Here is a 72,089-nt window from a genome sequence, read left to right on the forward strand (position 1 = left end):
CTAGGACCATTGATGGTTAATCTAGTGTGAGACCCTATTTTTCATGTCCCATGGTGTAAAAATGGTGATACCAAACCTTCCAAGAAGATTTTATATTTCAATCCCTTCAACCGTCTTGGGTGCCTTAAGTACCCTCATTCTTTAAACTTTTTGCTTCATAAGCCACTCAAGCATCACTTTTCTCATTCCCATTCTAGTATTTTCCACCATTTTGGTGTGTAATTTAATTTTATAGCTATAGCTTTGTGCGACACCATCTTGGTGTGTAGTTATATTTATTCATAGCTTTGTGTGGCACTAACATGACGACTTTGTGAGTTGGTGAAAGAGCGGCATAAGTGATGTCGAGCACATGTGCGCTGTGATGATGGTCGAAAGTGAAAAGATGCAGGGGGGAAGAGAGCTTGAGCTCTTGCAAGCACACACACACACTCACAAAACCCTAATAGAGAACACACAAGGTGAGAGGCTGAAATCTTCTTCTTCTCTACTCTCTACTCTCTACTCAACACTCAACACACCATATACAAGATAATAGTACTCACAATATGAAAGGTACTCAACCCCAATACATACACGGGTTCTCTATAGTGTGAACCCGACTAAATGAGCTGGCGCTATAACTATGCCAGTCTCTAGAATGGCTGTCACATAGCCTGTCATCCCACTAGCCGCATATCTCCCATGATCTCACCAACCATGCCAGTGGTGTAAGTGTGGGGCCTCAGTGGCCACCGCCTCACTAGACGAGCTCGATATCTCAACACTCCCCCTCGAGCTCAACTCCATCTCATGTACACCAAGCGAAGCCCTGAATCTGCGGAGCTTCTCTGTACCCAATGCTTTGGTGAAGATGTCAGCTACCTGATCCTCTGTGCTGACATAAACAAGGTCAAGGTCTCCTGCCAAGACCTTCTCTCTGACGAAGTGGTAGTGGACATCTATGTGTTTCGTACAAGCATGAAAGACTGGGTTCCTGGCCAACTGTATACTGCTAATGTTGTCACAGAAAATGACAACTTGTCTATCCACTGATAGACCCAAATCTACAAGTAGCTTTCTCAACCAAGCTACCTCACATGCTGCCATAGCAGCTCCTCTGTACTCGGCCTCTGTACTCGATAGAGCAACCGTAGGCTACTTCTTGCTGCTCCAAGTCACAGCAGCACTCCCCAAAGAAAACATGAATCCACTGGTAGATCTTCTATCTGAGATACTACCAGCCCAATCAGCATCTGTGTACCCATGTACACATATCTCTGTCCCAGTCTCATAGAATAGTCCACAATGCAAAGTAGACTTCACATACCTCAGTATGCGTCTCACTGCATCCAAATGCGGTTTTCGTGGAACCTGCATAAACTGACTCACCAACCCAACAGCATAGCTCAAATCTGGTCTGGTAGATCAAACTTCCTACTATGCTCCTGTACATAGTAGGATCCTCCAAGATCTCTCCTGAATCTACACTCAACTTGCCATTCTGATCCAATGGCACAGAAATAGGCTTACAGCCTGTCATACCATACTTGGACAACATGTCCAAGCCATACTGTCTCTGCAGTAATCCAATACCATGTGGTGACCTAATCACCTCAATGCCTAAGAAATATCTGAGCTCCCCCAGATCCTTCATCTCAAACTTCTGTCTTAGCAAGATCTTTACATCAAAGATCTCTGCATCATGGTCCCCCGTAATGATCAAGTCATCTACATAGATGACAACAAGCACAACTCTATCACCATGTCTCACATACAATGAGAAATCTGCATTGGCTACATGAAAGCCAATAGTGACAAGATATTCAGAAATCTTGTCAGACCATGCTCTTGGTGCTTGCTTTAAGCCATACAAGGCTTTCTTCAACCTGCAAACATGCTCGGGGTGACCCACATCCTCATAACCAGGTGGCTGCAACATATACACCTCTTCTTGCAAATCCCCATGCAAGAATGCATTCTTTACATCCATCTGATGTAAAGACCATTGCTTTGACGCAGCCACTGCTATCACAACTCTCACCGTTGCCATCTTGGCAACTGGGCTGAAAGTTTCCTCATAATCAATCCCATATGTCTGCGCATATCCTTTGGCTACCAATCTAACCTTGTACCTGTTTATGCTTCCATCACTGTTATGTTTAACTTTGTACACCCACTTGCATCCAATGGCTTTCTTGCCTTCAGGCAATTGCACTAAGTCCCAAGTTTGATTTCCATATAGTGCATTCATCTCCTCATCCATAGCTTTCTCCCAGCACACATTTCCAACAGCCTCATCAATGCATGTGGGCTCTACAACCTGCACAACCTTTGCCATATATGCATAGTGATGTGCCACATAACCATCATATGTAAATCTCTGCACAGGGTTCTTCACTCTCCCAGATCTTCGCAGCTTTTCATTCATGGCTTCCATAGCCTTCTTTACACCAGGTGTTCTCATAGCTGGGATCCCAAGCTCCTCATCAAGGCTCATATCTGAGCCACTAGACTCTCCATCAACATGGGAATGCCCTGCAGAAATGTCAGGCATACCAAGGGGCTCAACCACTTTCTCTTTTCCTTTACGTGATGTAGTAATCACACTTGCAGGACTGGTATTATGATGCAGCCTGCCACTCCATGGTCTATCAACAACAGACCCACTAGATGAGGACTCTCCTGGTCCACTCAAAGACTGTGATTGCTGACCTGCATTCTGTGCAACCACACTTCCACTCACATCAGCCCCAACAGCTTCTTTTTCAGCAGCATACCAGCTGCTCATCTCATCAAAGACAACATCCCTGCTTACCCTCAGCTCACGTGTAGCAGGGTTATAACACCTGTATCCCTTTTGCTCAAGGGAATATCTAATAAACACACATTTTTCAGCTTTTGGGTCTAGCTTAGTTCTCAGCTCATCTGGCACATGCACATATGCAATGCATCCAAAGACTTTCAGATGAGATAAATCTAGTTTTCTGCCAGTAAACCTCTCCTCTGGAGTTACATCATGTATGGCTGCAGTTGGAGTCCTGTTCATGATATATACTGCTGTAGAAACAGCCTCAGCCCAATAGCAATGCGGCATATTCTTCTCTTCCATCAATGCTCGCGCAATCTCAGCAATGTGCCTGTTTTTCCGCTCAGCAACTCCATTTTGCTGCGGAGTGTATCTGCATTGGGCCACACGTAGGATGGATAAAGACTTGAAGGAGGGGATTGTGAAATTAATACCTAAGCAAGTAGCTTGTCATAGGTTTAATCATTAGAGTGGTCATTTCCCTGAGGATTAGCCTTGTTCTGCAAGAAGTGATTTCTAAGAGGCAATATGGGTTGATAAAAGGGAGGTTTATCTTTGATAACATATTTGCTTCTTTGATGGCAAAAGAAGTGGCTCAGAGCATAGCTTAGAACTATGTACTTCTTCAATTGGATTTGGAGAAAGCTTATGAAAGGGTTCACTAGTCCTTTGTGTCTAGGACTATGGAGAAGTTGGGATTTGGAAGTAGAATGACCACATTCATTTGTACTCTCACTGTAGGGGCTTATTCCAAGCTACTATTGAATGGAAGATTAGTAGGGGGATGTGAGGTTAATAGGTCTATAAGACATGGGTTTCCTTTGGCTCCTTTGTTATTTGCCATTGCATCACACCCTTTGATTGTGGCTCTAGAAGATGCATGTGAGAAAGGTTTGGTAAAAACAGGTTTGAGAATGAGAAACGGAGAGCAATTGGAGGTGTACTGTTTTGCAGATGACTCATTACTATTCTTGAAGGCTAATAATGACAATGTAAGACATTCTGTACAAATACTACAATTATTTGCTGATGCTTTTGGGTCCAGATAAATCTAGAATCATTAGCCTGACTAAAGATGTAAATGATTTTGATATGGAAAGATGGGGGTTTTAGGTGATAAGGAAGGGACAGATAGTTAGGAATTTGGGAGTTCCTTTTGGAGTGGGGGTGGCCATTAAAGATGTAGCTAATCGGGAAATTGAGAGGTTTTTGGATAACTTGAAGAAATGGGAAGGAGTTAGGGTGTCTTTTCATGACAAGGTGGCTATTGTCAATTTAGTCTTGAATGCATATATCATGTTTTTAATTCTAGTGATCGATTTTAGAAAATGTCATTGGAAGAGGATCATGGCCCTAGTTAGGAAGTTTATTTGGAAAAATAGCAAGGATGATAAGAAATATCTATCTCGGATGGCTTGGGAGAAAGTTAGCTTACCTAAGGGTCTAGGAGGACTTTGAATTTTCCACCTGCACACACATGTCAAAGCCAAGGTGGCAACTAGCTTACCTAAATGCTTATTGTAGGAGGAAATTTGGACCAGATTGGTAAGAGAGGTGATTGAGGAATCTAATGTGCAATGCAAGGGGACATGGACTGGATTCGATTGGAAAGCAAAGTTGTTCTCAAATGCTCCATTTAGAATTCAAAGCTCCCCCTTCTCTACAAGTACTTGTCTTAAACTAGAAGGAGGTGATGGGCTTGATGAAGTGGGAAGGATATACAAGGGTCATTGGGAATTCTTTGTTTAGTTTAGTGTTATGGTGGTCTCATAAATTTACCCCCCCCCCCCCCCTTTAGCTCAACTGGATATAAGAATAAACATAAGATTGAATGATAAGGGGATGAGATGGATTGGAGACTATTGGGATAGATCTCATGCTGGGCGGAAAGAGTTGGACAGATAAAGGATGAGTTTGGGATACATCAAAGGGATCTACGTGTGGCAAGACAAGCCTTGGAGGAGATTGGGAAGGGCTGGTTTTCTACTACCTCTCATGAGACATTTGGTTGAAGCATTGATTAATGGGGCCAAGCTGATGAGGGTGACCACCAAATGCGTGTATGAGGAGATGAGTTAGAGTGAGATGAATGTGAAGTGTTGTGATAGAATCTAGAAAGTAAGGTGGAGTTTAAGTACTTGGAAGAAGAGGTGGAGATTGTTGTGGGGTATATACCTTTGAAGGCTCGAACCTTTTGTGGAGAGTTTGTATGTGGGCCCTTCCCCTTGGACATAAACTGGTACATAGAAACTTTACTGTAGGTGTTTTCACTAGATGTGGATCTTCAGTTGAGGATGGTAGACATGCCTTTTAGGGATACCCTACTATTAGGGGGATGTGGAGTAAACTTGATAAGTGGATATTTTTTTGCATAGGGTTAAAGGGGTCTTGGGGGGACTCGCTAATGGGAAGACTGACAAAATCAGAGGGGGCAATTGATTTAGTGTTCAACCTAGTTAGATGTATTTACCTTTGGGATATTTGGACCTCTAGAAACTGGTTGGTATTTCAAAAGGGGTCAAGGCAAAGGTTAGATGTTGTAGAATTGATGTATAGGTTTGTGCATTATTTTTGGTCTATATATTATGTGAATAAGATGAATGACAACACATTTCTAGAGTAATTAGTGCAAGGTTTATAGTCTGGGATAGGATGAGCCACTCACATGCTGATGAGATGATGCTGATGAGATGATTGTACATACTAAGGTAACCTAATCATTTAAAGGCATGTGGTAGGGATATGTAGGGAAAGATTTAAAGGAAGGCTTGCCAAAATTTGGACCTAAGACACAAAGATGATATCTAAAGGAGAAGCAACATGTTCATAATTTTATGGCACTGGATAGAGAATCCTGTTGGAAACAGACCTGATGTGAAGATCTAGACCAAGAAAGAGTTCATGGAGGAGAAAACGCCTAAGGGATGCACCATTGAATTTTTGCAAGTGGTTGGCTTACAGAAGCTAGGGTACCACATTTCTTGGGAGAATTCATCTTTTGTGTGGGAAGAGGAGAGGTGGGATCGAATTTGTGGGTTACTTAATAGTGAAGAGTTTTTCTAGTTCCTTTGATGGGATAGGATATGAGTGGCTTTTGTAAATAGTAGATTGTTGAATATGTATCTGGTTTTATAAATATAATAATCATGTTCCAAAAAAATAACATTATGCCCACAATATTAGAATTCTATTGGCACATGAGCCCATGTAGTAAATTCCCTTTCCACAATCTTGTCTTGCTATGTATTGTCCTTATACCCCACTACGAAGGATCTCTCTTGACATAGTCTTATCTTGCTGAGTATTGTCCTTATACCCCACTACCAAGGAGATCTTTGAACCTAACCCCATGAGATATCGTCCTCAAGTAATTTGCTCTCTCTCTCTCTCTCTCTCTCTCTCTCTCTCTCTCTCTCTCTCTCTCTCAATAGCACACACATTTTTCAACTAGAGTTGATTATGATAAGATCAACACATCATTAAATATGATAGAATAATATGGGTACATGAGCTCATGTAGTAAATTTATTTTCTGGATTACTACCTTGCTGAGTATTGTCCTTATACCCCACTACCAAGCATCTCTTTCAATAGAGTCTTACCTTGCTGAGTATTGTCCTTATACCCAACTACCCTCTTTACTAAAGGGCAGAGGGCATTAAAGAAGTGAGAGGCGTGGGATCTATGGGGGGAAAATTTTGCACAAAAAATAAGACGAGGAGGGCCGTCTGATGAGGCGGTGGCCCTTTGAGTAAACCCAGACACCAAATAGTAAACCCGGCCATTCCAATGTGGGAGGATGTCGGGTGCTTTGAGTAAACCCAAGCACCAAATAGTAAACCCGGCCATTCCGATGTGGGAGGACATCGGGTGTCGGACATTGCCATATCCATTGCATGAATTTTTAGAGTGCACAAAGTACTCTTTGGCGTGTTGGTAAAAGTCCTCATTTCCTACATTGAGGTCTTGGGTTCCAGATACCCATCTTGGTCAAGGGGGGGGAAGGTATGGCCTTGTTATTTTATGGCCACATCGAGTAAACCCGGGCCCAACACTTGGCTTTCACCTCAAAAGAAAACCTACCCCTCGCGTAATGTTCTATCCACTGGAAATCCATTTTTTAGCCTAATTTTATTTCTTTTACCCTCATTTACTGTGCGGACATCCTATTGCTTGAGTTTACTATGTGCGGTCAAGTTTACTGCACGGCCATTCTATGGCCCCTGTGCACTCGATCTTCACACCACCACATCCCAAACCTAGATCCCATGGTCCCCACTTCATTTAAAGCCTTGTACCCTTTAGTCAAGAGGCCCCACTACCAAGGATCTCTTTCAACCTAACCCCATCAAGTATCATCCTCAAGTAGTGCTCTCTCTCTCTCTCTCTCTCTCTCTCTCTCTCTCTCTCTCTCTCCAACATACACACACCTATAGTTTATTATAATAAGATCAACCCATCATTTAATATGATAGAAACCCTATACTTTCCACTTCCAAACACTAAGAAGTTTGATTTTTTTAATTAAAATTTGTCAAGACCTTAAGACACTTAGAGAAGGAAACTCTAATTTCTCAACACAAAAATTAGAGAACAACATATACTTGCACAAATTGAAAGCAAAAACCTTAAATAAACAAGAGAGAGAGAGAGAGATATTGAGTAGAAGTCACCGTCGACACAAGAGTGAGTTGAATCTCCCTTGGGTAGAGTGTGGCCCTTGTACCACTTTCCCATATTTATATGTGTTAGAAAATTGCTTTCTTTTCAAAAAGATAATTCTAAAAACAAAGCACAAGGAAGTGCTTTTGAGTTTATGAGTTTTCAGGCTCTACAAAAATATAGCAAGCATTAATATAAGGTCTTGGGTCTACCAAAAGTATAAAATACAATTGGGAATATACAAAAGGTATGAGGCCTTAGCCTTACAAAAATATAAATGCCTAAACATGAAACCATAAAGGTGTTCACATGTCTTCCAAAATATCTAATAGTAGTCCAACACATGTTCTACCCACAAGTAACACATAATCCACCCACTCATTCTTTGTCTACATCCAAAATAGTAATAGTCATCAGTGCACACAAGTTGATTAAACACATGAATCCTGATTATATCATACCAGCACACACAGCTTGATTAAACACATTAATCTTGATAAATGATATAAATAACAGGCGCATCAAAAATAAAATATCCCAAAGTAAAATAATGGGCATCCCCAAAGAGCTTCCCACTAACATTCCCTCTTGCTCGGGTTGCAATTGTCCTCAATTGCATGAATGATAAGAGTGGATGAGATTTAGGTAAGAATGGAAAAACTTTTCTCGCATCCATTTAGCTTCTTCACAATAGGATGGTTTTTGAAGGTCACAAGATACTTGACATAAGTGTTACTCGTGCATGTAGTGGTAGTCTCATGGTCAATAATAGAGTCGGGCACTATATGTTTTTCTTCATCTACCAATTTAGGAGGTTGTTCTAATGCAGGATGAGATGGTAGAGGGTCCCTAAATTGTCTCAAAAGACTAATATGAAAAGAGTCATGAATATGACAAGTAGAAGGTAGCTCCAACTTATATGAATTATCATTGATTTTTGCTATTAGCTTGAAAGGTCCATAAAATCTAGGAGAGAACTTAGTTACAGGATTGGTATCTACATATTTTAATCTCCTTTTCTCAATATGAAGAAAAACATATTCTCCTTCATTGAAGATGTTATGTTTGCATTCGATTAGCGTACTTCATGTATTTCTCCTGAGATTTTTGATTTATGAATTTTATTACTTGATGAATTTGGTCAAAGTCTCTAACAAAGGAATCTGCAACCACTATAGAGTGCAAAAGTCTAGCCATAGGAGGAGGTAAAGCCTTACCATAGACTATCTCAAATGGTGCTTTCTTAGTAGTATTGTGAGGATAGTTATTATATGAAAATATTTATCCCATTGCTTAGATCCACTGCTTATCTCAAATGGTGCTTTCTTAGCAGTGTGATGATAATTATTATATGCAAATATTTATCCCACTGTTTAGATTGAGATGAGACAAAAGATCTAAGAAAATCAAGCAATAGAGAAATCAAGTTTTGTACCAAGATTATCAAAAAATGGAGTTCAAGAATCACTACCAAACTTTCTATCTCTATTTGAAACAATAATCTTTGGTAAACCATGATGTACAAACACTTGCTTAATGAACATATGTGCAGCTTGATATGCAGTCAAAGTCTTTTTGCAAGTAATGAACAAGCCTATTTGCTAAATCTATCAATTATAGTCCAAATCATATCATTTTTTTTAGAAGTCATAGGAAATCCAGTTCTAAAATCCATATTTATTTCTTCCCATAGTTCATTTGGAATATACAAAGGCATAAGAAAACCAAACTTCTTTCCTTTATGACTCTTAATCTTTTGGCAAACAACACATTCAAAAATAAACTTAGCAACATCTTTGTGCATAGCATGCCAAAAGAAATCTCTGGCAACTATTAGCAAAGTAGATGATGCTCTTGTATGGCCAACGAAAGGAGGTTGATAAGATTCTTCAAAATAGTTTGCCTAAATGGTTTAGTAATGCATAATCTCTTTTGGTAGAAAATAAAATCATCATCTAAAGAATAATTGGAATGTGGTAACCAATCATTACTTTTCAATTTGTCATATGCATCAGAAAAATCGAAATCATTATGATATGTTTCCTTTATGTTATCAAAAGAGATACCTTCAAGATCAGATATATTATTATGGTAGGTGTCATACTTAAAGCATCAACCACAACGTTTTCACATCCAAGTGGTGTATATTGTATAGCAGGCTGAAAACTTTGAATAAAAGATGCCCACTTAATATGTCTATCTGTAATATTAATGGTTATGAGAGAAAGTGGTTAATACTTTGTTGATCAGTTTTAATGATAAACTCAGAACCCATAAGATAATGTTTCCAAAATTCTTAATGTATGAACAATAACAATTAATTCTTTATCATAGGTACTATATTTAGGTTTAGATGCTTTCAATTTTTTACTTTCAAAAGTAATTGGATGATTATCTTGCATAAGCACAGCACCAATACATTGTCCACTACCACAACGAATGGTTTAAGAAAATTTGGTAGTGTCAATACAGGTGCATCGATAAGTGCATATGTAAGTGAATTGAAAGCTTTTTCATGCATATCGGTGTCCAAAGAAAAACTTTTTTATTTTTCAACAACTTAATTAAATGATGTGCTCTATAAGCAAAGTTTTTCACAAATCTCCTATAGTAGGAATATAAACCAAGGAAAGATTTTAACTCATGAATATCCTTTGGTCTAGGCCATGATTTGATGGTCTCTATCTTTTTGGGATCAACATGAATTTCTTCGGTAGACACAATATGTCCAAGGTATTCAATTTCTTTTTGAAAGCATTCATTCTTGTCTGGGTTAGCAAAGAGTTTATTTTCTTTCAAAAGATTGAATATTGTCTCTAGATGTTTCTTGTGCTCATCTTCATCTTTGCTAAAGACTAAGATGTCATCAAAGAAAATAACTATAAAATTTTGGAGCTTTAGGAATACACGGTTCATCATGCAATGACTAAAAGTAACCGATGCATTAGTAAGTCCAAATGGAATTACTAAAAACTTGTAATGACTCGTTTGTGTTCAAAAGTAGTCTTATAAACATCTTCTTCATTCTAACTTGATAATAGCTTGACTTAAGGTCAATTTTCAAAAACACTTTGGCTCCTCTCAACTTATCTAAGAGATCTTCCACACGGGGAACAGGATATCTATTCTTGAAAGTGCTCTTATTTAAAGCTCGGTAGTAAGTCAATACACATGCAAAACGTTCCATTCTTCTTTTTGATGAGAAGAAGGCGCTCCACTGAACTACGAGGCCTAATAAGTTTCCTATCAAAGTAAATCCTCAATTTGACATTGGATCTCTTTTTGCTCTTGAAAATTTACTTTATAAGGATCCCTACAAGGAGGAATACTACTAGGGATAATGTCTATCCTATGGTCTTCCGGTCTAGAATTAGGTAATCCAAGAGGTAACTCATTCATAAAACAATCTGAAAATTTTGAAATGAATGGTTAGTGAGAGATATCCTTGGAAAGTTTTTTACAGTCAGAAACCTCGTTAACCATGACTAGATAAGTCTTTTCCTTTTTCCTCATGGCTCACTTAGCTTGGGTACGGCTAAGGAGTGCACATTCACTAGATTCCTTTAATCCTTTTAGCATACATTCTCACCATTGAATACAAAAGATATGACATGTGAATCATAGTCAATGTGAGGTTATGCTCATGTCTCCATTGCATTCCAAGAATAATATCATATGAATGCAAAGGTGAAACTAAAAAAGTACGGGATTGAGAATATGGTGTAATGGATAAAATGATATCTTTTACTTCCTTTGTGAAATTATACGTTGTTCCTTGAAAAGTAGTTTTGATTTTATAATTTTAAGGAATAGCATTTAATTTAAGATCATGCACAAGCTTTTCAGAAATAAAATCATGTGTACTACCATCATCATGCAATATATTTACATCCTTACCCTTAATTTATCCTTTTGTTTTTAAAAGCATATGTGGTGAAACTTGCTTTCCCATAGGTTTAGGCATACCTGGATCACGTGAGAGGTCTTCCTTTTTTCAATTATCCTCTTGCTCAGGAGAGAATTCGTCGTCTTCTACATTTTCTTCACCATCGATCATGTTGACTATGCGGTTGACTTTTTCTTCTTCTCCACGTAACACTTGAGAAGACTTGCAACCTGAGCAAGAGGGAATGTTAGCTAAAACCTCTTTGGGGACACCCATTATTTTATTTCAGGATTTTTTTATGTGCCTTTTATTTATATAGTTTACAATGATTAATGTGTTTAATCAAGCTATGTGCACATTGATATAATATAATCAGGATTAATATGTTTAATTAGCTATGTGCATAGACTATTATTATTTTGGATGTAGGCAAATAATGAGTGGCAAATTATGTGTTAATCTCGTAGGTGGAACATGTGTTAGACCACTATGAGATATTTTGGAAGACATGTAAACACCTTTATGGTTTCATATTTAGGCATCTATATTTTTGTAAGGCTAAGGCCTGATACCTTTTGTACATACCAAATAGTATTTCATACTTTTGGTAGGCCCAAGATTTTATATTAATTCTTGATATATTTTTGTAGGGCTTGCACGCTCATAAACTCAATACTAGCTTGTGCTTTGTTTTTGGATTTGCCTAATACATATAAATATGGGACAGTGCTACAAGGGCCACACTCTGCCCAGGGAAGATTTAACCCTCTTATGTTGACGATGACTTGTACTCAATCTCTCTCTCTCTCTCTCTCTCTTGTTTATTTACTTTGGTTTATTTGAGGTTTACGCTTTCAATTTGTGAAAGTATATGTTATGCTCTAATTTTTATGTTGAGAAATTAGAGTTTCCTTCTCCAAGTGTCTTAAGGTCCTCACAAAGGTTATTGGGAACCTCTTGCGGACGCACATTATTTTATTTTGAGACATTTTATTTTGGATACACCTTTTATTTATATCATTTACTAGGATTAATGTGTTTAATAAATTGTGTGCATTGACTATTATTATTTTGGATGTAGGTGAAGAATGAGTGGCGAATTATTTGTTCATCATGGTTGGAATCACTATGAGATATTTGGAATACATGTGAGCACCTTTATGGTTTCATATTTAGGCACCTATATTTTTGTAAGGCTAAGGTGTCATACCTTTTATACATACCAGGATTAATGTGTTTTATCAGCTGTGTGGGCTAGTATGATACAGTCAGGATTAATGTGTCTAATTACTTGTGTGCACTAACTATTATTATTTTGGATGTAGGTGAAGAATGAGTGAAAAATTATGTGTTAATCACGGTTAGAACATGTGTTGGACCATTATGAGATATTCTGAAAGAAATTTGAGCACCTTTATGGTTTCATATTTAGGCACCTATATTTTTGTAAGGCTAAGGCCTCATACCTTTTATACATACCAAATATTATTTTATAATTTTGGTAGGCCCATGATTAATGTGTTTAATTAAGCTATGTGCACTAGTATGATATAGTCAGGACTACTGTGTTTAATCAGTTGTGTGCACTTACTATTATTATTTTGGATATAGGTGAAGAATGAGTGGCATATTATGTGTTAATCACTGATGGAACATGTATTGGACCACTATGAGATATTTTGGAAGACATGTGAGCACCTTTATGGTTTCATATTTAGGCACCTATATTTGTGTAAGGCTAAGGCCTCATACCTTTTATACATACCAAATAGTATTTTATACTTTTGGTATTTTAATGCTTGCTATATTTTTGTAGGGTTTGCATGATCATAAACTCAAAAGCACTCGCTTGTGCTTTGTTTTTTGAGTTGTATTTTTAAAAAGCAAGCTCTTTTTCTAATACATATAAATATGCGAGAGTTCTATAAGGACCACACTCTACCCAAGAGAGATTCAACACAAGAGTGACATTCAACCCACTCTTATGTCGACGGTGACTTCTACTCAATCTCTCTCTCTCTCTCTCTCTCTCTCTCTCTCTCTCTCTCTCTCTCATTTATTTAATTTGGTTTATCCTTTCAATTCATACAAGTATATGTTATTCTCTAAGTTTTGTGTTAAGAAATTATAGTTTCCTTCTCCAAGTGTCTTAAGGTCCTGACAGAACCTGGCTCTGATACCACTGGCAGGACCTTAAGACACTTGGAGAAGGAAACTCTAATTTTTCATCACAAAAATTAGAGCATAATATATACTTGCACAAATTAAAAGCATTAATCTTAAATTAACCAAATTAATTAAACAAGAGAGAGAGAGATTAAGTAGAAGTCACTATCGACACAAGAGTGGGTTGAATCTCACCTAGGTAGAGTGTGGCCCTTGTACCACTCTCCCATATTTATATGTATCAAAAAAAGCTCTTGTTGTTCAAAACTTGATAATTCCAAAAATAAATCACAAGCAAATGATTTTGAGTTTATGAGCATGCAACCTCTATAAAAATATAGCAAGCATTAATATAAAGTCTTGAGCCTACCAAAAGTATAAAATACTATTTGGTACGTACAAAAGGTATGAGTCCTTAGCCTTACAAAAATATAGATGCCTAAATATGAAAACATAAAGGTATTCACATGTCCTTAGTCCTTAGCGTTACATAAATATAGATGCCTAAATATGAAACAATAAAGGTATTCACATGTCTTCCAAAATATCTCATAGTGGTCTAACACATGTTCCACCCACGATTAACACATAATCTGCCACTCATTCTTTGCCTACATCCAAAATAACAATAGTCAATGCACACATCTATTCAAACACATCAATCCTGACTATATCATACTAGGCCACATAGCTTGATTAAATGCATTAATCTTGGTAAACGATATCAATAAAAGACGCATACAAAATAAAATAATGGGCATTCCCAAAGAGGTTCTAACTAACAAAATTACATGTGTATGCTTGAAGGTCCATGAATGTTCTACAAGGAAGTCAATTACACATTTATCTTAAATGGCTTAGATATCGTTTTAGTGGGTGGGAGAGATGTCCTTTTTGGTACTTTCATGTTGGCTTTTTTCATAATGAATATCAAATTTGTGTTTAATTTACAGATGTCAACCTCCTGCTCAATATATGTTTCTTCAATACTATTTGTACATGTATACACTATTGCAGGGAGTGCACCAGGGGGGATTGTAATAAAGAATCAACAGCTGTGCCTCTCAATGAGGAAAAAAGCGTTGGTCTCTATGATCCAAGTACAAACTTTTTCCTTATCTGACTATGGGACTTACGGGCTCAGTCAGATCAGTTCAGTTAGTTAAGGCTTTTGACTACGTGTTCGCTAATTAAAGTACTGAACAACATCGTTGCATATTTTTTGATGCTTCTGCTCGTTTTTACACCATGACTTGCATTGTGCTCCTGTTCTTCTTGTACCTTAGACTTCATCCTTGCACATTGTTCTTGCTTCCTTTGCATATTATACGGATAAGTCCATGACTCTTTTATATGGATCTATTGGTTGATCTTGCTGATCTTCAATGGAGAGTCCATCTGATCTCATCCACTCGCATCTACCCATATCCACATCTCATCACATCACATTCATTCACATCTTATCCATTTTGACCACATCACATTCACTCACATCACATCTCATCCACTCGCATCTACCCATATCCACATCTCATCACATCACATTCATTCACATCTTATCCATTCTGACCACATCACATTCACTCACATCACATCTCATTCATTTTACCTCACATCTTAACAACCTCTTAAAAAACAAGAGCGAAAAATGAAAAATGTAAAAGTTTTGATGTTAATTTGACATATTTTTCCTATATTATATGGGAGACTTTAATTTTTTTCATGTTCTTTTCCATTCAATTTGTATACCCAAGTACTTCTTGTAGTACTCCCCCATTAAGAAAGTAATAATTATTAGTAAAGAGATGTTATGGCATCTCCCAAGTGTGTGTTTATTTATTTTTTCAACAAGGATTTTGTTACGATCTTCTTCTCTTAGCACTTCCAATTAGTGCTTCCAATATACTACATCTTTGAAATTGGTTGTGATTTACCACAAGTGAGAGACCTACTTTATCATGATGCGAATTGCATAAACCAATGATGATAAATGATAAAATAAAACACTCTTTGACCAAGCCCTAGACCCAAAATTAAAGCATGATTTTAATAGTTTTTGTTTCTAAAATAACATTGCATTTGTATGAACAACTGTGTTGTGACATAAGGTTTTGAATAATTATATATTTCAAACTATATATTAATGTCATATTAACAAACCTTAAGGCCTCTGGTTTGTAAAATGTCCTTAAACCAAGATTTAAATTTCAAAATAGAAAAGAAAGCCTTTAGAAGATATTGATGATGTAATTTCTAGGTCATGTGTGAGAAACAGTTGCTAGCATCGAGAAACAAGGATTTTCATTAATATAATTTATTCTAACTATCCACACCTATTACATAAATCCTATAAATAAGAACATTATTATAATAAAAGAAATCCCCCTCCCCCAACACCCCTCCCCCCCCTCTACTTATCAGTTCTAGTGGAGGAGCTTCTTCTTTATGTGACAAACTCATGGCCACATCAGTGATGACAAAACACATTTGCGAGTAAAATAGGTAGTTGACCTAGACTACCTCGAAAGATTTCCTTCCCAAATATTGAAAATATATATCTTTTTTTAGTATTGGTAAGAAATTTATAATTTGATTCTCACAAAAGACTAAAATTTATTTAAATTTTAAATAACTTAAAGCAAATCAAAGCACTACCTTGAAAATATATCATTTTTTTAACTTAAATCATCTTTAAAATAATCATGTTTATACAATGCCTTATTTTTATTATTATTACACAAATAGCAACTTATAAAGAAACACAAGTTTGTAAGATTTAAAATACTTGAACATACAAGGCAAGCTAGAAAAAGACTTTATTAGTTTATTTGGAAAAAAAATCAAGACGTATAGTTAGCAAATTTAATTTAATGAAATTATACGGTAAAGCTTAATCTTTTTGTGCAATGTTGCAATCATTAGGATTTATCATTAATGATATATCAAAATCTATAATTGAATAAACAAATTCTAACGCATCATCATTTGAATGTAATAAATAGTGCTCGAACACTTTTCAACAACAACAATTTCAAATCACAAGTGAACTAGAACCAATTCAATTTAAAAAAAGAATGTAATGCTAAAAAGATTACTAAAAAATATATTAAGTAAAGTCTAATTGACATACAAAGTGTCTAGTTTGCTAAGGCAAAACCTAGCATGACTAAAAGCTATAAAAATCATAATATAACATCCTATTATTGGTGTATATGGACTTGTTCAATTACAAATTATTAGTTCTAAAATATAAAGTCCTACCAATCCTACGAGCTATGCAGAAGCACTTTATTTTAGTACCAAAAGTAAACTAGGGATTAAGTATTTGTTCCGGGTTGGGGATCTTTCTCGCTTATCGTTATTATTTTGATCTCCCTCTACTATTGCTTCTTTTGTGTTTGAAAGCATTAAGACATCGCCTTCACCCTCCATCTTAGCTAAGGAAAGAGGATGCATGACATCACCTTACGGATGCCTGATGGATTTTTGATATGATATCGGAGCGATATGTAGTAGCAGCTCCTCTCAGTGTAGCTCTCTGCTTGGTGTAGGCGACGTAGCTCTCTTGGTGTAGGCAGCGTAGCTCTCGTCGGCGTGGTGTAGGTGGCATAGGCAACGGCATCTCTGCTTGGTGTAGGCGGCATAGACAATGTAACAAGGGTTCACGGCAACTACAATGGTGTAGTTACCATTGGCAGCAACTACAACGGTGTAGGCATAGACCCGAGCATTGGCAACGAAAACAAAAGGAAATGGCAGCATGACAATGGAGCTAAGGCACAAGACGATGGTAGCCTTTATTTTTAGAAAAAGCACGTGGTATTTTTGGAAGATTGGAAGATGTGTTTATGTTTTTTGGAAAAGTGAACTTTGGAGCAGTTACATCCAAATTTCCACAAAGCTTATGAACTTTTGTAGCTGCCACAAAACTCAACCTAGAAAGATTCGCGTCTCTCTCTCTCTCTCTCTCTCTATATCTTGAAACCCCTCAATCCTCTGCATCAATCACCCCTTCACAAAGAAGGAGACCCCCATTAGAATAGGTGGGCTATCAAAGCAACCAAACAAGAGCAAAAGGGTGTCCCTCTTCAATTGTGAAACGCTCAGTAAGGCATGGAGGAGGTGGAGGTGATTAAGAAGAGGAGGAGGAGGAGGAGGAGGCCTTGGTCATCGCAACGGTCATCGCCTCCCCTTATCGGTGACCAGCAGGCGGCGCAGCAGAGGCCCCATCGCTCCCTCCTATCGACGCGAAAAGCAGCGGCCAAGTCCCTGCATAGTAGAGCCCATCGCCCCCTATCGATAATGAGCAGCGGCCAAGTCTTCACCCTCTCTCTCTCGCTTGCCTTGCAGCTTCTAGCCTGCATGAGATCTAGTGTATTAGAAGCAGGATCTTAATTAACCCATTAGTTTTTACCATGCTCATCACCGTCAACTATCCCAGCCCCACCCTTTGTTGCAAGTTGTAGCCGCCGATTTCTTCTGTTCGCTTGTGTGTGTCCACAAAACGAATCTCGCACAAATCTTCCTTGGCTTTTTCAGATTTAATCCATTGAAAAGATGCCCTCCTTGGGACCCTGTTTCACAAAGAAAACAGGGAATCGGGTTGCTGAATGTGACTCAAGGCAAGGTGGAGATGCTCTCGGACAAGGTTAGGGCTTGTGATGATTACCATCTCCGGCTCGCACATTATGAGCTTTCCTAACGACCTAATGTGGGCAGAATGCTAGTTACATGGCGGGCCGCGAGGCTTCTATTAAAGAGGAGGGTAAGCATTGAATTAACATATCACGAGATAGCTAGAGGACAACGATGGAGTGGTTAAGGAAAATCTTTGCATTCCCGGCGTTAACTCTCATCCCCTGCGCTTGCCCCCGAATTCTGAATTCCTTTTTTGCAACAAACCAGATTGCAATGGCGGAGGTCGTCGTTGATGATGGTCACCTCAGCTTTAAACTCTTTAAAGCCCTGGCTAGTGTCGTTCGAGATGCACTTCACAGCTATCGTCATCCAGCAGTGTGCCTTTATAAATAGGGCCGAATTCGCCTCTCCCAAGAAACTCTGAGGTACTAAAGTTCTTGGTGGAAATGCTTAGCTGCATGTAGGAGAAGTCGGTGGGGCCAAAGCGAGAGGAAGTAGGTTCACCTTGGCGTTGAGATTGGCTTCTTCTCGAATCATTGAGCTTATCAAGCTTTCTAGCTACTTTCAATTGACCTGCATTAGTATTGGCATTCCCCGATGATGCTAGGCTCCTCTGCCACCATACAAAACCAGAAATTTCCCTAGCAATCACTACAACGGACACGACGGAAATCCCAGCCACTACTATGCTACTGCTGCTGGGTGCATAGATACACACTTTCTGCCCATCCTGCAGATCACTGCAGTTGGTGCCGGAGTTCCACTGCTCCAAGGTTTTCAACGAGATGTTGTTGTTCAGCAAGGTGTTGTAGCACGTGTTGTTAATGGACCCCTTGCTGTAGTTAGTCAAAAGAGTCCACTCTAATACCAAAATCTTTGCTAGTTATAAGACTACTACCTATGTAGGGATAGGTGATGTTCATGGACAAGCGAGCGAAGGGACAAAGAGATGAATCAGATTTGATGTTGTTAATGTGCCTTCTTGCATTGAAGCTTTTTCATGCTACGTTTGGAGAGAGGTGAAATTTTGTAGCAATTTGGATGTTCAACACCCAAAATTGCCACAAAACTCAACCTAGAGTGATATAAGTGAGGTTTTATTTGATATAGGGCATTAATATCAATTCTCAAGCAAAACATTCCTACTTTGAATGTTGGGGAGTATGCAAACACTTCATCACCAAATGTGCCACGGACACACCAAATGTCCCAAGAAACTCTGAGGTAAAGTTCTTGGTGGAAATGCTTCGCTACATGTAGGAGAAGTCGGTGGGGCCAAAGCTAGAGGAAGGAGGTTCACCTTGGCGTTGAGATTGGCTTCTTCTCGAATCATTGAGCTTATCAAGCTTTCTAGCTACTTTCAATTGACCTGCATTAGTATTGGCATTCACCGATGATGCTAGCTTCCTCTGTCACCATACAAAACCATCGGAAGTGTCGTGTCCCCTTTTTGTTGTGAGTCGAGAGCAATTAGGGGTTAAAAGTGTTGATCGTGTATGCCTCGTTTATCATATGAAGGTATCCCTTGTGCAATCTTGTCTAGGATATCTTTTAATTCTTCGATGCTATGACACAATAATTCGAAAGTGTCATGTTCCCTTTTTGTTGTGTGTCGAGAGCAATTAGGGGTTAAAAGTGTGGAGCGTGTATGCCTCGTTTACCTGTTTGTCTATTCACAAGATTGCAGGCTATGCAGTCTGGTATGTTTGCCTTTACAAACATCTTGATTTATGATGTTTCATTTGTGTATGTTTATTAACATATGCTAGGTTTGTTCCTTACGCCTTGTTTGTAATCATACTTTGTCTTGAAATACAAAGCACGTTTTGGTACCTTGGTTATGTGTTTTGCCACTTGAGATGTTATGTGATTTGAATTTCTATTTTTATGTCATGTGTACTTTTGTGGCATGACGAGAGCAATTAGGGGGTAAGAAGTATTGGTTGGTTGCTTGGGTTTACTTGTTTGTCCATTTAAGGTAGGAGGTTAAGTATTGTCTAGTGTATCTGCGTTTACCTAATGAATTGTGTACTCCACTCCTATTATAGCTTTGTATCTTGCTAATCCATCTTGGCTTTCCATGACTCTATGTGCCAAAGAAGTATATGGGAAAAGCGTGTGCATAACTAGATTGATTGTGTTCAAAAAGACTTCTTATATATGTGCACTACTTATATTAGCCTTTGGGTAACTAAAAAAATGCTTGTATAGTTTAAAATATGATTTTGGCATGAGAAGGGATACTTTGCTCAAAGTTTCAAAGTGTTTCAAAGTTTATATCACACATCGTATACTTGGGTATGTGTTTTGTTGTATCATAGTATAAGGATGTGATGCCCCCACTCAATAATCACAATACAATTCAAGAAAAATAGAATTGTACACAAACTTATTTGAGGTAGAAAGAGAACAATTCTATATATAATTAAGAAATCTTACAACAATCTTATATGAAGTACTCTTGGAGGAAAGAGCTCAAACCACTCGACCACCCCCGAGCTATTTCACTCGCAATCTCACTCTCATGAAAATCTCACACTCACACTCACACACGCACTCACACTCTCAATCTCTTTTTCAATTTTCTGTGTATTCCTCTTCTTCACGTCAAAAGCCAAAAGTAGCTCTTCTCGAGCTTTCTTGATCCACGTGCCATATTTTTGGTGATGTACCCCTTTTTGGAAAAAAGCGTGTTCGGGAAGCTTTCTTGATAAGCGGTCATCATTATCATGAGATTACATTTTGATTTTTTTTAACACTAGGAAAACAACCCTTTTTCATGGTGCGCCAATCGCGCCTCGACGATCCGCTCGATGAGGATGCTCAATAGCTCATCTCGAACATTCAATCCTCCTCTTTGACTTTGTATCTCTTCGTCCAAGGCTAGATCTTTGTTCTTGACCTCCGTTTAGGACATGCAATGTCTTGACATGAAAATCTAGCCACATTTTTAACACAAAACCACTCAAAACCCACTTTGGAGTCACCAAACGGATATGAAATAATGTGAATCACAAAGATTTCACTTGAGCAAAGTTGTTCTATGTACAAAACAAAAAAACTCTGTCATACAAAACTTTACCTAATTCCACCTCTAACCTAATCAAAATCATCCACTAAAACGGCAACTACCTAAAAATGACCAAAACAAAAAATTTCCTACAACACAATTTTTTGTCAAAACACATTCGATGTCCTAACAAAACATTCTACACACTTTCTACAACCAAATTTATGAAAAATATTTATATGAAATTATGAAGTATCATAGAGGAGAGGGTCCATTATATATGAGAAAGCATAAGTAATCTTTTGATAATAGCAAATACATTGTATTTAAATGAAACATGCCAAAAAACAAACTATTAGAAAGCATAAATAATCTTTTGATAATAGCAAATACATTGTATTTAAATGAAACATGCCAAAAAACAAACTATTGGAAAGCATAAGTAATCTTTTGATAATAGCAAATACATTGTATTTAAACAAAATGTGCCAAAAACAAACTATTGGAAATTATATTACCATCCTAAGCTTTGATGCACATACATCAAAAATCTTTTGACCATTGGCTAGAGTCAACACAAAGCATCACTCAATGGCTAGAGTGAACACAAACCATCACTCATCATCCTTATTTGAACACATGAATAGGATGACACGTTTGCCACATAGGCATATGAGTCATCATATACTATCACTTGTAGACCCATCAATGTCCCTACTAGTGCCTCCCATTAAAAAAGTCTCTATGTCAAAGGAAACAATGCATTGACAATCTTGGCATGAGTTGATACACGATGGTCCACCAACAAAGTCTTTGTACAACAATGATGACAATAATCTCGTGGCCATTTTTCAAAGCGCACTCAATTCCATCCTCTTTGATGCTTACTCCTCAACACATCTGTCTGGCAGTAGGTTGAATGGTTGCCACACCCGTCTTGTCAATTACCTCTTTTTTGGTCATGGGCTTGCCACATGACCAAGCCATGTGCTTGTCACATGGGATTGCACTTGCCGAATTCCGCCTTTCATTGGTAGATCGATCTCCTTTGGGGCCCTTGTATTACAAAGTTCATCATGAGAGATCTCTATTTGGCTCATTATTGCTTTTATTTCTGATTCATCATATGAAGGTATCCCTTGTGCAATCCTGTCTAGGAGATCTTTTAAATTCTTCAATTCTATGACACAATAACTCAAAAGTGTCATGTCCCTTTTTTATGGTGAGTCAAGAGCAATTAGGGATTAAAAGTGTGGAGCTTGTATGCCTCGTTTACTTGTTTGTCCATTCATAGTTACAAGCTATGCAGTCTGGTATGTTTGCCTTTACAAACATCTTGATTTATGGTGTTTCATTTGGGTATGTTTCAAGCTACATCAAAGTATGAGGATTCGATCGAGTTGTGACTTAGACCATTTTTACTTGGGTATGTGGTCGATTGTGTATGTTTATTACCATATTCTAGGTTTGTTCCTTACGCCTTGTTTGTAATCGTACTTTATCTTGAAATACAAAGCAAGTTTTTGTACCTTGGTTATGTGTTTTGCCACTTGAGATGTTATGTGATTTGAATTTCTGTTTTTGTGTCATGTGTACTTTTGTGGTGTGTCAAGAGCAATTAAGGGGTAAGAAGTATTGGCTAGTTGCTTGGGTTTACCTATTTGTTCATTCAAGGTTGGAGGTTAAGTATTGTCTAGTGTACGTGGGTTTACTTAATTAATTGTGTACTCCAATCCTATTATAGCTTTGTATCTTGCTAATCCAACTTGGCTTTCCATGACTCTATGTGCCAAAGAAGTATATGGGAAAAGTGTGTGCATAACTAGATTGATTGTGTTCAAAAAGACTTCTTATATATGTTCAAAAAGACTTCTTATATATGTTCATTACTTATATTAATCTTTGGGTAACTAAATAAACTCTTATATAGTTTAAAATATGATTTTGGCATGAGAAGGGATACTTTGCTCAAACTTTCAAAGTGTTTCAAAGTTTCTATCACACATGGTATACTTGGGTATGTGTTTTACTATTTCATAGTATGAGGATGTGACGCTCCCACTCAATGATCATAATACAATTCAAGAAAAATAGAATTTTGCACAAACTTATTTTAGGAAGAAAGAGAACAATTCTATATATAATCAAGAAATCTTACAACAATCTGATATGATGCACTCTTGGTGGAGGAAAGAGCTCGAACCACCCGACCACCCTCAAGATATCTCACTCGCACTCTCTCTCATGAAAATCTCACACTCACACTCGCACTTGCACTCTCAATCTCTTCTTCGATTTTCTGTGTATTCCTCTTCTTCACGTCATTTAAAGCCAAAAGCAGCCCTTCTGGAGCTTTCTTGATCCAAGTGTCATATTTTTAGTGATGTTGCTCTTTTTGTGTTTGGAAAGCTTTCTTCATACACGGTCATCATTCCCATGAGATTACGTTTTGTTTTGTTTTTTACACTAGGAAAACAACCCTTTTCCATGGTGCGCCATTCGCGCCTTGGTGATCCGATGAGGATGTTCAATAAATCATCTCGAACATTCAATCCTCCTCTTCGATTTTTTATCTCTTCGTCCGAGGCTAAATCTTTGTTCTTGACCTGCATTTAGGACCTGCAATGTCTTGACACAAAAATCTAACCACATTTTTAGCACAAAATCACTTAAAACCCACTTTGGAGTCACCAAACGGATATGAAATAATGTGAATCACAAAGATTTCACTTGAGCAAAGTTGTTCTATGGACAAAACAAAAAAACTCTCTCATACAAAACTTTGCCTAATTCCACCTCTAACCTAATCAAAATCATGCACAAAAATGGTAACTACCTGAAAATGACCAAAAACAAAAAATTTCTACGACAAAATTTTGTCAAAACATGTTAGATGTCCTAACAAAACATTCTACACACTTTTTACAACAAAAATTATGAAAAATATTTATATGAAATCATGAAGCATCACAGAGGATAGGGTTTATTATATACGAGAAAGCATAAGTAATCTTTTGATAATAGCAAATACATTGTATTTAAATGAAACATGCCAAAAAACAAACTATTGGAAAGCGTAAGTAATCTTTTGATCATAGCAAAATGTTCCAAAAAACAAACTATTGGAAATTACATTAACACCATCCTAAGCTTTGATGCACATACATCAAAAAGCATTTGACCATTGGCTAGAGTCAACACAAAGCATCACTCATTGGCTAGAGTCAACAAAAAGCATCACTCATCATCCTCATTGGCCACATGAATAGCATGACACATTTGCCACATAGGCATATGAGTCATCATATACTATCACATGCCAAACCATTAATGTCCCTAGTGCCTCCTATTGAGAAAGCCTCTATGTCAAAGGAAACCATGCATTGACAATCTTGGCATGAGTTGATACATGATGGATCCACAAACAAAGTCCTTGTACCAACAATGATGACAATACACTCGTGGCCATTTTTCAAAGCGCACCCAATTCCATCCTCTTTGATGGTTCCTCCTCAACACACCTGTCTGGCGGTAGGTTCAATGGTTGCCACACCCATCTTGTCAATTACCTCTTTTTTTGGTCATGGGCTTGCCACATGACCAAGCCATGTGCTTGTCACATGGGATTGCACTTGCCAAATTCCGCCTTTCATTGGTAGATCGATGTCCTTCGGGGCCCTCGTATTACAAAATCCATCATGAGAGAACTCTATTTGGCTCATTAATGCTTTTATTTGTGATTCATCATATGAAGGTATCACTTGTGCAATCCTGTCTAGGAGATCTTTAAATTCTTCAATGCTATGAAACAATAATTCGGAAGTGGAGGGCCCATCCAAATCACATTTAGGGTCTACGTCCCAAGTTGGCTCACACTCCACCCCCATTGCATGTGCCATGTCAATGATGGGGAGAATGGATTGAAGGTGTGGGAAATAATTTTTCAAGATGAGCCATACTCTATAGAGATTATTGGAGTAACTTGACCAATCTGGGCAATCACAGTATGCCGATTGGATGCTCACATGGTTCCAATGGTGTAAACTTGAGCTACTCAAGATCTTAAAGAGCATTGTGGACTCATCAATGATTTGAAGTGTGGATGAGTCACCTTCATACCTTCAAAGTATACCCTCTCCACCTGCTAGCCAGGTGTTTGTTGTGACTTATTGTTACCATAAATGTTGTATCATCTAGAATCAACTACAGTAAACCCAACAGGCACCAAAATAAACCCTTGATCCATGCATCCAAGAGTGTATACTTAACATAATTCCAAAGTCTTTCAACCAGGTTTATTGTGTCCACAATGCCATGTGGGAAAAAATCACCAAATTTCAGCCACATTAGCGTTGCAAATACACCTCTTTATGCACCACCCATTGCTGATGTAACGCAGGACATGGTTATACACTAAGTTACTCTGGCAGGATGAGTTCTCATACATACGCTCAAACTGTAGCTCAATGGGGCAACGTGCATGAGGTTTGACAATGATGTGTATACATTATCATGCATATCCTTTGGAACCTACAAATAGAACAATGTCTTAGTTTGCATTTGCCCTAATTTAAATCAATGTAAACCTAGGCTGAATGTACCTGCTGTGGAAGAAAATGCTCCACCCATGCCTTTTGGTGTGAAACTAGCAAACAATTACCCTACACACAATCTAAAAACAAAACTCCATTCCCATATGTGGCCCAATACTGAGGATCATTCTCAACAACATGCATGATTGCTAGTAACTCTGTGCAACACTTGTCAATGACCAGCGCTGGAAGGAAAACTTCATTCATTCTCTCAAAAACTACCGTCAATGTGGTCTATAATGCAATGCTCTCTTGGCTTGTACCCACATCATGTGTGCAAATATGAACCATATAGGCATGTCGATCCCATGTTGATTTGGTAAAACTGCAGCATATAAAGGTATCCCAAACACATTTGTCTGTAATGTGGAGCCTTTGGCCCAAGAATTATTCCTTGAGAAGCGCAGGGACATGTCCAACATCCAATCATCTTGGATAACAAGGATGAAGGGTCTATCCCTCTTATCCAAAGCATGTGGGTTGTAGGTTTGGCAGTACAACACCTTGTTTTGTAGAGTCTCCATGTACATGGATGTCCAATCATCACTTGCAAGTCGGCCTTAAAAATTTGGCTTTTGATGTTTAAAATAAGCTATGCACATTCAAGACGAGAAACACAATGTAGCACAATTTAGCCTTCCATGCATGCGCAATTTATATGACATCACTTGCAGGATGTCTTTTGGAATCATGAAGAATCTATATGCCACTTGATCTTTTGGGGATAACCTCTCAATGTGAAATGCCTACTTTGACACACTCATCTTTGCAACATGACGACATGTCCCCAGATCAAATAATCCCTCCATAAACGCTTGATAACACATGGGTGCACTGACAACTAGTATAGGTCTCTATGTCATCCTGGCACATGTCCCTCATGGCATCCATGCACTATTATGGTCACATTCTCCATGCCAAGTGGCAAAGAGTGGACCATAACCTTAAAAGGACACCCACACTTCTTTAATGTGCACAATCTTCGATGTCGTAACCTACCTTTCTCCCCATTTTACCTCTACAATGGCATATATATTCTACAGACATCCTTGAGCTTGATGTCAAGGAATGCCAAGTGGCAAAGAGTGGACCATAACCTTAAAAGGACACCCACACTTCTTTAATGTGCACAATCTTCGATGTCGTAACCTACCTTTCTCCCCATTGTGTGCCATCAACGTTAGCCATCTTCATGGAATGTTGCTCAATAGAATTTGCACTACTGTCACTCTTGACTTCCCTTTGATGTAAACACAGGCAATGGTCTTGTTGCTGCACACAAAGGTAACAGCTCTAATGTAAAACCTAGGCAATGACTCTTCTATAAAGTAGGGCAAGCTGCACACGCACATGCACCGATCAACTCTGGCATATGGCAAAGGGATGCCATTGTTAAATCTACAGCAATGTGATGAGCTATGGTGGATCAAATGCTAGGATCAACATCATTAACAAAGAGATTAGATGAAAATTAAGATGTGATTAGTGAGCAATTATAGCTTAATGTAGGCATGGATAATCAAAAACCAGCAAATTCTCATTAGGCCAATGCCTCAATTTAGAGAGTTTACATCCAAGCATCTAATCCCACTGATTTCTCCTTGATTCACTCCACCTCTTTTGCTTGATTCTCTCCACCTCTTCCTAGAATATCTCCACACCTCCTAAATCTCCTCATGCTACCCTTTATTCTCTCCTAGTAGATACTTCTCACCTTTTCATAGCTTCTCTCACATTTACAGATTCTCTTTTACAGCCTCTTGCTAAGGGCTTGTTCCCACACACACCCTATTCACTTGTATATTTCAACACCTCCCCTCAAGTGAATACTCCTAGCACACCTAGACCCTATACCAAGTTTCCCTCTTACTTGATAGTCCACAACCAGTGCCTAGCACACCACCCCCTAGTGAATAATCTTAGCACACCTAGACCCTATACCAAGTTTCCTTCTTACTTGATAGTCCGCGACCAGTGCCTCGAGTCCCTAAACTCATAGTCCTTGACACACTCTCTCTCTCTATGTGTCCAAGGCTACTACAAGTGCCTATGACCTTAACTAAAGTTCTCACACATACATCTACCACATGGCCTACATCATCGGTGGCTCAGAGAGGTGGTTTTACTCTGTTGGGGCAGGTTGTTACATTGGGTTGTGGGGTTTCTCTCTCTCTCTCTCTCTCTCTCTCTCTCTCTCTCTCTGAGATTTTCACATGGCTCCTCACTTCTTGGAGCCTCACACCTTCTCTTGTCTTCGGTCTTCTTGTCGTGGCCGCTTCTCTTCACGTGTACATGTCTTCCTTCAATGCTTTGTCTAGCTTCTCTTCTTGGTGTTGATCTTCCTCTTGGAAAGAGATGTTCTTCTCCTTTCATGGCTGGGGCCATGAGCTTGACCGTCTGTTCTTGCTCCATGGATGTGAGCAACATGTTTTAATGTATTGTTGATAGTTCTTTTGGGCTTTTGATTTTTATCTTGTGTCATTATGCAATGAAAACCCAAATCTATGTGGGAGGTCTTGCCTCTTGGAGGACAAGGGTAGTGTTTGATCCCATTTTTACAATGATGTAATGTGCCCAATACATAATGCATATAGCATTCATTCTTATACACATTCCCAAATACAACTCTGGCTATAAATAACTTGAATTTGTGTGTGGGTTAAATGCAAGATGATGATTACCACAAATTTATCAGCATAATTTTACCAGAAATTACATTAAACCAAGGGTAACAAATTTGTACGAAATGGCTGGAGTATCAAACCATCTCTGAATTGCAATGTGAAGTTATGGGTATCTCTAATTTGAACCCTCAATTGCACCAAAATACAATGATTAGTGTTGATTAATCACTGATTAGCAAATTAATCCTTTGTTTTGTGTGCAAAAAACAGAGTATGCGGGGAGTCTAGATCTGAGGCCTTAGAGTTCAAATGAGCTCAAAGCCAAGAAACACAAGATTTGACCAAACATTGAATGCTTAATCTCTATTTTACCAAAGTCACCTGCAGATTTGATGAAGAGCTTGGATCTCACTGTAGACTTGATCAAATCAAAATCTGTCTTCACCAGCTTGTAGAGCACCCTTGAAAACCCCTAGGGCCAAGAGGAATCAGACCCATTGCATTTGGAGCAGCAGAGATCTCATTTTTCCTTCATAAAATAGGTGCCTACAAAATCGCGTAGAACTGCTGCGTGCGCCGCGGCAGTTTGAGCTTTTGTTTGAATGGGCTAGAGCACAAGGGTTATAGCTATGCTTGGCTGAAGTGGTTTGGGATAATTTGATGTATGAAGGGAGAGAGAGCTCCTCCACCAGCTGGGGGGTACAAAAGCTAATTGAAAAAGAGGTAAAAACTTAATTATCTACTAATCCTAATTAGCCAGGTTATTAGCAAGATAATGGACTCATAAATTGATAGATTCTAGGCTAGGCTCTGATACCATGTTAAATTTGCAGCAATGTGATGAGCTATGGTGGATCAAATGCTAGAATCAACATCATTAACGAAGAGATTAGATGATAATTAACGAAGAGATTAGACGATAATTAAGACATGAGTAGTGAGCAATCAACTGATAGCTTAATGTAGGCATGGATAATAAAAAATCATCAAATTCTCATTAGGCCAATGCCTCAATTTATAGAAATTACATCCAAGCATCCAATCCCACTGATTTCTCCTTGATTCACTCCACCTCTTTTGTTTGATTCTCTCCACCTCTTCCTCCCCCAGAATATCTCCACACCTCCTAAATCTTCTCATGCTACCCTGTAGTCTCTCCCAGAAGATACTTCTCACCTTTTCACAGCTTCTCTCACATTTACAGATTCTCTTTTACAGCCTCTTGCTAAGGGCTTGTTCCCACACACACCCTTTTCACTTGTATATTTCAATAGCCATATGCCTTCACATTAGTGCACCATGTTGACTTGATTAACTCTATGACATATGGCAGAGGGATGCCATGTTTCTTCACATTAGTGCACCATGACTTGATCTTGGCAAGTGTTTCTTTTAGTCCAAGATGTACACTTGAGTGACATGCCATCACAATGCCTTTCTAGTCTTCTATGCATGCAATCCTCAAAATATCCCTCAATGCAAGGCAGATCAAATCACCTTTAGTAACCACAACGCAAAGATAATCTCTCATTCTCGCCCACCTCTTCAAATCCAAGAGGCCCTGTGTATTAAATGAAAAGTACCTTGGACATATGAAGGTGAATGGGTCAATTTCCTGAATAGGCTACAATTTTGACCAAAGGCCATCACCATCAAAAAGATGCTCCATCTCCATGTTGTCACTAGAGTCATATTTTTCCTTGTCATACTCACTTAAGGACTCATACAAAGAGAAATAGCTATTATTGGCTGAATCAAGGAGAAGGGAGACAAAAATCAACACCTATTGAATCCCCAATACTTCCTAATAAAAAATTATCTTCTATGGATTCCTTATGTGGAGTCTCATTCAAATCCCAGTCATGGTAGCCTACAACATTTTTTTGCATTGCCATGGTCGCTCATCATGAGCAAGCGTAGCCACCCTGCTGCTTGATTGGATCAAGTGCTTGGGTTTACGATCCCCTAAGTTTACAAGTTGACTCTAGGAAGGGGGGAATGTTGTGATGCCAATTGATCAGGATTCTTGCCCTTACCTCTCGGGAAGACATCTATCTCTCTTTGCTTTTAACCTTCTCATCCAACCAAGTTCTGTGTCAATGCTCGAAGTGGAAGTCCTCAAGGCTCAGCACCATGGCTTCATCGAGGTGTGTGTGCCCTTCTTTCTTTCACCCCCCCTTTCCTACAAACTTGCCATGCATTTCTACCATGCCCATTGAATCCTTGCGCATGCAGGGTGACCAAGGTGTCACCCGACATGCCTGGGTTTATGCTTAGGCCCCAAGGAGAAATTCAAAATTTGAAGAACGTATGGCAATGATTGGTGCATGCTACCTATAGGAGGAGAGAGATTAATTCAGCCTGTCGCCCATGCTAGAGACCATTAACTTATACACATTTCAAATTAGCAGCGCCCAAACATGTGGAGGAAACACGTGGAAATAGTGTGCTTCAAATAATAGTATTTGGTGCAATGTGTCAGATATGTCCTTTTAAGTTGTTATACCCTTTGTCAGTTGTTTCTTCTAATGCTATCTTTTGTTGCTCTAATGTTCTAACTATAACTATGCTTTTAGTTGAATGCAAAATGGACAATGTGAAATTCTCATTGGAAGGGTTGGTAGGCTTCAACATCTTTCTTCATTCTTATCGGTGGTTTTCTAGCATGCATTGCTTTTCTTTTTTTGTAATTTTTGTATCTCCAATATATTTTCTCCCGTTCCTAGAGCACGTGATGGAGTAGACTATGTATTCATCTTCTTTATTTATCGTTGTCTTTTTGTTGTTTGCTCATCCCGTGTCTCTGTCTACTCGATTTGGATTACCTAGTTTGGAATTATTTTTTAAAATTAGTACATTTTTAATGTTTTTTTTGTATTGAATTTTATGAAAATGGTGATTAGTTACATGTTGTATTATCAATCTTCCTATATGGATGTGAGTTTTGGCTGAACCATTGGTTGAAGAGTTTTCTGTCAAAGTGCCAAGTTATTTTCTCATCATTTATTAACAATCCGGTATTGTCAATCATGTGGTCGTTTTCTTTCATTATCCAAGAAAATATATGGCTTGTGATTTTTTTGTCAACATCCAAGAGTTGGTTGATGTTGGCATTGTATCCATAATGGAGAATTTTCATTGTATACGCGGCTATCCCTTTTCTTTTATCATCTAGATGTTTTTGGGCTTCTACTTCTAGAAGACATCTAGTTGTCTCGTCTATCTCAATGCTGATCTCTGTAAGTATCTCCTTCTTTAGTCCTACAGAATGTTGATAATATTACAATTCTTTTGGTCACCTAGAGAGTTATTGGGTAAGAGGAGGGGGGAGTTTTTGTTTATGTACATAGCGGCTCACCTGTTTTGCTGCCTTCATGTTCTCCAAGATGCTTGTCATGTGTGGTATAGATCGACATGATGGAGTACATGGTGATGGAGTAGACTACGTATTCATCCTCTTTCTTTATCATTGTCTTTTTGTTGTTTTCTCGTCCCGTGTCTCTGTCTGCTCGATTTGGATTACCTACATTGGAATTGTTTTTTAAATTAGTACATTTTTAATGTTTTTTTTTGTATTACACTTTATAACATTGGTGATTTAGTTACCTATTATATTCTCAATCTTCTTGTATGGATCTATGTTTTGGCCCAACCATTGGTTGAAGAGTTTTTTGTCAAAGCTCGAAGTTATTTTCTCATCATTGATGGTTGAGTATTGTCAATCATGTGGTCATATTCTTTCATCATTCAAGACAATATCTAGCTTGTGATTCTTTTGTCAACTTTCAAGAGTTGGTTGATGGTGGCGTTGTATCCGTAATGGAGCATTTACATTGTGTACATTCTTATCCCTTTTCTTTTATCATCTAGAAGTTTTTGGGCTTCTGCTTCTAGGAGGCATCCAGTTGTCTAATCTATTTCAATGCCGATCTCTGCAAGTATCTCCTTCTTTAGTCCTGCAAAACGTTGGTAATATTACAATTCTTTTGGTTAGTTAGAGAGTTATTAGGTAAGGGGAAGGGGGGAGTTTATGTTTATGTACATAGTGGCTCACCTATTTTGCTGCCTTCACATTCTTCGAGAGATGGTTGGTCGTGTGTAGTACAGATCGACAAGATGCATGACAATGTTTTACCCACATGAAACCAATCTTTGTTGTAGCTTCGATGGTGACGTGTATATGTACTCGACACTATCGCTCTTTATGATTATTGGTATTTGAAGGCAATTCAAGGCTGCTTCTATAGTTGATGTCAATCTCGACATGATTTACAACCGCTATGAGCTTCAACTTCACGTTTTCGAGGCCTTATAGTCCATGCCTTGTAGCATCCTATGCTGAAATATTCAATGTTTCTAGTGGCTTAGTTTTCATCACGTACTTCAACAAGGCCTTATAGTCCATGCCTTGTAGCATCCTGTGCTAAAATATTCAATGTTTCTAGTGGCTTAGTTTTCATCACGTACTTCAACATATAGTGAGAGATAGAAGAGTTTGTCACTCTTTGTATATTCATGTGTGCACCCCATAGTAATAATACAGCTAGATGATATGGAACCCCATTACAATGTTCATGGCTTGGGCAGAAATACAACCACTTTAAAGTTTGTGGGTGCACTGTAGGCTCCATCTATGAATGCGTTTCATATGGGAAACCATATTTTCATGAAGAACTGTGACCTATTGTCCTGCAAGATTCTCCACAAATGTGGTTTTGTTTGGAGGGAATGAGTTGGTGCAAGACATTGTGAAGGTGAATAGCTATCTCATTTGAGACTCATGGAACATCATTTTTTATGCACCTAGAGAATGATATGTGCATGTAGAGAACCCTTATTGTGTATCTCGTAAACCTGATCAAGTTTTGTTCTACATGGATAAAAAATTTATTTCCTTCAAGTATGTCGGCATTCAAGAAGTTGTGAAACCTTGTGAAATAGAGAGCACACTGAACTGGGCAGTCTTTTCTAGGTGAAAACTGAGTTGAACTTGTTGCAGTCATATTAGGAAAAATTTGGACTCAAAGGGGGGCTGTTTTAGACTTCTATATAATAATAACCACATGGGTTCAGTGGCAGGAAATCCTCCCAATGGGCTTCATTGGTGGTGGGTCCTCTGTACAAACCCACCCAAAATGTGGAGATACTCCAAATCTTCAAAAAATATTAACAAAACCTGCGTGTCAGTCCTATGATAATTTTAAATTCTTCTGTCACGCCTGCTATCTACCCCTCATATTATAAAATAATGTTTATTAGCTTTGTTTGTCAGACCTTCAGCAATATAAAAGTGTTTTCACCACACTCAAACTAACGAATTCGTTACATAGATCCACAAACTAAGTCTGAGATTACTTTTGTTGTACTTACAGCTCGACGTTGGCGTGGACGCCTGCCATTGAATTTGCGAGGTACGCCCTTGTTGTTTGCACGTCAACGAGTACCAGGCTCCAGTGGGAACTGCATGAGTAGGGATATCTTAGTTTATTTCGATATGTGGCGGGAGGAATAGAACATCACATGTCATGGATACGCCATCTTCCAAAAAAAATACTCACTCTTCGAAGTATGCAAAAAAGAAGACTCAAGCGGTGTCCCTTCCTCCTTACAATGACACTGCGTTGGCCAACAACTTCAGCGCTAGTCTTAGAAGCCTCAACTCCAACGAGTTCCACTTGAGCATCCCGGAACTAGGGACAGATGTCAACATAAGAATTTGAATCGCTGATCAGCAATGTAGAGATCAGTGAATCAATTCGGTACACCTGCTCCTAAACCTCCCGAGGCCCCCCAACGCGACAAACACGACCTCGCCTACCTTCACGAAGGTGAGGATCTTATTCAAGCCTTGAGTACATGTCCACCAGCCACGAGGTGGAGGTGGAGGTAATCTCCTATGACGACGGCTTCCTCAACGGCACCATCAGCCTGCAGGGCCTCATCAATCAGGCCACCAATGAGATCGCCGTGCTGGGGCGTGCAAGGCAAAATTGAAATAAGATAGCTACACAACAATTGGAGTCAGCATCAGAATACCACTGCTTGAAGAACAGGCCCAAAAATCTCTGGATTCATCACAACGCGAGTTGAACCTTACGTAAAATTAAACACTATCTTTCTCGCGTTTTCATGAATCGTGTAAGTTACAAAGTGTAAGTTACAAAAAAAGGGGTTGGAGAAGGTGAGATTTATCACATACCTCAAAACACACCGCAAGATTTTGTCGTTCATCTCCTTGTTGTGAGGATCATTCAAAATCTGGACTTCTTCATCCAGCATGGGGAATAAGCATTCTACACCTCAAACTTGTATCACCAAATTGAATCGTGGTCCGAGGACGGCGAGAGATCCCATGTTCATCTACCGGAGCGCACGAATGGTCTCTCGCCTAGAGGCCAGAGCTTGAAGATCAAGACCCCTTCCATCTTCTTTCAAAAATGCCACCCAAAGATCTCATCAAAGCTCGACGTGTGCCAAATCAATGTTTCATTGAATGTGCAACAGATTCAAAGGTGGAGGCGGAGAGACACTCATTGAAATGGAAGGAGAAATGATAAATAGGCAAGCTATTTCAGCTCAGAAATGGAAAGAAAGGGTGGAAAAGAGATAAACCCAAAGAGCTTCCCGCTTAAAAGAACTAGGATTCCCGCTATTGAAATAAATTATTACACTATGTCAGCCTTTAGAATAAACTAATACACCACATGTCAGGCATTTGAATAAAAAATTGGGCCTTTCAGAGGGATCCAAGGCTCCATAAGCAAATATTATATTCAAAAGTATTCGCCTTTTGCTTACACGTCCCCACCACATGGGCTCTCTTACACGGCCCCTTTTTGAGTCCATATTTTTCCTAATACCTTGTCTGCTGTGAACGTCACAAAAAAACCTGGGAGACCCCACATGTCCACCATGGAAATCAAGTCTTTTAAGTTTTTCCGGTGCCAAGATGGTATGCTTGGCAAAAATGTTGGTAAGTTAAAGCGCATGATGCTCCTCATAGCGTCCTGATCACCTGCTATCTTATTCAATCTCTTGTACGTATCGATGTCGCATTATGACAATGTGCTATTTGAACTATTTATAATCAATATTTCTTGCTTCAGTTGGACATCATTAGTAGGTATGCCTTGTATAATGTGAAGACCGAGAACATTCCAATCCTCATTATAATATAGTCACTGAAATGAAAATCTCCTTGGTAGTTCCCATGCTCAAAGGCAAAACGAAAAGGAAAACAACCGTTTCAATAGTGATATCAAAAAATTTAGATCAGTTGTAGGATAGGCCATTATATTTAAATGTTGCAGTTATCTTCGCTAGTGTTGTAGCATCATGTTCCTCATAGCATCCCGATCACCTACTATCTTATTCAATCTCTTGTATGTTTCGATGTCCCACTATGAAAACATGCTGATTTAACTATTTGCAATCAATATTGCTTACTTTCATTGGACATCATTAGCAGGTACAGCTTGTATAATGTGAAGATCGAGAGCTTCGTTCCAAACCTCATTATAATATAGTCACTGAAATGAAAATTTCCTTGGTTGTTCCCATGTTCAAAGGCAAAACAAAAAGGAAAACAATAGTTTCAATAGTGATATCAAAAAATTCAGATCAGTTGTAAGGTAGGCCATTATATTTAAATGTTGCACCTATATTCGCTAGTGTTGCAGCATCATGTTTCTCATAGCATCCTAATCACCTACTATCTTATTCAATCTCTTACTATGAAAACGTGTTGATTGAACTATTTGCAATCAATATTGCTTGCTTTCATTGGACATCATTAGCAGGTACGGCTTGTATAATGTGAAGACCATGAATTGTGTTCCAATCCTCATTCCAATATAGTCACTAAAATGGACATCTCCTTGTTGGTAGTTCCCATGTTCAAAGGGAAAAAGAAAATGGAAAACAATAATGATATTAGTAAATTTAGATCAGTCATAAGGTAGGCCATTATATTTAAATGTTGCAGTTCTCTTGCTAGTGTTTTAGCATCATGTAATTGTATAGAAGCGAACTCGTGTTTTTTGGATGTAGAGAACGCTCTTCGTTTTGACGGCTCTGCTACATTTTGTAGTAGTGATAGATCACTGTGCGTCTTCGCTTCCGTAGTATTAGCTGAAATGGATCATCTTGTATGTGGTTTTGTGATGATGTTGGAATCCATATGTGGAAAAGTGTCTCATGTGAGAGCATCCTCAAATGCTACATGGTTGTAAATTTCTTCCAATGGCTAAAAATTGCATCTTAAGTGCTCAAAATAGCCCAAAACTAGCTCCCCATGATAGACCCTATAAGTGATATGAAGCTCTCTAATAGTGATTTATAGAAAATTCTAGCAAGCAAAATCATTGTTATGCCTACTTATTTGATACACCAACAAATGCACTCAAGAGAGAGAGACAACCTTGTAACCCCCTGGGTTAAATGGAAATCCATATAATGCATTCATCAAGATAATGGTGCTAGGACCCCGTGGATTAAATGACCAATGTCAGAAATCATCATCGGCGGAGGTAAGGCTACATGGTTGTAAATTTCTTCCAATGGCTAAAAATTGCATCTTAAGTGCTCAAAATAGCCCAAAACTAGCTCCCCATGATAGACCCCAAGTGAAATGAAGCTCTCTAACACTGATTTATAGAAAATTCTAGCAAGAAAAATCATTGTTATGCCTCCTTATTTGATACACCAAATGCACTCAAGAGAGAGAGACAACCTTGTAACCCCCTGGGTGGGTGGTTAAATGGAAATCCATGTAATGCATTCATCAAGATAATGGTGCTAGGACCCCCCTGGATTAAATGGCCAATTTCAAAAATCATCATCGCTAAGCATGTATCTTCCTGAATTAAATGAAACATGTAAAGCCCATTGTCTATGATGAAGATAGTGATGTGCTTTGGATCATCAAAATTTATTCCAAATGGCACAAAGCACATCCAAAAGTAAATGCCCCAACTGTATAAACCATCACCTCATGTCGCCATCCACAAGGTCCAAAGATACACACCTCATAGATAATATCCGTATGAGCATAGGTGTGATCATGATCATCGACCCATAGACTCTCCATAGGTGTCACTCCCTTGGTGTCATCGATGCTCTATTCAATGAGCATAGAACCAGCATAGAACTTGCCAATATCCCCTACATTAGGAGAATCAATATACACATCATTGAAGTATAAAGCATTAGGTGTGTGTACGGCATCAATGTATGCATGTCATAGCTATGATCAACATAGACTAAATCCTCAGGTACATCATCATCACCACATGTGTAATATTCCCTAGTGTCCCAAGTGTAATCCTCAAATTTAAGATATAGGCATGACCTCCGTCAATACTGGACTTTGCTCTCATAAGGCATCCACACACGAAGTGGTCTCATAGAACTCACAATCTTAAACCTTCCATGGACCACCTATCAATGGGTGACCAACACTATCCATAGGTGAATCTAAGGCATGACTGCCCACACCAAACAATGCATGAGTAACACTAATTGACCCACACCAAACAATCCATGAGTAGCACTAATTGATGCATGAGAATCACATATGTCTACACCATGAGCATCCCACAAAGTAGATGCATAGCTATCCAATATCTCGTGAACATAGACACCCATATCTTCCACAAAGTCATCATACCCATGTATACATGCATCAATAGAAGGTGTAGCAAAACCATCCACCCTCCATAACACATATGGACTCCATCATCTCATGCACGTCAATATCTCTTGAAGATAACTTGATGAGTCATCCCAAGAAGCTCGGTGTCAATCCACATGTCCAATGAGAGAAGAGGTGAAGACACAACCCCCAAGAAGCGGTCCAAGAGAAAAGTGAAACATAAACTCTAGCCAAGAATGGGTACCACCAACTCATTAATTTCTATCTTGCTTAGCTTGACAAACTTGCCCTTGTGATTGACCCTTTGGGTATGCATGTGGAAAAGTCCCACCACCACCATGATCTCATCAAGACTAATGTCCTCATCAATTTTCACAATACTTTGAGATACTGGCATGAAGTCTTTGTCTAATCTTTTCACAAAACCCTCTATACTTTTCTTGTATTTGTTGTTGGGGATGAAAAAGGAAAGGTACCAATATCTCTCTATATATCTAGATAGAGAATCCTCACGTGAGAGAATACCATGCATCGATCTCTAAATCACTTTTTCTCTTAGGTGCTCACAAAGCGTTACACAACATCATATGCCAAATTTGACCAATCCCAGTTATATTTGTGCATTTCCTTCATCCACCAAGATCTAGCTCGTCCCTTGAAATAAGAAGTCACTCTCCTCTTTTGAACCATAAGCTACCCGCTTGATTAGACACCATAGACTCAAGAAAAGCTTGCACTTTCATTGGTTTCAACAACCGTGTATGCATAAGTCCATACATCATGGAAAACCTAAATCTTGCTTTTGCATCCACAACCTTTTGAATTTGAACACTACCACCATAATGTTCTGTACTCCTTATGTCTTCAAAACCATATTGTACTTTTTATTGACTCTCAATTGATAAAGGCCTTTGATAGGGATTTCCACCCATTGCCCTAAAGATGAAAAGTCTCCAATTAGCCGTGCTTGAGAGAAGCCTCGTACTTGTGTACCATACATGCTTGAAGAAGGTTGCTTAGTATAAACATTGATTCTTCCTTCCATAGCATCAAAATCATCTTCATCATTATCCTCATTAATAGAGTTTATAAGATCACTCGCGCAAGGGTGTTGAGTTGAGATTCAAGTTCACTTTCTTGGTTCCAATGACCATTGCTATGAGTGACCTCATAGGAAGAATCGTAGCCACCTTGATTGAGTTGAGATTCAACTTCACTTTCATGGATCCAATCATCATGCTATGAGTGACCTCATAGAAAGAAGTATAGTCAAAACGACTGCAATTTAGCATTAATTCTTATGAAATTGAAAAGTCTAGAGGGAACCGATGTGATCCCAAAAAATGCCAATTTTCCTTTACCATATGTACCTAATGATATGAGAAAAGGAAGCCTTTGATTTTCACCATCCATGTGTTCTAAATGATTCCATAAAGTTAGTCTCTAAAAGAGGACATAAATATGTCTGTAGACACTTTTCTATCCTATTACCAAGCTAATGTTAGGTGTGGAGGATAGTGAAACCTCATTTGGCAAGTGGAAAGTGCTTGGAGAGCTATTCAATTGGGGACTGAGGAACCTAGGGCAGGTTTAACAGTAGTGGAGGAGGAGACATAGGTGGACATGGTACCTACTATTGCCTTGGAATGAATTAAACCAATGAGGTGAGGGGGTGTACCTAGAATGTGAAGGAGCTGAGACAAAACAAAAACTGCAGCATTCTGGGAGTTAGTGAAAGTATGAGGCTTTCATTGATGGCTGTGCAGGAACATAATCTTTTTGGATTGAAGTGCATAGGGAAGGATTGAAGTGCAGGAACATAATCTTTTTGGATTGAAGTGCATAAGGAAGGATAGTTACGAAGATTGGATGGTCATGTATGGAGGAACTAAATTAGGTTTTAGTGGGGTTATGACTATAAGAATTAAAGCCTAACCAATCACCCTAATGGAAGAACTAAATTAGGTTTTAGTGGGGTTAACGAATCACCCTAATGGAAGAATTCTAGTGGTGGTAGAAATTCAAGTGAAAGGAGAAAGGGTGTGGGTGATTAATGTGTATGGTGTCTGTAATCATAAGGCAAGAGGGGGGATGTGGGATTGGATTACAAGGTTATATATTAAATGTTCAAGTGCATCATTTATGAGAGATTTTAATATGGTTGAGAACATGTGGATAGGTGTGGTGGAAGCACCGTCTTGATGGGTCAGGAGAAGAGGAAGAGGTAAGCTAGGACTTGTTGATGGAAGAGGAGAAGAGGAAGAGGTAAGCTAGGACTTGTTGATGGAAGAGAATTGAGGGTGTGGGGATCTAAAACAGCTTGTTGGTAATGGATCAGCTCCAATGAACTTCACGGTCGATGTTTTCCACCTCAGCATATTCAGCCTCAATCACCTTTAGCAGCTCATGGAGGGGGTTTGTATTCCACTGCCTTGCCCACAGCTCGAACATATTTCCTTCATAAGGAAATTTTTATGAGAACTTTGGGATTGTGCCCTTAAATTTATATAGCCTCTGCAAGTAAGGCAACAACATCTCAACAAGCAACTCTTCATCCTTGGCATTACCTTCATATGTTGAGACACAGCAAGTTGTCCCTATTGGATTCAAACGTCCCTTATCTGGTGTGTTGTCGATGAGCAGGGTATGCATGGGGTCCAATTGTATGCCCCTATTGAGAAGCGAGTTGATCGACTTTAGGAATAGGAGATCCTTAGTCCGCTTGGGATGGTATATGCCTGGATGCAAGAATTGGAATTTGAATTTGAAGTCTGAACCCACAGTAGCCAGCTCTTTCTTTATCAAATTGGCAATCAGCATCAGATTTCTGGGAGCCATGCTACTCTAGGTTCCTACTGGGGCCCCAATTCGATAAGGAACTGAATCAGCCCCGAGCCTTAGCGACACCACGTGCTTGCCCACTCTGTGAAGCTGAAGTTTTGCTGTAACATGGGGTGGACCTTGTTGGAACCATATTTTGACCATGACTCCGTTAACATAAAAAATAAGCAGATGTTTTGGAGGAATTGCTGTTGTGCATTCACCTAACACACAAAAGAGATACTTCTCTAATTTAAGTACCCAGATAGATGACAAGGTACTAAAATAATGAACTCAATGCCAACTTTGAAAAAAATACACAACAAATTGATGCACTCTTCTCAAGATAGAAACAAAAGTGTATTTCAAAAAGTGCAGCGCATTCCCAAAAAGGCAAAACAAAGGGGCAATACAACAGTATGCTCATTTTGAGCCAGATTTGGTTTTGGGCAAGTGTACAGGGTCACAACCCTTATGGGTAGGAAGGCTAGAAGCTTTCCTCTTCTTAAACCCCACAGGGACTAAGCGAGAGTCTCAGATTGTCACCATCAATGTTAGACATAGCCTCTTCATGCTCCTGGGCAATGACCTTGGTGGATGTACCACCCTCCTCATGGTCCTAGCAGTGGCCTCCTCATGCTCCAGGGCAGTGGCCTTGGTGGATGTACCACCCTCCTCATGGTCCTAGCAGTGGCCTCCTCATGCTCCAGGGCAGTGGCCTTGGTGGATGTAGTAGCCTCCTCATGCTCCTGGGCTTTGGCCTTGGTGGATATAGTAGCCTCCTCATGCTCCTAGGAAATGGCCTTGCTGGATGTGCCACCCTCAAGGTCTTTGGCACCACTATCCTTCTTTGGCATGCTCTCATCACTAGCTTTACTCTCTTCCTCTCCCCCAACCATTCCCTTTTTCTCAACTTCACTGCTGCTGGCTTTCTCTTCCAAGTTTAGCTTCTCGGCATCTTCAGAATCCAATGTGTTCACCTCAGCTTTTTTCTCATCATCTGGATCACCCACAACATAGCCCCATCACAATTAGATGAGAGCTAAAAATGTGACATGCTAGCCTCCTTTGCCACCATATGAAATCAGTAATTTCCCTAGAACAATCCCTACAACTGACAAGACAAAAACCCCAGCCACTACTGCGCTCTGCTGCTTTTTTGCTCTTCTGGGTGTGCAGAGATGCACATTTTTTGCCCATCCTGTAGATCATTGCAATTGGTGCTAGAGTTCCACTGCTCCAAATGGGAGACCTAAGTGAGAAAGTTGCAACAGCTGACGGAGAGTCAATGGAGGACGTCTCGCATAGCAAGGTCGATCGAGGTCTTGACCAGCCTCGGTTCAATTTAAATGGTGAGCTTCTGGTACGGTGGATGAGGGACCAAGGAAGCGGCCTATGAGTGAAGTGCTAGGTCACCTGCGAAGGATCCTAGAGGGTGCTGACCATACGGTGCTCAGGCTCTGGGTTGCCAACGATACCCACGCGTGCATCGAGGAAGATAATGGAACAAGGAGTAAGAGTTGTTTTTTGAATTCGGGCATTGATCTGGTTGATTGACCTTGTTGGTCCTCAACGGATGAGTTCATGGCTCTTTTATATGGATCTGTTGGTTGATCTTGCTGATCTTCAACGACGAAAAAGTCCATCTAGATTTTTATAAGTGAATTTCGTCATTCGTTGCACGGAGGGGACAGGGATCTTTCACCTTTTGTGCCTTCTTCATGTCAAATATTCCTTCTCAACATAATTATTTTTTTCCACAAAAGCCACATGACTACTTTAGAAAATCTTTGATGGGTTCCTTTTGTGAACCTTCAAAGGATCCCTTCTTCTTAAATCCACCTTTGTTGAAGAATACCTTCTCTTTCAAGTAGTGTCCTTGATTTTGCTTCAACTTTTTCTCCTCCTCAAGGAAGATTCAACATCCACCATTTTTAGAGAAGGTAGGTTAGTGAGTTTGGTAACAATGGTACCAAACTCCTCTCTTGAGGTAGGCTCTTCAAAAGTATTGCAATGATAACATCTTGAGGTAACCTCTTCAAAAGTACTTCAATGACAACATCTTTCTCAATGGTCTTCTTGATATCTGCAAGTTGTGTCAATATGCTCTTCATATAGTTTAGGTGAGTTGGGATTGATCTCCTGGTTTCATTTTCAACTCATAAAACTTAAGAGAGCATATTTTAGAGCTTTTAACTTGAGCTCCAAATAGAAAATGTAGCTTTTAACTTGAGCTCCAGATAGACATCTGGCTTTTAACTTGAGCTCTACATAGAACATCTAGCTCTTCCCAAGCTTCATTAGATGTATCCTTCCCATCTATATAGTATATATAACTATCACTTAAACCTAAAACAAGTGGAAGCTATAGCCTTCGAACTTCTATATCTTTATTGAAGTGGCCATGAGTGAGGAAAGGCCTTATCTTTGAGAGAATGTTCTCAAGACAATGTCTAATCCCTTTACAAGATGATTGGATTAGTGCTAATTGATAAAATTAATTATTGATTAACATAAACACTCCCAAATATATTTGCAGAAAGTTTGATTTTGAGTAATTGGTTTGAGAACTAAATCAAAGGGAAAATTCAATGTGATGGCATACAAGGCTTTATCAGCTCTTCAATGTAAGATTTGAACCCTCAACCAAAGGGAAAATTCAATTTGGTGGCATACAAGGCTTTAGCAGCTCTTCAATGTAAGATTTGAACCCTCAATATTCCAATAAATCAAAAGTGATGACTAACTAATTTGCTAATAGAAATTAGAATTTGGTTGGATCTTACTGTACATTGGATGACATCCCCTCAAGATTTGATGTGTAGAACCTCCCTATGCCCCATTAGAGAACCTTAAGTGGGTTTTTCTTCATCTTTTCTACAGGCAGTGAATTTGTCAAATTTGCCAAGAAAAAAATTATGTCGTTTAGCAACAATTTGGCCTTCTTGGGGTGAGATGATGGAAAAACATGGGATGATAATGCCAAAGAACAATTGTTACATTCAATGAGATTGTTACATTCAAGTTTACAATTCATCTGCAGAGAAAAACCCTCCATCAAGATAATAATTGAGTACAAATTGTATCTCAAACATAGCGTTTTCTCATGTATTGCTCCAATACATACAAAGTTTCTCTATCATAAGCTGCTTCATTTACTAAAGTGTTGCAAGTATACTCCCATTTGTTCTTTGCATAAATCCAACCAAGTAACCATGCGCTGATTGTTGTCTCCAAAAAACTTTGAAGCTCCTCTATATTTTGATTCCACATCTTTGGAAAAATCAAGTAGGTTCCGGGCATATTCCACATTACATTGTAGAGGGTATCATAAAAAATTAGCGTGTTATTTCCATCCAGGTCATGAAAAATTCTCCATGCTACATCCAAGTTTTTGTAGTATACAAATCGATATCCAATAAGAAGATCCGTCTTTTGACATGCTGCATGCCCTGCTACGACCTTAAACTTTTGATGGTGCCGAGGAAAGCACAACTCAAGAATGCGTTGAGTCCTTTGTAGTCTATTAGTACTCCAGATCCATACCTCAAACCATTGCATACAAAAATCAAGGAAAGTGAATGCATCTTTGCGAATCAAATGCCAAACACTTGTATTCTCTTCCACAAGATGCATATGTTTGGCCCAGTCTGGACATACATCACCATGTTGCATCTCAATGGTCTTAAGTAAACACCATTGAGTTCAAGTATCAATAATCTTCTTTGTTTCCTTATTGTATCTGGGGGTGGTGGAACTCTTTTGCCTCTAGGTACATAAGTCACCAATGATTGGTGCCACCTCAATAGTAAGTTTTCTATACACTTGAAATCAAAGCTATATGCTTCAACATATCCTGTTGAAAACAAAATGTTTGGTTAATGGACATTCAAAATTTTGAATAAATATATTATGTGCCAACAACATAAATTCATCCATGATATGGATGGTCTTAAACCTTCATAGACAAATGCTCCAATACCTCATTAGTTCAACCAAAAAAATAAAAGAGCGAGTATATTGTTAATGGTAAATTTCATCAAATTTATTGAATATGATGTATAAAAGATTTTCACTATTGAGATAATTGAGTCTATCCAAATTAAATTATTATGATATTCATAGCCTTACACCTTGACAAGGCAATATCTTCAATAAAAAACAAACACATCTTTCTTGCAATCGAATTGCAAATATTGACAAAAGAGATAATCAAATGACAGTAAGTTTGGAGGCATTTGATTTCTCAATAGTGTAAAGATTTGGCTCGTACAATCCAAAAATTAAACCCATCTAAGCACATTGTTTTGGCCAAAGCTTAAGTCTATCTTATGGGCTTTTAGGTACAAAATGGCTCCAAACATTCTGCACCCAACAAGTCTTGATATTTGTGCAGATCCCATACTTCAAACTACACATTTAGACCTCAGAAATGGTTTCCTTCGACCTGCAGAGCAACAACTAGTATGGGTTAGGTTGGAATCTGATTATACTGTCACACTCAATGTTTAATGAAACCAGACATTATCCTACCCATAAGCTCAAGTAAGCCTTTTGTAGCCTTGATATGTATGCTTTTGCTACAACTCCACTTATGAGATGACCACGATCATATCCCAAGCGAGTAGCATAAGCAATAGCGTGTTGATCACTCAAAATCCTTCTTTTGTAACACACTTTTAACAAGCTTAGCTGGTCTTTGGATAGTAATGGTACTCCAGCTTTGGATGCCAACATTGCTAGATCCTTGCTTATAGATTCTACTTCTCTTTTTTCCCCTCTTGATTGGACATACTTTAGCTTATCACCATACAATGGTAAGTGTGAAGATGCAGAAGATGAGTTTTCCACTTCTTCTCGTAAAAATAGGGAGGTGAATTGGAGCCATTCTTCCAGTACATCTTGAAAATCGATAAAAAAATTATGGCCATGTGTGATAGGAGATTGACCTAGCCAATTAAGCAAAATAATAGACCTAATGTCATTTGTATTATTTAGATTTAAAAGGTAGGGTAGAAGGTCATTGCACAGTACGTAGTCGTGCCCTCCTTGAAAACTTTCAGGGAAGAGACAGTTGTCTTTTGGATTAACACATCCCTTGAAAGGGCTATCATTAAATAAGCAATGTATTCTTCTTATTTGCAAATATCTTGGAACTGATTCCAAACCTTGAGTAAAGGTTTAAACATAGCCTCAACAGTAGGCTTATCTGGCCTATACACTTTTCGAAGATTATGGATATAACATTCTTCTTGTCCCCACACCATAAAGAAATGATATTTCTTATGTGCATACTGTTCAAGAGTGTTTACATAGGCACAAACATTCTTGTGTAGCATGGTGGACCAAATACCAACATGAAAGTACTGGCAAATCTCATCCAAAAATTCAAAACACCCGGGGGCGAATAACAACTGTGGTGCGACCAATATCAATTCGAATATAATTTGTTTATGGATTTCTCTTCTCTTTCTTGTTGAGTAAAACTCCATTAAGATCAAGTATAAGTGCATGTTTCTTTATGGTGATTGCACGAGGAATATTTTTTGCATACAATACAGAAGAATGATAACACTTTAATGTGTTTACATACTTAACAATATTAAAACAAGTGATCCTATATTATCAATGAGAGCTAATTACAACAAAACATCCACAAGTTTACTTTCGTTTCATGCTCCCATACTCATCTATGACGATGGCTCCTAGACTTGATTGCATTTGGCTATTGATTGGTGAAGATTGAAATACTAATCTATCTCCATCTCTCTCAAAAGAATATAAACTTCCTAGAGGCCTACTCTTTTGTGTATCGGAACGTAGCTCCTCAACACGTTTCTCTATTTCTTGCGTACTTAACTTGTGATTGTTAGAAGTAGCTATACCTGCAAAAACAACTCTCGCTGAGAAACAACTATACTTGCAAAAACAACTCTCGCTGAGAAACATACTTTTTAACACACAAAATTGCTGAATAAATCATCTTAAATAACATCCTATTGAAAAAAAATACCTTTAGTTTTCTTGGCACCCTCTGCCACATAGAGTCCTTGATTTCAACTATTCTCTCTTTATTCGTAGCATATGTAGCCTCATCAATTTCTTCAACACCCTCTGCCACAGAGTCCTTGATTTCAACTATTTTCCCTTTATTTATAGCATATGTAGCCTCATCCATTTGTTCAACAATCTCTTCTTGTCTCTCCTTGGTTGTAAAAGTCTCCTAAAGCTCTTCATTAACTTTATCTTTATTCTCACTAACCTCAACATTAACTTGCAAATTAGGAATGTCCTTAGTCTCTTTAGTCCTATCACTTGAAGGCCTTGAAGATGTTTGCAAAGCTGAATCATCGATGTGATCTACCTCCACCATGTTGTCTCCTTTTCACTTTTTTCGTGAATCCAAAGCCTTCTTTGCATGCCTCACTGCTTTCACCAGGTCCTCCACATTATCCACCCCTGAGTCTTCTTGATTGGAAAAGTCAATGATCTTCAATCCTAACTTTACAATAGAATTATCCTTTCCTAGTTTACTGCCAGTCATGTCTGCTGGGTGAAAAGTTTCCAATGATAACCAAAACTTATTTGCTTTTGTATTTTCTCCTTCTGGAAATTCAGTGCATGTGAAGCATGGGTTTGCTCTTGCATCCACATCATCCTTAGCGCCTACGACAATCCCCATATCTCTATATGATGTATCACCTTGAGACAGAAACAAATGGAGGACTCCTTTGAAGTTTGCACTAGCATCGTAGCTATCCACAAACCATTTTACTCCTTCTTTGTTACTCAATTCGAAGATTTTATCCACCTTAATTCTAGGAGTGACACTTTTAGCTTGAGTTGTTGTTTCGAGAGCATCCAATGTAAAGATTGGTGCACCATGTGGTTGCGAGGTAGCGGGCGCTCTGCTAGCTTCCATTCCTGTGAAGCAAAAAAAAAAACTTTCAAAACCTTAGAAAAAAATGGATTTAAATGCTACATATCAAATCAAAACCTATCAAACTTAAGAAACTTAATGCATGCTACAAAAAGTTTTCTTGAATAGCAGGGGCCTCACTTGCATTTACTTAATCTATACAGAAGCTCAGCCTAGATCCAAGTTGTGCACTCATATGCTAGGGGTACGCTAGCATAGAGAGACAAGGCTCAAACTCAAGTTTGAGCCTTAAGGCGAAGTTCCATGTATGGGAGGCTTGAACTTAAGTTGGAGTCTTAAGGGGCCGGGGTGCACTAGCATGGAGAGCAAAGGCTCAATCTGAAGTTTGAGCCTTAAGGGACCGGGATGCACTAGCATGGAGAGCAAAGGCTCAAACTCAAGTTCAAGCCTTGAGGCCAGAATACACTAGCATGGAGAACAAAGGCTCAATCTGAAGTTCGAGCCTTAAGGCCAGTGTACAGCATCGAGAGCCAAGGCTCCAACTCAAGTTCGAGCCTTAAGGCATGTACACTAGCATGGAGAACAAAGGCTTCACGAGCCTTAAGGCCGAGGTGCACTATCATGGAGAGCAAAGGCTCAATCTGAAGTTCGAGCCTTAAGGGACCGGGATGCACTAGCATGGAGAGTAAAGGCTCAAACTGGAGTTCGAGCCTTAAGGGGCCGGGGTGCACTAGCATTGAGAGTAAAGGCTCAATCTAAGTTCGAGCCTTAAGGGACCGGGATGCACTAGCATGGAGAGCAAAGACTCAAACTGGAGTTCGAGCCTTAAGGGGCCGGGGTGCACTAGCATGGAGAGCAAAGGCTCAATCTGAAGTTCGAGCCTTAAAGGACCGGGATGCACTAGCATGGAGAGTAAAGGCTCAAACTCAAGTTCAAGCCTTGAGGCCAGAGTACACTAGCATAGAGAGCAAAGGCTCAATCTGAAGTTTTGAGCCTTAAGGCCGGTGTACACTAGCATCGAGAGCCAAGGCTCCAACTCAAGTTTGTGCCTTAAGGCCGGTGTACACTAGCATGGAGAACAAAGGCTCCAACTCAAGTTCGAGCCTTAAAGCCGGTGTACACTAGCATCGAGAGCCAAGGCTCCAACTCAAGTTCGAGCCTTAAGACCGGTGTACACTGGCATGGAGAACAAAGGCTCCAACTCAAGTTCGAGCCTTAAGGGGCAAAGGTGCACTAGCATGGAGAGCAAAGGCTCAATCTGAAGTTCGAGCCTTAAAGGACTGGGATGCACTAGCATGGAGAGTAAAGGCTCAAACTCAAGTTCAAGCCTTGAGGCCCCCAAAGTACACTAGCATGGAGAGCAAAGGCTCAATCTGAACTTTGAGCCTTAAGGCCGGTGTACACTAGCATCGAGAGCCAAGGCTCCAACTCAAGTTTGAGCCTTAAGGCCGGTGTACACTAGCATGGAGAACAAAGGCTCCAACTCAAGTTCGAGCCTTAAGGCCCCGGTGTACACTAGCATGGAGAACGAAGGCTCAATCTGAAGTTCGAGCCTTAAGGCCGAGGTGTACTAGTGTGACGTGAAAAATTGATATCTTTCATCGTCAATTTTGTGCATATTTTGATGGTTTCGCAATGGTAATAAGGTGGAAGCTTGTCCAAGAAGATTGCGGTGCCCACAATGGAATAACGGCGTGGTGATGCGGCGGCTTGGCGGCTACCCCGATAACAACATTCTATCTTCAAATATAATGGTTTTACTTGATTTAGGGTACACACATTATAAATGCCACAAGTATGCTTGATAAATACTTTGGTATGGTAGATAGGCTAGTGATGTGGAAAATAAAAGTGGGCCTTCATGCTCACATGGATGTTAATTATATTATTAATATGGTATTCACCATAAGGCAACAAGTTGGGGAGTGTGGAAGGCATGTGGAGGAGTGTGTGTAGGTGCATAATTGGGAAAGATTCTTCTAGAATGCCTACATGGAAGAGGAGAATTCCGCCATGTGTCAGTGGGATCTCCACCTACATGCCACTTAGGCTTGGCTATTATCTCATCACACTCTCAAAGTCAAAAAGTCTTCAATTTAATAATCAATAGAAGACTTAGCCTAAGAGGACAATTGATGGTGACATCTACCCTTATGTCACTGAAGGGTTGAAGATTTTTATGTTATAATTTGTAACAATGGAAGAGAGGGTGATTCTCCACCTATAAAAGGAGCCCTCCTCTCCCTTTCAAATCAAGGAATGAGCCTCCTCAATTGAGCATTTTGTGTCATTGCCATTCTCTTATCTTTCAAACCCCTATTCAAACACTCTCCTTACATGTGAATGTCTCATTTAGCATTAGCTCCTCATGCTTAACCCAATTTTGGACCTCGTTGATGATTCATGATAAGTGGGATAAGGAGTTATTATCTTGGCGGGCCTGTGACTTCTCAAGGTAGCCCTTGCCTTATTGTCGCCCTCCTTTGGAGGTACCAATGGTTTTAGCGGTAATGAGCATGTGGAAAGACTTTGGGGACCATAGGTAAATCTTTACGATTGTCCGCTGAGCAATGTTAACCTTTACCCTCTATCTTGAATCATGAAGGAGATGAAAGGCAAGAGGCTATGTGAAAATTGAGGTTTTATGCAAAGAGAGAGAAGTGCAGTTTTGGTGGTCCAATACCCAAATTTCAACCGGTAATTACTCATCACTCGGGTGTTGGTTTCTTAAATTGATCATATAGCTAGGAAGCTCTTTCTATGCTCTTTCCACTCATGTAACTAATTTCTTAATCCCTCACTTCATTGATGATCAGAATTTCTCCCAAAGTTGCTAACTTTTAGGCGAATTTTGGCAGTTTTATAGTCTTGTAGTAAAATGCTCATAACTTTTCGCTTGGTTGTCCGTTTTTGAAAGTTTTTATATGGGTACGAAGCTCTCTTCAAGCTCTACGCATCTATCTAATCGTCTTGCACAGCTTATATGGATTTAAAACTGCAATTCTCTGTGTATCTCTGTTTTTATAGAATTTTAGCAAAATGCTCATAACTTTTCACTCGATTGCCCGATTTTGAAAGTTTTTATATAGGCGCGAAGCTCTCTTCAAGCTCTATGTATCTATATAATCCTTTCTTGCATAGCTTTTATGGATTTAAAACTGCAATTCCCTGTGTATCTCTGTTTTTTATAGAGTTTTGGCCATTATTTCTTCTTAATCATGATTAATTCCTCCTAATCTCTTATCAAAAGACCAATCCCATGTGTCTTATCCTCTTGTAAGTGATTGCTATATTCATTTGCTTTAATATGTTTCGACCAAATCGTCCAATTCAAACGGATGAACCTTACCAATATTCCCCGTATGTTTCCGTTCACATAATCCTGAGTCGGAAGATTTTCTTCCAACAAAGAATCGCCCTCTTGTTTGGAGCTGCAAGACTGGCAGAAATTCTTGCTTCTTCGGAGCCTTTCATCTTCCCTTCCATGAATTATGATCTCACCTTTGATGTGTATATCTTTATCTTAATCTAGGGAGAGAAAGGGAGGTGAGGAGGCTGTGAGGTTTCATACAAGTGTGTTTTGATTCTGAGAAGTGAGCGAAGTCCAAACCCCAACTTCGTGTCACATCTTTTGGTGGAGGCGGCGGGAAGGTTTACTAAAACCTTGGCTTCTTTCAAAGTAGCTACTCTTGCATTAATGGATATAGGTTGGCCTGAGCTCCAAGATGTTCAACACTATTTAGATATAGGATACTTCCCTCTTGGATTGAATCCTCACAACAGAAGCAAAGGCTTACCAGGAAAGCTCATCCTTACACAATTCTAGGGGATGTTCTTTACAAGCAAGGTAAGGAGAAGACTCTTAGGAGGATGGTGAGCCTAGAGGAGTCTAAAAGGATTATGGAATTATGTCATGAGTGTTCAGGTCACTTTGCCTCAGCCAGCACAACTTGGAGGATCCTTAACACAGGGTATTCTTGGCCTCGACTCAGCAAAGATGTCCATGAGTGGTGCAAAAGCTGTGAAGTATGCCAGGCATATGGGCACAAGCAATTGGTTCCCGGACCCTTAAACCCTATCCCAGCATATGGTCCATTTGAAAGGTGGGGATTAGATTTTGTGGGCCCACTTCCTCGTTCCTCACATGGGAAGTATTACATATTGGTGGCCCCACAGATTATGCAACAAGGTGGGCAGAAGCAAAGGCAATGGTCAATAATAAAGCAGTGGCTATGGCATCCTTTCTCAGGGAATACATATGTGCCCGATTTGGGTGTCCATTGGAAATCCTTACGGATGGGGGGAGGTCTTTCAGGAATGACTTGATTGAAGCTTTGGTGCAGAAATTAAAAATAAAGCATGCTATGTCAACTCCCTATTATCCCCAATGTAATGGTTTAGTAGAAAAAACTAATGGACTGCTTTGTGGATCTTTGTCAAAGCTAGTGGTGGATACTATGAAGAGAAAGTGGGATGTGCATTTGCCAGAGGTCCTATGGGCCTATAGGACAACTCAGAAACTCTCTCTTGGTTTCACACCTTTTCAGTTAGTTTATGGAATGGAGGCTATTTTGCCAATAGAATTGGAAATCACAAGCCTTCGCACATCTTTTGCACGCTTGAATAATGAAGAAGAAACACATGCCCAATGCCTAGCACAACTGGAGATTTTGGATGAGAGGCGACTTCAGGCACGACTTCAGGCACTTCAAAATTTGGAGGATGCACAACAACGGCGCAAGGCAAGGCATGACACTCTCACGAAAGCCAGAACTCAAGCAAGGAAGCTTAGTCATGAGGTATGATGGCCGCGTGGAGAAACGGCTAGATAAGAAGCTTCTTCGACGATGGGAAGGCCCCTTCAGGATAAAGCAACAAAGTTCAAAAATAACACCTATCTTCTAGAGGATGCAAGTGGCCAGGAGGTTCCCAGTCGTGCCAATGAGTACCGGCTAAAAATATTCTACCCTCGAGTACCATGGCCAGCAGACCCCCCAGACAAGCCTGGAGGATCTGCTGTGGGGGGGAAAGATGTGACGTGAAAAATTGATATCTTTCATTGTCAATTTTGTGCATATTTTGATGGTTTCGCAATGGTAATAAGGTGGAAGCTTGTCCAAGAAGATTGCGGCGCCCACAATGGAATAACGGCGTGGTGATGCGGCGGCTTGGCGGCTACCCCGATAACAACATTCTATCTTCAAATATAATGGTTTTACTTGATTTAGGGTGCACACATTGTAAATGCCACAAGTATGCTTGATAAATACTTTGGTATGGTAAATAGGCTAGTAATGTGGAAAATAAAAGTGGGCCTTCATGCTCACATGGATTTTAATTGTATTATTAATATGGTATTCACCATAAGGCAACAAGTTGGGGAGTGTGGAAGACATGTGGAGGAGTGTGTGTAGGTGCATAATTGGGAAAGATTCTTCTAGAATGCCTACATGGAAGAGGAGAATTTCGCCATGTGTCAGTGAGATCTCCACCTACATGCCACTTAGGCTTGGCTATTATCTCATCACACTCTCAAAGTCAAAAAGTCTTCAATTTAATAATCAATAGAAGACTTAGCCTAAGAGAACAATTGATGGTGACATCTACCCTTATGTCACTGAAGGGTTGAAGATTTTTATGTTGTAATTTGTAACAATGGAAGAGAGGGTGATTCTCCACCTATAAAAGGAGCCCTCCTCTCCCTTTCAAATCAAGGAATGAGCCTCCTCAATTGAGCATTTTGTGTCATTGCCATTCTCTTATCTTTCAAACCCCTATTCAAACACTCTCCTTACTTGTGAATGTCTCATTTAGCATTAGCTTCTCATGCTTAACCCAATTTTGGACCTCTTTGATGATTCATGATAAGTGGGATAAGGAGTTATTATTTTGGCGGGCCTGTGACTTCTCAAGGTAGCCCTTGCCTTATTGCCGCCCTCCTTTAGAGGTACCAATGGTTTTAGCGGTAATGAGCATGTGGAAAGACTTTGGGGACCATAGATAAATCTTTACGATTGTCCGCTAAGAAATGTTAACCCTTACCCTCTAGCTTGAATCATGAAGGAGATGAAAGGCAAGAGGCTATGTGAAAATTGAGGTTTTATGCAAAGAGAGAGAAGTGCAGTTTTGGTGGTCCAATACCCAAATTTCAACCGGTAATTACTCATCACTCGGGTGTTGGTTTCTTAAATTGATCATATAGCTAGGAAGCTCTTTCTATGCTCTTTCCACTCATGTAACTAATTTCTTAATCCCTCACTTCATTGATGATCAGAATTTCTCCCAAAGTTGCTAACTTTTAGGCGAATTTTGGCAGTTTTATAGTCTTGTAGTAAAATGCTCATAACTTTTCGCTTGGTTGTCCGTTTTTGAAAGTTTTTATATGGGTACGAAGCTCTCTTCAAGCTCTACGCATCTATCTAATCGTCTTGCACAGCTTATATGGATTTAAAACTGCAATTCTCTGTGTATCTCTGTTTTTATAGAATTTTAGTAAAATGCTCATAACTTTTCGCTCGATTGCCCGATTTTGAAAGTTTTTATATAGGCGCGAAGCTCTCTTCAAGCTCTATGTATCTATATAATCCTTTCTTGCACAGCTTTTATGGATTTAAAACTGCAATTCCCTGTGTATCTCTGTTTTTTATAGAGTTTTGGCCATTATTTCTTCTTAATCATGATTAATTCCTCCTAATCTCTTATCAAAAGACCAATCCCATGTGTCTTATCCTCTTGTAAGTGATTGCTATATTCATTTGCTTTAATATGTTTCGACCAAATCGTCCAATTCGAACGGATGAACCTTACCAATATTCCCCGTATGTTTCCGTTCACATAATCCTGAGTCGGAAGATTTTCTTCCAACAAAGAATCGCCCTCTTGTTTGGAGCTGCAAGACTGGCAGAAATTCTTGCTTCTTCGGAGCCTTTCATCTTCCCTTCCATGAATTATGATCTCACCTTTGATGTGTATATCTTTATCTTAATCTAGGGAGAGAAAGGGAGGTGAGGAGGCTGTGAGGTTTCATACAAGTGTGTTTTGATTCTGAGAAGTGACCGAAGTCCAAACCCCAACTTCGTGTCACACTAGCATGGAGAGCAAAGGCTCAAACTTAAGTTCGAGCCTTAAGAAACCGGGGTGCACTAGCATGGAGAGCAAAGGCTCAAGTTCGAGCCTTAAGGGACCGGGATGCACTAGCATGGATAGCAAAGGCTCAAACTCGAGTTCGAGCCTTAAGGGGCCGGGGTGCACTAGCATGGAGAGCAAAGGCTCAAACTCAAGTTCGAGCCTTAAGACCAAAGTACACTAGCATGGAGAACAAAGGCTCAATCTGAAGTTCGAGCCTTAAGGCCAGTGTACACTAGCATCGAGAGCCAAGGCTCCAACTCAAGTTCGAGAGCCTTAAGGCCGGTGTACACTAGATTGGAGAACAAAGGCTCCAACTCAAGTTCAAGCCTTAAGGCCGGTGTACACTAGCATCGAGAGCCAAGGCTCCAACTCAAGTTCGAGCCTTAAGACCGGTGTACACTAGCATGGAGAACAAAGGCTCCAACTGAAGTTCGAGCCTTAAGGCCGGTGTACACTAGCATCATCGAGAGCCAAGGCTCCAACTCAATTTCGAGCCTTAAGGCTGGCGGGGTGCACTAGCATGGAGAGCAAAGGCTCAAACTCAAGTTCGAGCCTTAAGGCCGATGCACTAACATAGAGAACAAAGACTCAATCTAGGTCGAGCATTAACACATAAGTTCTATGTAGGGGAGGCTCGAACTTAAGGTGGAGTCTATATTCAAGTTGTGGAGTCTATATCCAAGTTGTGAACCCTTATCATTTAGATTATATAATGTGCACAAAGATCAATTTTACAGGTTCTCGACATATGTGAAGATACAAAAGAGAGCAGCAAGAGGTGCAAACAATCTACGACGAGCAACGATTGACAAATGGCATACTTAGCGTGCAATCAAGTAAGCGTTTATATCGATGTAGACAATCAATTAAAGGACTTACTTGTTGTGTAAAGTATTCAACTAGACGAGGGAACACACGAAACGCAGATGGGCGCACGAAAGTCTCCGATGTCGCACAGTCTTGATGGATGCTTGAAGTATCCGATGGCATGATGGTTCTGCACGAAACAGAGATCGGCACGAACGCAGACGTGCCGATTGCGGGGGAAAAAGAAACTGTTAGAAATGCACGGCTGCAGAGACACAAAAAGCCTCCAAGATCCAATATTATCGCGTACAGAGAACAACTGTTTGAAACGCAGGGCTGCAGAGACACAGGAAGCAGAGATTATTGCGAACAGAGAATTGCTCCAGGGTGCGCACCTTTTTGTCTGGGTGAAAACGCGAGGTCGGCCGTCCTTGTTTTTTTTGGTGAGGGAAGCGAAGGCGGAAATTTTCTTTGGTGGTGCGATTGAGGTCGGTGAGGGAAGGCGAAGGCGAAAATTTTTTAGGATCGGCGAGGAATTTCGGGGTGTGGGCGGGGGGAATTTCGAAATTCGGTCGTTGGGGGAAGTTCGAATTTCGAATTTCGTTTTGGGGGGAAGTTCAAATTTCGAATTAGGGGGGGGGGGGAGTTCCGAGTTTCGGTTTCGGTTTCATTCCCCAAGCCCAAGCCCAAGCCCAGACCCCAGATCCCAGGTCTTTTGATAATAGTTACTTACACTTTTGGTTATATACCCATCTTCACCCACAGCCCACTTGTTCTATGGGATTATCCTAGCTTCCCTCTCTATTCCTACTTACTTGTGTAATAGACAAGGCTCAAACTCAAGTTCGAGCCTTGAGCTTGATCTTGAGCTTGAGATATCTTGTTTTCTTCCCTCTTTCCCCATACACCCAAATATACTTATGAACTATGCGATTAAAAATTCAACTAAAATCTATATAATGCACAATGGCTCATTCCCCAAGCCCAAGACCAAGCCCAGGCCCAGGTTCCAGGTCTTTTGATTATAGTTACTTTCACTTTTGGTTATATACCCATCTTCACCCACACCCCACTTGTTCTATTGGATTATCCTAGCTTCCCTCTCTATTCCTACTTACTTGTGTAATAGACAAGGCTCAAACTCAAGTTTGAGCCTTGAGCTTGACCTTGAGCTTGAGATTTCTTGTTTTCTTCCCTCTTTCCCCATACACCCAAATATACTTATGAACTATGCGATTAAAAATTCAACTAAAATCTATATAATGCACAATGGCTCAAACTTGAGTTTGAGTCTCACGAAGGAGAAGAGTCTCAAATCCAATGTTCATTTGCTCATTTCCATGTCACATTCTCTTCACTAGCATATCATTTCTCTCTATTGCTTTCTCTTTGCCTTTGCTGCTGTTGTAACCACTCACTTTTGCCTTTTGTAGCAATGAAACATTGATGGCTAATTTGACACCATATCTTGACTCAATATCCCAATGAAACGGTGTGGCCAGATGCAGAGGGTGATGAAGCCTACCTCTAGGAAACTAGCATATACATGAGGTGAGGATTATCACTTCAATTGGGACCTCTTAATAGCAAACTAGAATATGAAGGTGAGGCTCAAACTTTGGTTGGAGCCTCCAAGCAAACTAGCATCTGTGGGTCAGGTTCAAACTTTACTTTCAGCGTCCTAGAAGCGAACTAGCATCTGCAGGTGAGGCTTTAACTTTTGTTGGAGGAGCCTACCATTCTAGCTAACATATGCAAACTAATATATGATGCAAGTGAGGATGATAACTTTAACTGAAGCCTCCTAGCAAACTAACATATGATGGTGAGCCTCATGGAGCCTCCTACTAACAAGCTAGTATATGTAGGCAAAGGCTCAAGCTTTAGATGGAGCCTAGCCTCCTAGCAAATTAGCATTGATAGGTGAGATTCAAACTTTGGTTGGAGCCTGAACTCATGTTGAGATTGAATTACATTTATAGTTTTGTGTACTACCGCAAAAACATCGCTTTAGTCTTTCTTATTGAGATTTTTATTTTCTCAGGGATTGCAGGGTCTAAAACAAGGTGCTTCAGTGTTTCTCATTGATGGTTCTGCGAGGAAGGCACACAAGGTTATTCATTCCATTGATGCATCTCAAACATGTGGTTTTCAATTCATTGGTGAGACATGTGCATCAATACATGTTCAACAAAGCTTTGATGACACATTTCTCATTCCATTTGCCACAATGAATGCAAGAACAATGTCTCAAGCAGTTGGAAGCATCATCAAATGGCCATTGGTCAACCTTGTTATGGACAGAGACATACTAATACCAAAGAGGATAATTTTGCGAAACTTCTTGTTGATCAAGAAGATCACTTTATAGATAGGGAGAGCTGGAAAAAGAAAAGTGTCATCCTCTGGGATGACCAACAGATCTACAAAACTTGGCAATGGAGTAGTATTGCTGGTCCACCCATACGAGGCTATAAATTGTAGAGAACTAGGGGAGAGTAGCTTGGGTGTCATTATAGAAGGATCTTTGCATCCAAGTTCAACTTGTGTTTCATGTTTGAATTTGGTTAGTTGGCCGATCAGGCAACTCACATTTGAGAATGGTGAACCATTACACTACAAGACAATGCTGCCATACACGCATTTCATACACGCGATAAATTATGAGCGCGTTTCATACACGCGATAAATTACGAGCGCGTGTATGGTCGCGCTTGTATTTGAATAGAATCGGGCGCGTGTATTTTATCATTTATGTTCGCGTGTATATTTGCAGATGACTTGATCATTACGGGGGACCATGATGCAGAGATCTTTGATGTAAAGATCTTGCTTAGACAGAAGTTTGAGATGAAGGATTTGGGGGAGCTCAGATATTTCTTGGGCATTGAGGTGATTAGGTCACCACATGGTATTGGATTACTGCAGAGACAGTATGGCTTGGACATGTTGTCCAAGTATGGTATGACAGGCTGTAAGCCTATCTCAATGCCATTGGATCAGAATGGCAAGTTGAGTGCAGATTCAGGAGAGATCTTGGAGGATCCTACTATGTACAGACGCATAGTAGGAAGCTTGATCTACCGCCTCACTAGATGAGCTCGATATCTCAACACTCCCCCTCGAGCTCAACTCCATCTCATGTACACCAAGCGAAGCCCTGAATCTGCGGAGCTTCTCTGTACCCAATGCTTTGGTGAAGATATCAGTGACCTGATCCTGTGTGCTGACATAAACAAGGTCAACGTCTCCTGCCAAGACCTTCTCTCTGACAAAATGGTAGTGAACTTCTATATGCTTCATACGAGCATGAAAAGCTGGGTTCCTGGCTAACTATATACTGCTAATGTTGTCATAGAAAATGACAACTTACTTGTCTATCCACTGATATACCCAAATCTGCAAGTAGCTTTCTCAACCAAGCTACCTCGCATGCTGCCATAGCAGCACCTCTGTACTCGGCCTCTGTACTAGATAGAGCAACCGTAGGCTGCTTCTTGCTGCTCCAAGTCACAACAACACTCCCCAAAGAAAACATGAAGCCACTAGTAGATCTTCTATCTGAGATACTACCAGCCCAATCAGCATATGTGTACCCATGTACACATATCTCTGTCCCAATTTCATAAAATAGTCGACAATGCAAAGTAGACCTCACATATCTCAGTATGCGTCTCAATGCATCCAAATGCGACTTCCGAGGAACATGCATAAACTGACACCAACCCAACAGCATAGCTCAAATCTGGCATGGTGATCATCATGTAGATCAAGCTTCCTACTATGCGCCTATACATAGTAGGATCCTCCAAAATCTCTCCTGAATTTGCACTGAACTTGCCATTCTGATCCAATGGCACTGAGATAGGCAAGCTTACAGCCTGTCATACCATACTTGGACAACATGTCCAAGCCATACTGTCTCTGTAGTAATCCAATACCATGTGGTGACCTAATCACCTCAATGCCCAAGAAATATTTGAGCTCCCGCAGATCCTTCCTCTCAAACTTCTATCGAAGTAAGATCTTTACATCAAAGATCTCCGCATCATGGTCCCCCGTAATGATCAAGTCATCTACATAGATGATAACAAGCACAACGCATCTATGACTGTGTCTCACATACAGCGAGAAATCTGCATTGGCTACATGAAAGCCAATAGTGATAAGATATTCAAAAATCTTGTCAAACCATGCTCTAGGCGCTTGTTTTAAGCCATACAAGTCTTAAAGCCAATAGTGAAAAATCTTGTCAGACCATGCTCTAGGTGCTTGTTTTAAGCCATACAAGGCTTTCTTCAACCTGCAAACATCCTCATAACCAGGTGGCTGCAATATATACACCTCTTCCTGCAAATCCCCATGCAAGAATGCATTCTTTACATCCATCTGATGTAAAGACCATTTCTTTGACACAGCCACTGCTATCACAACTCTCACTGTTGCCATCTTGGCAACTGGGCTGAAAGTTTCCTCATAATCAATCCCATATGTCTGCGCATATCCTTTGGCTACCAATCTAGCCTTGTACCTGCTTATGCTTCCATTCACTGTTATGTTTTACTTTGTACACCCACTTGCATCCAATGGCTTTCTTGCCATCAGGCAATTGCACTAAATCCCAAGTCTCATTTCCATATAGTGCATCCATCTCCTCATCCATAGCTTTCTCCCAACACACATTTCCAACAGCCTCATCAATGCATGTGGGCTCTACAACCTGCACAACTTTTGCCATGTATGCAATGTGCCACATAACCATCATAGGTAAACCTCTGCACAAGATTCTTTACTCTCCTTGATCTTCGCAGCTTTGCATTCATGGCTTCCATAGCCTTCTTTACACCAGGTGTTCTCATAGCTGGGATCCCAAGCTCCTCATCAAGGCTCATCTCTGAGCCACTAGACTCTCCATCAACATGAGAATGCCCTGCAAAAATGTCGGGCATACAAAGGGGCTCAACCACTTTCTCTTTGCCTTTACGTGATGTACTAGTCACATTTGCAGCACTGGTATTATGACGCAGCCTGCCACTCCATGGTCTATCAACTGAACCACTAGATGAGGACTCTCCTAGTCCACTCAAAGACTGTGATTGCTGACTTGTATTCTGTGCAACCACATTTCCACTCACATCAGCCCCAACAGCTTCTTTTTTAGTAGCATACCAGCTCCTCATCTCATCAAAGACAACATCCCTGCTTACCCTCAACTCACGTGTAGCAGGGTTATAACACTTGTATCCCTTTTGCTCGAGGGAGTATCCAATAAACACACATTTTTTTGCTTTTGGATCCAGCTTAGTTCTCAGCTCATCTGGCACATACACATATGCAATGCATCCAAAGACTTTCAGATGAGACAAATCAGGTTTTTTGCCAGTAAACCTCTCCTCTCGAGTTACATCATGTATGGCTGTAGTTGGAGTCCTGTTCATGATGTAAACTGCTGTAGAAACAACCTCAACCCAATAGCTATGCGGCATATTCTTCTCTTCCATCAATGCTCGCGCAATCTCAGCAATGTGTATGTTTTTCCGATCAGCAACTCCATTTTGCTGCGGAGTGTACCTACATGTAAACTGTCTCCGAATACCATTCTTCTTCAAAAATTCAGATAACTCATTGGAGAAGTACTCTCCCCCTCCATCTGACCTTAGGCACTTTACATATTTCCCTAATTGCTTTTCAACCATAACTCTAAAATACTGAAAGTGAGTGAACACCTCACCCTTCTCCTTCATGACGTATACCCACACTTTTCTTGTGTGGTCATCAATAAATGTAACATAATACCTGCAGCCTCCCATAAACATTGTCTTCGTAGGACCCCATACATCTGAATGTACAACATCTAGTGCATTTCTGCTCACATTTCTGTTACATGGAAAATACATGCTTTGTTTGCTTTCCAAATTGGCATGCTTCACATATTCTCTGCATACCTTCAACTTTAAACTTTGGCAGCCCTGTCACAATTCCTTTAGTCTGCATAGACTTCATTCTTTGCACATTCACATGTCCAATTCTTTTATGCTAAATGTCTGTGTCTGCAACAACAATTCCTGAACCATTTGCAAACATCGCAGCACTCACTTCAGGCACGTTTACATTCAATGTAAACATTCTGCCCACTCTGTTGCCTTTTGCAACCACCAACCTGCACTTGTCTTTAAAGTCTTCAACATAACAACCATCAGGGTTAAACCAAACCTGCAAACCCTGCTCAATCATCTCGCCAACTGAAACCGGATTTTTTGTTATGTTCGGAACATGAAGTACATCTGCAAGATACTTCACTTTGCCATCCTGCATAGACAATGGCACATCTCCAACATGGGCAATTGGATGAGCAGTGTCATCCCCTGTTTCCACAAAACCTGGTCTTTCAAGGTTCTTCATCTCCTTGAACCACTCCCCATGACTTGTCATGTGGTTCGAAGCACCTGAATCAACGTACCATACATCATCTTTATGTGCTGCTTCAAATTTTCAGACATGGCATTAATGACATGCTGCATAACAAACAACCTTTCATTATCCTCATTGTTTTTGCTCGAGGATGCATAGTTGTTTTGCTGTAATTTTCCATTTTGCATGTCAGCCTGCTTCTTATAACAATCTGCCTGCACATGTCTAGGCTTACCACAATAAAAGCATCCACGTGTATCATTATACTGTCTTTGCTAATTTCCACGACCTCTTTGACTCCCCCTGTTGGCCTCTTCCACCTGCGTGTTGTTGTTGTTGTTGTTGTGAATTCTGGGACTGTTGTTGCTGCTCTGCTGCTCTGCTGGCTATAATTTTGAATACCTGTGTGGCCACCTCCTTGACCACGTCCACGACCTCCTCTACCTTGTCCTCTTCCTAAACTTATGTAGAAGGCCTGTTGCTCTGAATTGTTTTTGTTTTGTGAAGACTCTTGGTCTTCACCTAAGCTCTTCTCTTCTTCTATAATCAACATAGACACGAAATCTGTGAAATTGGGAATGTTTTCTCGAGTATGAATAGACGTCTTGAACGCCTTGTATTGTGGCCCGAGACCATTTAGACAGACTTCCACCTTATCATCATCATCTACTGAAACACCAATAGATGCAAGGGATTCCACAATACCCTTTATCTTCAATGCATAGTCATTCACAGACATACTCTTTTTCTCCACAGTATGAAGTTCATTCTTCAACTATATCTTTCGTGCCTTGGTATTTGTTTCATAGAGTTTTACCAAGGTGTCCCACGCCTCCTTGGGGGACTTGGCATCCTGAATGTGCCCAATCATGGTGTCTTGTATACTGATAGAGAGCCAATACATAACTTTTCTGGCTCCTTGGTTCCAATCCTTGAACTCTTTCACATCTGCAGGGCAGCAGTCGGATTGATCTCCGGTATTTCCGGTGCCTCTTCATGCTCACCTTCTATATAGTCCCAATAACCCTTTCCCATCAGGAAATTCGTCAACCTGAACCTCCAAGCATGGAAGTTGTTCTTATCAAGCTTCTCAGCAACAATCTGGTTTATGCCATCATTTGACATCTTGCCAGACACACAAATTTACCAAAAATAGCACTCTGGTTTGTCTTGCACAAACTGTTGTATTTTCTGCAAGATCGGGCTCTGGGTTGCCGCCGAAGATACCCACAAGTACGTTGGGGAAGATATTGGAACAAGGAGTAAGAGTTGTTTTATGAACTCGGGCATGGATCTGGTTGATTGACCTTGCTGGTCCTCAACGGATGAGTCCATGGCTCTTTTATATGGATCCATTGGTAGATCTTGCTGATCTTCAACGGAGATTCCATTTTGATATGTGAATATATTGTCGGTTACTCTATGAGCTAGGAACTATCGAAAAGGCCCCTGTGTGGACAGGTGGTGAGCATTCTGGTTGCCAATGATGCCATAGGTACACTGATGAAGGAATGATTGGAAATAATGATTTAACTGAAGATTTTGAGGATTATGATCAGTGACACAATGGTTTCATTAAATGATTGTTTTGAAAGATAGCTGGTTATGTGAAAAAGGTAATTTCATATTGGGTGTGTAAGTGGTGTGACTAGCTTTAAGTGTTGAGATATCCAGCTCATCTAGTGAGGCGGTGGACACTGATGACCCGCCTGGGAGATAGGCCCCACACTTACACGACTGGCATTGTTGGTGAGATCATGGGTGATATGCGGCCAGTGGGATGACAGGCTGTGTGACAGCCATTTTAGAGAAGACTGGCATAGTTATAGTGCCAGCTCATTTAGTTGGATTCACACTATAGGGAACCCTAGTATGTATTTGGTTGCGTACCTTTCATATTGTGTGTACTCTTATCTTTGTATATGGTGTGTTGAGTGTTGAGTGAAGAAGAAAAAGATTTTCAGCCTCTCACCTTGTGTGTTCTCTATTAGGGTTTTGTGTGTGTGTGCTTGCAAGAGCTCAAGCTCTCTTCTCCCCTGCGTCTTTTCATGGTATCAGAGCAGGCTTGGTTCATGCTAGGGCTGTGCTGCAAGCAAGAGAAGCACAGGAAGTGGTACGAGGGTAAGAGCTTCAACTACTCTTCCCTATTTATGTTGGTGACTATACCCTTGTCGGGAGGCATCGACAAACGATCTCTGATTGAGGAGCTTTCTTCGCGGGAGTAAAGCTATAGGGAAACTATATTGTCCTATCGGACAGTAATTTTTCAGGGCCAAAAACGCGATTTGGGCGCGTCAGGACCTCCGTTTTTCAGAAAGCAGGTGATTTCGAGCACTGCAGGTAAGTCATCGATTCTCTGCAGAACTTTGTTTTAAGAACTGCAGGAATACATATTGGTTGTGCAGACATTGTGTGTGCTGCAAGGAGGCCAACAGTTGCCATTGGGTGTATGTATGCACAGTGAGGTCACTGGTTGTGACATTTGAGTGTACTACAGTACCGCTTCACTGTGTATGGTCAGTACTCTCTAGGATCCTTCGCAGGTCACCTAGCGCTTCACTCAGAGGTCGCTTCCTTGGTCCCTCATCCACCGTACCGGAAGCTCACCATTTAAATCGAAACGAGGCTAGTCAAGACCTCGGCCGACCTTGCTACACGAGACGTCCTCAATTGACTCTCCATCAACTGTTGTGTTGCAACTTTATCAGCTAGGTCTCCACGACCTCATTCACAAGACGGTCAAAATGCTTCCCCAGCATTCTTGACATAAAACAGTCATTTAAAACATGGCATAAATACAATTTCTATAAACGATCTCTCGTCTTTCCACATCAATCTACATTACTTAATCCACATTAATTTCATATGCATTCCTATTCTCCTCCAATCACATTAATTTCATATGCATTCCTATTCTCCTCCAATCACATCATTTTCCATCTCAACACTTCTTTCCTCAAGTAACCTCATCAGATCTCATCCACTCGTATTTACTCATACATCTAAGCACATCACATTCATTAACATCTATCCAGTTTACATCGCATCTTATCACATCCATTTCACATCACATCTCATTCATTCACATCCTGATTCACATCTCATTTATTCACATCCCGATTCACATCTCATCACATCCATTCACATCCCATACCATTTATTCTCATCCGGATTCACATGCCATCACATTCATTCACATCCCTTATCATTCATTCACATCCCGATTCACAGGCTATCACATTCATTCACATCCCTTATCATTCATTCACATCCTGATTCACATGCTATCACATTCGTTCACATCCCATATCATTCATTCTCATCCTGATTCTCATGGCATCACATTCATTCACATCCCTTATCATTCATATCTATCCACCAATTTACATCATATCTCATCGCCTCAATTCTCGTTCATATCCATCACATTCACATCCACATATATTCGTCCACCTACATCCACATCCATACTTATCACATACACATCCACATCTATCCTTTCACATACATCCACATCCATCCTTTCACATACAAACATCTACATCCATTCTTTCACATACATCCACTTCCATTCTTCACATACATCCACATCCATCCATCCATTCATTCACATTTATCTCATTCACATTTATCTCATTCACATCACATCTATCCATCCATTCATTCACATTTATCTGTCACATTTATCCATCTATCTATTCACATGTATCTGATTCACATCACATCCATCCATCCATTCATTCTTTTATAAAAATCAACTTCAGTGGGAACAACACTTTTATAAAAATCCTTTTATACATCTATTTATGCATAAATTCAATTTTAAGAAAAATAACACTTTCAAAATAAAAATAAATTCCTTTATGCATCTTTCTATGCATAAAATCAAAATTAATGAGAATAACTCTTTTGAAATAAAAACGAATTCCTTTATGCATCTTTCTATATATAAAATCAAAAACGAATTCCTTTATGCATCTTTCTATATATAAAATCAAAATTAATCAGAATAACGCTTTTGAAATAAAAATGAATTCCTTTATGCATCTTTCTATGCATAAAATAAAAATTAATGAGAATAACTCTTTTAAAATAAAAATGAATTTCGTTTTGCATCTTTCTATGCATAAAATCAAAATTAATGAGAATAACTCTTTTGAAATAAAAATGAATTCCTTTATGCATCTTTCTGTGCATAAAATGAGAATAACTCTTTTGAAATAAAAACGAATTTCTTTAAGATGAATTTAGCACTCTAATCTAATCAATTCTAAATTTTTTAAGAGAGCGAACAATATGAAAAGTTTAACTCTATTTAATTGATTACACATCTTGAATAAAGAAGGGTTGAATTCAATGAAGAGAAGGGGGAAGCCTTTCCATCAAGGCATAACATCCAATTTTAATTTAAAAGAAGAAAGAAATCATAAACCATAGAATAGAATTAGAAAAAAGTAGAATTTCTAACTTACATGGAGTTTTGTGAGCTATCCTTTGGCTTGATGGATTGAGGGTTCTACTCTTGCTTGGATCAAGAGTGGCCACCAATTCTTAAAACAAGTGAATTATCAATGAATTCAATGTTTTTGGCTTTGGGGAGAGGAGTAGAGTAACAGTGCATAAAACACTATTAAACTTTTACAAAGGGGGAGGCTTCTATTTATAGGAAAAAGTGAGCCTCTAACCAAGCAAACTGATTCTAGAATTTTCCAGATCAGTTTGGTCACTTTTTTGACCATTTTTAGGTCAATTTAGCTTACTTTTTGGTTCTAGTTGAAATAGGAGAGAGGAGAGATGAAATATCTCATTATTTGAGAGTTTAAAGCTCCACCACACATGTGAAATAGGCGCCTCCTTCATGAGGGGAATTCCCCCACACTGAGGTGTCAAAAATGCATCATTTCCTCTAAATATCTTTTCTTTTTTAACTAATAACCTTGTCCTTAGTCAACTCTTCATCTTATGTGAGTATTTACTCATTTTTTGGGAGGATTTTCTTTATTTCTTCAATTTATCTCCTCCCTACATTTGGATTAATCTAATTGGCCCCTTAGAACCTTAATCTAAAATTTTTAGAAAATCTAGACCCTTAGGCTAAGGCCTTTTGAACAGATTATAATTTATTTCTAATGCACCTTCTGAAATTCTTTTTGAACTTCTGTTTTGGGGGAATTTATTTTAATAAGAAGAGATATTTTTCCATCCAAAAATATCTAAAAATTGAATAATCTCTCTCTAGAATATTTTCTCTCTCTAGATAGAAACAAGATTTGTTATATATCTGAAAAGGGGGGTTGATTACAAGGGGAGAAACTGGACATCTTGAAGGGTTGGGGGGAGGAATCTTACATCCTACCCCACTTAAAAAAATGCGAGATGTCCTCATCTCGCAGGTGGAGTATGATCTCTTTTATCATCATCTTCTTCTTCAATCACTTCTAGCGTTACTGCCTTGGAAGTGGATGGTCGGTTTGGGAACAACTCTCTTTGACTTTCCCTATTCTGAGGCAGAGGTCTTGCATTACTTTGGTTTGAAACGGCGGGTTGGTTAGAGGGTCTACCTCTTCTGAGATTTCCCTGAATTTGGCAGGTAGAAACCTGATTAATTTGGAAGGAAGGAGCTGGAGTCTGGAATCTTGATCTAAAAGGAGTTGGACAATCCAGACTACGATATCTAATTCCTTGACAATTATAGCATTTCACTCCCTTATTCAAGGGTGGAACTTCTATAGTTGAATTCCAGGGGGATTGAGTTTCGAAAAAACGACATTTCTTCCATTCTGGAACTTCCCCTATCCTGGGATTGACCCTGATATCGCTTAGGTGGTGGAAGGTTAGAATTACCTTCTGGAACTAAAAACCTTTTGAAAGGTGATGGTGCTGTGGCTTTGGTGGGACCTTGACATCAAAGGTCTTGGAGAAATCCTTCGCCATCCGCACTGCTTCGACCATGGAAACTGGCTTGGCGTTCTTCACCAAAATATTCAAAGGTTCGTTCAGTCCCCGAATGAACCTGGCCACCATCAACTGTTCTTCACTCAACGGTGGTAATTGAGGAGGAGAGCATTCGCTTGGTGATATACATCAATAGTTCTGCTCCCTTGGGTTAGCTCTAAGAATTCGTTCATCTTTGTTTCCAAAAAGCCGGGAGGATAGAACCTCGTCTTCTTAGGTAAATTTTGAGATCATTCCATGTTTGGGTATTCCGATCTAGACGGTTTGTCTCGCAATGGTTTCTCCATGCCACTCTGGCTGTTTCTACTATCTTTAGCCTTGCAAGAGCCATTTTGCTCTTCTAATTATACCCGGTGACATCAAAGTACTCTTCCATTGCTTCGATCCACTTCTCCACAGCCTTGCTTAAGTTTTCCCCTTCACCCTTGAAAGGTCCAGGCTGCAAACTATGAAGGGTTTTACAAACATCCAAGTTGAGCTCTTCCTCATTGAGTTGGGGGTTATCATTTCTACCATGACGACCTCGATCCATATTCCTACCATATGAAAAAATCTTGTTAAGTCCCCTTATTTATGATTCAAATCCGATTTTTGATTCATCGGACTCTGTGTTCTTTAGATAGGTCGGCTCCCCACAAAGAATCGTGGGATAAAGATACTCGCATTATCACATATAACAATTCACTTAGAACATATCATTCATATCTTTAACACAATAATGGTCTATTAGACCAAAATTTCCATCTGAACAGTCCTCCATAGGGGATTTTAAATTTTTTTTATTTTTAATTTGTCATCCCTTAACTTGATCCACTGGGTCAAGTGTTAACAATAGCAATCTGTCAGCACAATCCACTAATCTCATAGTGATTTGCTGAAGTCATTAACGTCATTTCAGTTATGAATATCAACACAGGGACTCGTCCCATTCATCCTCATTGTGGTTTTGCTCAGTTTATCGCTTTTCAACAACCAAAAATTTAGGAATCATCATTTTTCAATCATTCAATCAGAATCCAATTCAACTCATTAATTCAAGCAGAATTTTAAAATCATATCAACCACATTCGAATTCATCATCTAGATAGTATTTTTGCTTATAATTTCAAGATCTTAGATTTACTCGTATATACTGCAGTTATGGTATATACGGGTAGTCATGGCCCTTGGAACTATAATACATCATGTCTAGGCCTCAAGCAAGTTAGGGATTCCATACAATTGCAATACTTCCATCTGAAGACTGATATCTGAACAAGAGACTAATCCATCGGTTCTTCTGAAATCGAACCCAGAAAAACCTTCCCTTGCCCGGAAAGTACAGGTGATTCTTCCAGGATAACCTTTCTCTAACGTAGTCAAAAGCCTTAACGAACTGAGCTGATTTGACCGAGTCGGTAAGTCCCATAGTCAGATCAAGGGAAAGATTGCACTTGGATCATAGAGACCAATGCTTTTTTTCTCATTGAGAGGCACAGCTGTTGATTCTTTTCCATAGAACAATTTTTATCCAGGATTTACTTCATCTATCGTACCAACAAAAATTTAGTCTCATTTTAGGGATCCATCAGTCTAGCCTAACCCCATCCAGTCCCATGGGTTAGCCAACTGCCCACCAACCACTATAGTGATGGGATCCAATTAGGAATTTGGTTAGGTTTTGTCCCGGGTACCAGGGAAAAGAGTTCCTAGGCCCCCTAGCCGGATATTCATGCTACAAACTTAAAGCTAGTCACACCACTTACACACCCCAATATGAAATTGCCTTTTTCACATAATCAGCTATCTTTCAAAACAATCATTTAATGAAACCATTGTGTCACTGATCATAATCCTCAAAATCTCCAGTTAAATCCTTTTTTCCAATCATTCCTTCATCGGTGTACCAATGGCATCATTGGCAACCAAAACGCTCAGCACCTGTCCACACAGGGGCTTTTTCGATAGTTCCTAGCTCATAGTAACCGGTAATATATTCACATATCAAAATGGAATCTCCGTTGAAGATCAGCAAGATCAACCAATGGATCCATGTAAAAGAGCCATGGACTCATCCGTTGAGGACCAACAAGGTCAATCAACCAGATCCATGCCCAAATTCAGAAAACAACTCTTACTCCTTGTTCCAATATCTTCCCCGATGTACTTGTGGGTATCTTCGGTGACCCAGAGCCCGAGCACCGTATGGTCAGCACCCTCTAGGATCCTTCATAGGTCACCTAGTGCTTCACTCATAGGCCGCTTCCTTGGGGTCTCCATGACCTCATTCACAAGATGGTCAAAATGCTTCCCCAGTATTCTTGACATAAAACAGTCATTTAAAAACAGTTCATAAATACAATTTCTATAACGAACTCTCATCTTTCCACATCAACCTAAATTACTTAATCCACATTAATTTCATATGCATTCCTATTATCCTCCAATCACATCATTTTCCATCTCAACACTTCTTTCCTCAATTAACCTCATCAGATCTCATCCACTCGTATTTACCCATACATTTCACCACATTACATTCATTAACATCTATCCAATTTACATCGCATCTTATCACATCCCATTTCACATCACATCTCATTCATTCAAATCCCGATTCACATCTCATCACATCCATTCACATCCTATACCATTCATTCTCATCCCGATTCACATGCCATCACATTCATTCACATCCCGATTCACAGGCTATCACATTCATTCACATTCCTTATCATTCATTTACATCCTGATTCACATGCTATCACATTTATTCACATCCCATATCATGAATTCTTATCCCGATTCTCATGGCATCACATTCATTCACATTCCTTATCATTCATTTACATCCTGATTCACATGCTATCACATTTATTCACATCCCATATCATTCATTCTTATCCCGATTCTCATGGCATCAAATTCATTCACATCCCTTATCATTCATATCTATCCAATTTACATCACATCTCATCGCCTCAATTCTTGTTCATATCCATCACATTCACATCCACATATATTCGTCCACATACATAACATCCATACTTATCACATACACATCCACATCTATCCTTTCATATACATCCACATCCATCCTTTCACATACAAACATCTACATCCATCCTTTCACAAACATCTACATCCATTCTTTCACATACATCCACTTCCATTCTTTACATACATCCACATCCATTCTTCACATACATCCACATCCACATCCATTCTTTCACATACATCCACATCCATTCTTCACATACATCCACATCCATCCATCCAGTCATTCAAATTTATCTGATTCACATCACATCTATCCATCCATTTATTCACATTTATCTCATTCACATCACATCTATCCATTCATTCACATTTATCTCATTCACATCACATCTATCCATCCATTCATTCACATTTATCTCATTCACATCATATCTTATTCACATCACATCTATCCATCCATTTATTCACATTTATTTGATTCACGTCACATCTATCCATCCATTTATTCACATTTATCTGATTCACATCACATCTATCCGTCCATTTATTCACATTTATTTGATTCACATCACATCTATCTGTCCATTCATTCTTTTATAAAAATCAACTTCAGTGGGAATAACACTTTTATAAAAATCCTTTTACACATATATTTATGCATAAATTTAATTTTAAGAAAAATAACACTTTCGAAATAAAAATAAATTCCTTTATGCATCTTTCTATGCATAAAATGAATTCCTTTATGCATAGAAATAAAAATGAATTCCTTTATGCATCTTTCTATGCATAAAATGAGAATAACTCTTTTGAAATAAAAATGAATTCCTTTATGCATCTTTCTATGCATAAAATCAAAATTAATGAGAATGAACTCTTTTGAAATAAAAATGAATTCCTTTATGCATCTTTCTATGCATAAAATCAAAATTAATGAGAATAACTCTTTTGAAATAAAAATGAATTCCTTTATGCATCTTTCTATGCATAAAATGAGAATAACTCTTTTGAAATAAAAACGAATTCCTCTATGCATCTTTCCATGCATAAAATCAAAATTAATGAGAATAACTCTTTTGAAATAAAAACAA

The sequence above is a fragment of the Cibotium barometz genome, chromosome 14 (assembly GCF_041138505.1).
Source record: "Cibotium barometz isolate CiBa-2024 chromosome 14, ASM4113850v1, whole genome shotgun sequence".
Lineage (NCBI taxonomy): Eukaryota > Viridiplantae > Streptophyta > Polypodiopsida > Cyatheales > Cibotiaceae > Cibotium > Cibotium barometz.